The 72,089-nt window shown below is 37.9% G+C and overlaps 1 protein-coding gene and 1 long non-coding RNA gene across 2 annotated transcripts; one reads left to right on the top strand and one right to left on the bottom strand.

The window, feature by feature from the left end:
• The first annotated feature begins 24,514 nt into the window (after positions 1 to 24,514).
• LOC138718576 (UPF0500 protein C1orf216 homolog) lies at positions 24,515 to 26,398 on the top strand. The gene is made up of 2 exons (XM_069853084.1): positions 24,515 to 24,845; positions 25,424 to 26,398. Exon 2 carries the CDS (start codon positions 25,449 to 25,451, stop codon positions 26,250 to 26,252), a length of 804 nt encoding a protein of 267 aa, XP_069709185.1. The 5' UTR covers positions 24,515 to 24,845; positions 25,424 to 25,448; the 3' UTR covers positions 26,253 to 26,398.
• Positions 26,399 to 39,864: 13,466 nt separating this feature from the next.
• On the bottom strand, positions 39,865 to 70,306 carry LOC138718949 (uncharacterized). Its single transcript, XR_011337162.1, has 3 exons — positions 70,200 to 70,306; positions 70,000 to 70,107; positions 39,865 to 40,003 (listed from the first exon to the last, which is right to left on the bottom strand). It is a non-coding gene; the product is annotated as an uncharacterized lncRNA (long non-coding RNA).
• Between the last annotated feature and the right edge of the window lie 1,783 nt (positions 70,307 to 72,089).

Genomic DNA, 72,089 nt, shown 5'->3' with positions numbered 1-72,089 from the left:
CTAGCCTGTCCAACAGATTACTTGTGAAAGCCAAAGTGGTGTGTTGAGAAGTCAATGCTGAAGAATGACTAAGCTCTGAGTGGAAAGAGGTCTCCTGTGGCAGTTTAAAAAAGGTTGAGGAAGAGAAACAGCTGTTTCTGGCTTATCCATTACCTTGGAGCTAAGACAGCATCCTTCCTAGTTCTTTTCTTGCTGTTTGGTGTATCCCAAGCAACAGTCCCATGTGCTGAAGCAAACATCCGTATTCCAGCACAGAGTTCCAGTTCCCCTATCTTTTTACCTTTCACTGATGACTACCCTGCATTAACAGCAAACCTTATTTCAAGGGTGCTTGCAGGAAGTGCTTGCCATTTTAGGGGTTTGGGTTTCAGTTATCAAAGCATTTCATTGTACATTAAGGAATGCAGAGCACAGGCAGCTTGATGGCTTTCACAACCTTGCCTCCATTTCCTGGTGCTCTAAGGCAACACTTAGCTTTTCACTTTCCAGCCCCTTATACACTCTACATCTGCTATTCTAATGCCTGCATTCATCAGTAGACTTGCAATAATAAATTTTCTTCTTTCCTTTCTCTTTTTTTTCTCCAAAGGCTCTCCCATGTGCACACGTTTGTCATTTCTTTGCTATTGACTGCTGACTGGCCAAAACTCCATGAACAATAATTCCATTATAATGTAAGCCAGGGGCATGGTTGGCTTTATGGTTTGATTGGAGGCAGGTGAAAGGGTGGAAAGGAGATTATTTTAAACTCTTAATCATCACTCATCTTTTTTCAATATTCATTGACAAGCTGTAGTGGAAACTATATTTTTTCTTGTGAACCCAGGCACTCTTCCAGACTCCTATTCTTTGGTATTAGCCCAATGCTTTTGTTTTCAGGGTGTTACTGCAGTCTTATGAATACAAATCTTTCTCACAGTGTTAGTGACTATCTCCATACAGTCCTGCAAGGCCTTGCACTCCAACTGGTGGGCTAATGTGTCTTATATCAAAATGTCATTTACATCTCCAAGATCTAAGACTCACGTAGAACAACAGCTGAGGAGCTGAGCCATGAGCCTAGTCCCTGCTCAGTGCAGATAAGTTTTTGCGATGTGGATGGGACATCTAATACTTCATCTATCATTTGAGAAATGCTACTGAGAAATGAGTGATTCTGTTTGATTCAGAAGGTGGATAAGTTAATTAAAAATAGAGATGGTGGTGTAAGGGAACATCTGCCTTTCTCCTTGTTGTAGATATACCTGTAGTGAAGTAGAGGCAGCTCATGGAGCTTTGGAGTCGTAAGGACCAGCTCAAGTCTTAACATTCCCAATGTAGCACTGATGGATATAGTGGAGCTGTAACAGAATGACAGAATAATTTAGCTGCAGGGATGAAGAGTACTTCATGAATGAGCTCAGAGCCAAATTATGCAACTACATACATATACCCATGTTCACTTTAATGGTATGTCCATTTTATGATATATACATGAAACTGCTCATACTGTTCCAGCTTTCCTGGAAATGGGCAGTAGTCAGAACATAGCCCATAGAGGGAATTGCTTTAGTTGCTGTTATCTTTTATACTGCAGGCAGATGACAGGCAGAGAGTTAAACTATCTTTAGAAGACATTCTATTGACATTGACTAATTTATATCACATAAATTAAAAAAGAAGCAATTTGAAATCCTAAATATAATGAAGAGTAAAACTGGGAGAAGAACACAGAACAAATGTTTTGCAGTCACTGAGGACAGATGATAAAATGGCTTCTTGTCCTCTTCAGCTTGCTTTTACTGATCTGAGACATTGTTTGCAAGTATTTTGATCATGGGTTTAGATATTTAGAGTGTTTGGCCTCTGAAATTATCTTCAAAATATCACGTATTTTTCAGAGCAACAGAATGAGTTTCTTGAAGATACAGGTAGAAATGGTGATAATCTAAGATAACAAATACTCAGTTATATAAACATTTTCTGCTAAAGCTTCCTCCTCTTCAGCACATAATCCAGTTCTCATTAATTTCAAAAGCATTTGGATTTCATTTGATCACTAATTATTAAACAGCTTCCAAGGTTATAAAAAAACTTCAAAGGTTTGCTAAAATAATCTTTGTTTCCTTGACAGAATATAAAATTAGTAACAATTATATATAAACATGCATATACACGCATTTCCTTTCCTTTTTTTTTATATCTTCAATCATCTGGAGTTCTTCATACATTTTATACAGGTGAGTAAAATATAATTATCTTTTTTTTGCAGACACAAGGTACAATATGATTAAAGTTGTCAGAAAAAGGAAGAATACTGTGAATTTTTCACTGAGCTTAAAAAAATAAATCACAGTTTTATGGAAACTGCTCTGGGTTTCTTTGACTAAAGCAAGCTGTGTTCAAGATTTTTACCCTTTCCTGTATTTTTCCCAGCATTCCAAGTTTCCTTGAGACAAAGACTGAACTCTTACGGCACTCTGAGCAGTATTCTTGATGTTAAATTGGACAATTGGTAGAGCATATCTACCAAGCATGTATTCTGTCTGTTCAGATAAGACCATTTTTACTTACACCGTTCCTAAGAGTCTGATTTTCATCCCCTTATTCACATCTGGTGCGCTTTTTCATACTGCTCCAGGTGCAGGCTGGCACTGCTAGCAGTGGCCAGTCCTTCACTGTTGGTGACCATGTCTGTGCCCAGGATTGTAGAGAAGCTATGTTCCCATGGAAGGACAGGCAGAAGTGGAGGAATGGGGCATGCCAGACCCAGGGGCAACTCTGCTTGGCTCCAAGCAGTTCCCTGCCATTTGCCTACAGGACACATTTCCTTCTCATCATGCTGCTGGGTAAAGACTGCTCTTCCACAGCAATGTGACTCAGCCCTTCCCCTCCCAAAAGCTATCCTTACTCATGCAGAACTATCTTCAGGGATGACAGTAGATGAGGAAACAGACAAGACTGAAGGCCTTAGGTGGTTTATTAATGTGGCAGGGTGCTGGTCACTGTGCATCAGATAGCACTGGAAACACCTGCTTTTTCAATCAGTAGTAAAGCTTCATCCATGAATGGTACATGAATCTTGATGTGTGCCATGTCCTCCTGAACTGGTTTTAGAACTTGTTCCTTCCCATGCAATGGTTCCCAAATTTGTGGCTGTTTGCACAGCAGGGCGATATGCTCAAAGCTTCTCTGGTCTCCTTTGGACTACATAAAAGCACATGGATGTGATCTTGTGATTAGAAATAAAGTTTCATCTAAACAGGTTCCTGGGGAAGTATTTGGCTGCTCTGCAAAGGGATTACAGCTAATTCTAACTGAGGAACACTTGAAAACTATTAGGAGTCAGTAATTTTAGCAGTTCTATGGTTCTACAGATGATTAAAAAGTCATTTTCTAAAATATTCTCACTGGAGGGATTTTTCCTTTTCTTAAAGAAAACATTTAATTGCTCCAATCAACCATAACTGCTTTCTGTTTATTATGTAATTTGTATACCCTGAGCACAAGGTATTTTTCATATTTGCTTATAAATGTATTCCCCTCAGTTCCTATCAGTCACCTTTAATTGACTGTAACTCACTGCCCGTTAGCAAAGGAAGGACTGAAGTGAGATGAAAAGGGGAGCACTCTGGTTTTGCAGTACTATAACCTAACACACTTTTAATACCACTCTGATAGACACAGATTCTATTCTTTTTCCCCTCATATAACACCAGCAGGTGAAGTCCCACTTCACTGATCAGTGAGGCTGGCTTTGATTTTTAGCTCAAGAATTTGCTCTGGAATCACCTGCCTATGCACTATAAAACCAGTTTCTCTAAGAAGCAGAAGAAAGCCTTGCCAGGAAATGCCACCAACATCTGTCAGCACTTGAAAAGGTAAATAGCTAAAGTGATCAAAGAATGGGACTCCTCTTCCCATCCTGGATGCTAAAGTTAGACAGCTCCTCTACCGTTAAGCAAAGGCTGTTCCCCACACATCACTCCTTGAGGCTGTGGCACAATAAGTAACAACAGTGTTCATGTATTTTAACATGTTGTTAACATCTTGTCCGAGCTCTTAGTTTTTCCTGATAAATTATCTTCAGGTCTTGGATGGATAGTGACAGAGGTATCCAGGCTATATGCAATACATTGGAAGTCTTGGCTGCCTTTAGATCCTTCCTATGTAATAAATACAGAACAATTTATGATTTTTTGAAAGTACAGTGTTGCATATAGTTAAATGCTATTGATATTGCCCTGTGATTTAAGCTGCTATTGCAGTCTTTTTATTTGCAGCACTGAGAAGCAGGCAAATTCAACAATTTCACCTGACAACTCACTTTGGCAAGCATTTTGACCATCATTTGATGAACAGTGTGCATGGGAGGGTAGCTAGGCTGTCTCTTCATTGTAGCTTCCTCTAGGGATAAAGAGCTCCATTTTGTTATGAAAGCAAATCACGGTAAGCAAGTGCCACAGTGTTGAAGTTAATTCAGTACTGAGGGCCTGCATTCTCTCATATCTCATCCATGGGAGCCACCGTTCAGCAATATCTTACCACCTATCACTTTATGTTTGTTTTCTTGTAGATTTGTTTACTTGCTAGAGTAGACTCAGGAAACACCAGGCAAATTTGGAATGATATAGATCTGAATCATCTTCTCTTGTTTTTGAAGGAATTGTTTTGCCGTAAGGACCACTGCCGCAACACTGAGGTTCTGCCTATGGTGGAGCAGCTCTGTAAATGAGCCTTTTCATAGTACCTGGAAGATTTTTTGTTGTGAGAAAATAGTTGGCAGGGATTTAACTTCTAGGACCACACTAAAATACTTGTTTTCAGAGATCCAAAATCTAACTTTCTTTCAGCATTTTTAATTTACAGACACTGTGTGAGAGCCCACTGAAACCTATAACTTCAGTATGTTTTCCCCAAGAGTTCTCACGTATATTTTAAAAGATGAAACATTTCTATTTGCTTTATAAGAGTTCCCATGAGCACCTGCCAAAGACTGGGTACCCCAGTGTCATAAAAACATGAAACAACAGACTTCCTGTAAGTGAAAAGTAACAGTGGTTCAGAGCAGCAGAACACCAGCAGCAACTTGTTGGGCTCTCTCTGCTTATATTCCTGGTGCCCAGAATGACTTGGTTAGCCCTTTGAACTCAAAAAAAAAAAAAAAAAGAGAGATCTGATGCTGCCCAGGCTTTTCCACAACAAGCCTGGCCCTGCCAAGTGCAGTGTATGGCTTTTCCTTCACTTGTAACCTTGGGCTGGAAGGGGTCACGTTAATGCTGACGCCCCAACCTGCATCCACCTTCCCAGATTTCTTGAACTCTTTCCCTACTTGCAGCAACCTGTCTAGTCCTCAAGTGGTTTGCTAAGAGAATCAGTGCCCACACCTGTGTGGCTGTGACCGTAGCTAAGCTTCTGCTGACACAAGTAACTTTGTCCTTTTGAGTCATTGCAAAAAATTGACCCCACCCAGGATGATTTATACCTTTAACAGCAAGAGAATTCATTGCTACTGTGAGATTTGGCCTTCTTTTCGCCTTCTAGCTCAGCATATCACAGTGTGCTGTTCAACAGGAAAGGGGGGATAATTGGAACACCTCATTATGAGTCCTTTGCCCACTCTTTGTCTTTCTACGTTCCAGGGCTGCCCCTTTCCCATGACACAGTATCTTTCAGGATGTTATAGCAGAAAATACTACATCCAAAAAAAAGACCAAGGCTCAGGAAACCATTACATTGATATGTAGTCTTTCCTTGTTGTGCAATAATAAAATCAGATAATTTCTTGTCACAAGTAAATAGTGCATTTCTATGACTATTTAGTATTTTCATTTTTCTCCCCGAAGACCGAACAAGACTATTTCCATGACCGCTTAGTCTCTGCATTTGTCTTGAACTGCTAAATATGCACCAATCACTGAACTTTCATCAAGTTATGCTCCCTTTGCCATAGACCCTTCCACATAGACCCTTAGAGACATTTGCATGTTGGTTAGCTGAGTTTATAAAAGGGTATCATTCTAGAGTGACTTCTGTGTCTGAAATTCCAACTTCATTTAAACAACCACAAGCTTTGTCATTTAATTCAGTGGAGAGAAAATTTCAGTGTACAGGTGTGGAGTCAGACGTGCAGAAATAATTGGTTTCATTATGACCCACAGTTAGAGGTTTGGGACAAATTGCTGTTTAAGTATTGCTTAAAGTCTGTATCAGCCTAGAATCTGGTTCAGCTCATGAAGATTCATACTTCCTGCCTTCTATGAGGTTTCTATGAGAAAGGAATTAGTAAACATCCACATTTAGCTAATCTCTGAACAGTTATAAGGAAAATCATGGCCCCTCATCATCTGTTTTCTTGTGTCAGACCTTTTCAATTTCACCTTTATGAACAAACCTATGTCTAGTTAAACAGCTCACAGATCCAGCTTTCGTAATGAATGATCCACGCAGTTCTAATGATAACCTCAGACACAAATGACAGAAAGTTAAACTTGTCCACTAAAAGTGGCAGATCTTGGATCTATACATTCAGAGGTCTCTACCCATACTTTGTAGCACACAATGTTATTGGCCTTAAGATCAGCATCTAAGATAATAGTAGCATACTTGCAATACTAATAAAATCTACAAGTATCTGTATTTGCTAATAAGACTCACCAAATTCTCTTTTTTCTTTAATCAGACTGTGCACCAGAAAAGTTGTAACTGACTAAACTGTGCTTATCCTTTGCCCATTCATCCCAGCCAGACTGATCAAAAGACAAACAAAGACAGTAAAGAAAGGAAGCCTAAATCCTCAGTCTTTGCATCATCTGTTGGTGACCTAAGCTGAGGGAGAAGGCCTGAGGTAAAAACCTCAGAATGTGTAGCTCTATACCATCCACAACCAAGGCTTGTGAAGTTTTTCTGAGACAGTAACTTTGCTGCCTCTCTTTTCTTGCCTCTGAAACCTCATTTGCAGAGATTCCTTGAGTCTGTTGGCTGAGTAGCCTTTTCTGAAAGCTCAGCAATATAGGAATTAACAGCAGCACCTCTGTATCCTTTCAAGGTATGGAGAACTGCCTAGCCCGCGTGAAGTGTGTCCTGAAGGAGTTTTGTGGAGGAGTGAGGAGAAAGAAGGAACTCCAGGGCTGAGCAGGAGAACGTATGCCCCAGCCCTGAGTGCTGTGCTGAAACCCACCTGGCAGATGGCCTTCAATAGGTACAATGTAATGCCTCTGCTGACAATTATCACCTGCCTTCTAGTTGGCACCATAAATAAACAAGCAAGGACAGATAAATGGATATTGGCACCTGCGGTCTCCCATTTTTGCTCCTGCATGCACATGTATATAGGTGCTCTTGTGATTACTGCTAAAAAGTGTCTTATTAGGACAGTGGGAAAAAACCCTCCAGAATGGAGGTCAGTATATGAGTACAATTCATATAATCATTTACAGACGGAACTCCAAAGACTGTCATATATGTGACAATTACTTTGCTCTGTAGGATTTTACAGTTGCTGAAACACTCAGAGTAACTCTTGCAGGTAGGCCATCCAGATTTTACTTTATAAAGAACATCAAATAAATGTTTCAAGAACATCTACAGTTACCTGTTTTCTACAATGATGAATCTGAACAACACTTAAATTAACCTGGTGAAATCCACCCTGAGGAAATGTGCTAAACCAAGCTTGCATTTAAAAAAAAATCACATTTTGGTCTCAAAATGATACATATTATTAATGTGTATTGACTCATTTCTGTCCCAGAGATGAAGACAAAGGTTTGTTTATTTATCTGAAAATCTAAATTTTGAAGAGCTGTGCCAAGCTATAAACTTCTAAATTCTCACTCAGCACCATGCCCAACAAAAGACTGTACATAGCCAGAGACTGCCCTGACTTCACAGTCGTTGGCTTCAGTTGTTTTTACATTATTTTGTGTAAATGCAGACCTGGGAGCAGTGGCACTGTGTCAGCCATACCCTGTTGTTTTTCCAGAATGGCTGAGTTTTGTAGATCTACTAATGTTAAACTACCTCAAATGGTGCCATCACTGAGAAAACTCAGAAGGTATCTGTGTTCTGGCACTGCCCCACTTGCCATGTCCTAAGACCCTACTGGTATTCTCTCTTGATGGAGAATATGATTTGGAATAGAAAGATTTTGGCCATTTGGGGATGTGTATTTACATTGTCTTCTTGGGAAAAGAAGTCCAATCCTCTGTGATTTTTTGTTATTCTATTGTTACTGTAAACATCAGGTTCAGGTAATAAACTAGTTATAGCAAAATGGAAAAAAAAAAAGTGGGTAATAAAACAGCAATAAAGCTGAAAACAAATTCTGTTTAAAAAGCTTAAATGCTTCCACACATCTCAGTTTTACTGTGGAAGCATAACTAATATTAAACAGTATACCACCGCACTGAATTTTATGTCATTATAGTAAAAAATTATTAAACTTGATATGGTTTTATTTTTAATTTCAATGAAACATATTTCCTGATCTTTTCATAAAAATGACCTTTGGGAACCATAGCAATCTAGAAATTTTTTATTTATCCTACTGCATCAGCTAATACTTCCAACCAAAAGCTATATTGGAAAGTGTATGAAAGCCCTTACAAGGTAATGTTACAAGCTAGATGTTTTATTAGAACATTTTAAATGAACAAGCTGAAAGCTCTCTTTAATGACATTTATGATGGGTTACTGTGAACAAGACAGTGCAGTTGGTCTGCAATCTTCTTTTACAAAGATTTCTCTATACTCTTTTTCTTTTGGGGATTTTGATACTTTTTTCTGTTTTGCAAAATTTCTTTTTATAATACATCCTTTTCACAAAGTAAAAAAAAATAAAGGCTATTATATGTATGTATCATCTAAGCAAGACATTCTTCACCTTAAAAAAACATACAAACTAACAAACATTTTAGATGGTTTTCCACTACCTGGGCAGAAACTTGCTAATGATTGCCACAGCTGGTTGAACCTTATAGATGGCTGTAATTACTGAGAACTGTTTGGACTCGATGATCTGGTGGGTCTCTTGTAACCTGGTGATTCTATGATTCTATGATTCTATGAACTGTCCAACAGACAGGAAGTTGTGAAGCAATCACGAAAGTTTGAAGCCGAGGCTTCCATCTGACTTTCTGCACAGGACTATGGAATTCGTTGAAGGCAATTTTTTTTATAAATAGAGTTTTCCAAAATGCCTCAGTTTCAGGTTAATGAAGAGAATAAGCATAAAGGACCTAAAGAACACTGAATGCCTTGTGTGAATGCTCTGAACATTTGAAAATCAAGCGACTGTCTAAATTGGACCCACAAACTGCCAAGTCTGCAAAGATAATAGGCAACTTATGATAATACAGGACTTTTAAAAGAAGGTCCTTAAATCCTTTTTAAATTACATCTGAAAAGAAACCCACTCCAGTGTTCAGAAAGCTGGGAAAATGGAAATAATCAGAAATAATTTGTCTCATTTTTGAGCATTTGTAAAGTGAGAAGAAAAGCATAAAACAGAAGTGAAATTATCCATTCCATGCAACTTTCACAGCTGATGCAGACCAGGAGTAAAAAGGGGATTGCATTCCACAAGAAACATTGAAGAATAGATTGGAAATAGGAATAAATAAATAATGACATGAATACATAAAAGGGATTTTTTTTTTCAGAAGTGCTTTATAATTTGTAATAAATGTGCACTGGAGAGGTTGCTTTTTAACTTACCAAGCAACAGAACAACTAGGAACAGTACTAACTAAAATTAATGTATGACTACTGTACCTCTTTTTCTACTGCATTTTAGAACTTAGTGGAATCTAGCATCAAGCTAGATATAACTCACATTCCTGATAGGATCAAGAAGATAACTGAATTGTTGCTAGAATTCTTCTCCATAGTTGTCTTGAATTGTGTGGGTGACCACAAATGGAATTTTCTCTATTGGAGTTCTAACCAGAAAATTGAATTTCTTGAAAGAAGACAAAATAGGAAAAAATTTCCTCCCACTTATAACATTTCCTAGAAGCCTGTTTCTGTGCTTACAGTCTTGGTGGTGTCAGTGTAACAAATGGAAGAGTCAGATCTATACTGTTTTCAACGATATATTTTGACACCACTGTATAATTTTTGGACTGGATGTTTATTAGCACAAAAAGCTAATTCATTTCATTCACCACAGCATCATTTTTTGATGCTTGCGTAACACTAAGGTGTTAGCCTATTGCCAACTTAAGATCATTGTGACAGTCAGGTGAAGTGAAGAATTTAGAGATCTGAGGTATATAAGCAGTTGTAAATACTGTTCTGCAGAAATGCACATGGAGATGTAAATTAGTCATAAGCCCAATGCAATTTTCAGATAACACTGTGCACAAATGACTGTATGTCAGATCCATCCAAATGTAAGTCATTGGATAGATGTGCACCTGCTTACCTTTGAACTAAGTTTAGCCCAGGACTTCACTTAGATAGGCAGAGCTGATGTTCAGCTTTGCCAGTGATGACATGAAATGCTGAGAATCAGCCCCGTTTTTGACAGAATGGACCAAATGCTGCCCTCAGTTACATTCCCAGGCCTCAGATAACATAAGTATAATTGAAAGCAGTTTTGGTTCAATATTTCTTGTATTTCAGAAGCTATGGAGCAATCAAGCAACATAACCTTTGGTGGTCCACCTCTGAATCAAGTTCTGCTCTGTATAGGATCCAGACTAATCAATATCCTATTACAATCACAGCCTTTTTTTTTTTATAAATGAGACTTACTGGGAATAGTCTAGACAAAACATTTCACCCTGCAACAGCTGAGACTCAGCAGATTCACAAACTATTAGCTTGTTAAATCTATACTTTTCAATAAATGACATGGAAGTTTAAGCTGTATTGTACAATAAAGTACAAACGTACCCAATCTTAACTCACTTAAGCACTCCTGATCAAGCCAAATCTCCAAATGACATCCACAAAAACTTTCTGAGAGTTTAGAATGTTACATCAGTCCATATAAACAAACGAACAAATAAACAAAAAACCAAATTAAAAATAACAAGCTCAGCTTAACTTCTCAGGTGTGGTAGGGGTATAATAATCAGAAGCATGGGAAAAGTCAATATTGGTACAAGGTCTAATTTTTCTCTTGGATGACAGAAGTCTGAATTCACTGAAGGAAATCTGAACCCAACAGGAAGCCAATGACTTTCCTTGAGACAGGATATCATCCATTGGTTTCGAGCAGCAGGGGTGACTGGTAACATCCTTGACTTGAAGAAATATGTGATGACATCATGCCATTGAAGTCAATGGCATTTCTCCAGCTCACTTCATTGTGGTCAGACTTTCACTTGTGAGATGAGTGCAAAACAAGGACAGCACAAGTGTGCCTGATGTTGACAGGTGTAGGGGGAAAAAACACTGTGCTTTTTCTTATTTTCATGAAGCCATCTCCAAGCAAGCAAAGTCGGCAAGTCTCCACATGTGCACAGCTGCATTTTAATTCAGGAATAAGGAAGAAAGAGCACAAATCCTACTTAGGGTATGTTTTTCCATCAGAATAGTCTTGTTTTCTTAAAACAAAATAGCCAACAGCCTTGTTATTAAAATCAATAATGAACTAAACTCAGGTCATAGCTGTCCTTTGATTTTTAAGACTCCTGTTTTTATGGTAAATGGTGCCTTTAATTAAATCTCTGAAGAACAATTTTAGTGAACTTGTAGATCAGAGTAACAAAACAATTTGACTTGTTTCCACTTGTCTCCCAGTAAGGCTTGCATATATGCATTTTATCATTTAAAAATATTGCACTAGCTATCATGGAGACAATGAGGTGAAGGATAAAAATCTCATACACCTCACATGCATATGTTGTTCTGCAGTAAGCTGAGTCTATGAAATGACACTGGGAGGATGTCTAGGTCGGGATCCGCAGTCATACATTCTGGCTGCAGTGTGATGTTGCAAAGAGGTAAACTTGTTCCCCTGCTGTTGACCCATTACAGGATGCTGAGCTGGGTTTCGAGAGGGAGGCTTGGGGGCAGCTCCAGGATGCAAAGTCTGGAGTTAAGCTACAAAAAAGCCACACCTTTTGTGGGTAAGGGGCTCCTTCCTTTGGCAAGCATGCTTTGTGCTGCCCTTGTTACCTGTGCTTAGGGTGAGGAAAGCAGTGGAAAATTTTGCAGCTCTGTCCATGAGGTTTTCAACTCTTTCCAGAACCCCTATGTCAGGTTTTGGTAAGGGAATTAGAACTAGAATACTTTAGGAGGATACAGGTTTTCAGTGAGCCCAACTCTCATGTACTTGAATTGCTCTGTAGCAGATACAGCAACTCATGAAGAAAAGATAGTAAATATAGAGACTTCTTATTTAAGCTTCGTACTGCTTATATATAATATGCCTTTCCCTGCATACTTGTTTGGATTAGGAGTAGCTACTAGAGCATTGAGAAAGAACCTCTGGAGTCTTTCAAACTCCTATGTGAGTTTGGTAATGTGCAAAAGAGTCTGTATGAAACAATTTTTTCTCCTACCCCAAATTCACCATGAGCAGGCTAGGAAATCTGAAGAATATTAGTCTGTGTTCTGCATCCGTTTGATCAACCTTTGTTATACTAATCAAAACCTAGTGATACTTTCCTGTTTGAGAGAGGCAAGACTACTTTTATAAGAGGGAGTGGAATTTTTGAAGACCTCTTAAGTTCTGTTGGAGTCAAAATCATATGTCCCTAAGGCCATGGCTTGAGACCTTGTAAGCTGAGTGTGAACATTGTATACATCCTCAAAACTGAAATAACAGGAGTTTCATGACTGTTATGGTATAGACGCAATGGCTCTAAGTATCTGAATGAAGCCGACCTTTTACATACTAATGTTCCATGGCTGATAATTAAAAAAAAAAAAAGGCATTTTTTTTAGGGATGGGAGTACAAAGAAATATTACTAATACTTTAGTAAGATCTATGTATTCTAGTTACAATGAAATGAGAAAGGTCAAATTTTCTCTTCCATCTCTTTTTTTTTTTGGTATTCTCTAACTTCTTACCCATCTTTGTTGTACTAATGAAATTAAGATATCCTTCATGATATAACTGTGAGCTAGGGGGATCTAAATTACCTTCATCTGGCATCATTCCAGTATACTATAAATGAGGTAATTGTCCTTGACTATAAAATTTGCATTTTCAAGACTTAATTGCTATCATTACATCTTTTTGTAATTCTATTAATTTAACTGAATGGAGCATTTGGTTTTATGGTAAAAATTTGCATTAAAACATTGTACATCTAAATAGAATTTTAATATTTACGTCAAAAGCTCAATACAGTTGTCCCATAGGACCTAAATAATTTCACAGGAAGAGAATACGAAGCAGTCTCACTTTAGGTCAACAAACAGGTTTTCCTTCAGTGAATATAAATAGAACTTGCTGTAACAGGCATCGTGTACTGAAAATCACTCCAGCCTGAGTTCTGCAAAAGTCTTATTAATCTATGGATTTTGTACCATAATTGCTAAAAGAAAATGTATTAGCCCATATATAGCATAGCGTAGGTAGGATGTATGTTGCACATCAAAGAACCCTGTCTTTCTAAGGAACCATGCCTTCCTCTGTTGATTACTTCTCCCCTTGTTAGGCTATATGCTTTATTACTGCTTGAGAAAGCACTGAATGTTTAAGTCACACTTTCTCTGCATTCTTACGTGTGCACGTACATAGTCATCTAGCCAAGGTTCACTGTGCTATGATATTAACAAATTGGTCAGTATACAAGTATCTGTTGGGAAAGTACTTCTCAGAAGTACAGAAATCTCATTAACTACTCTTAATACATATTGTATTTACTGAACTTCATGATCATCATGTAATTAAGCTTCACAACTGGCTTGTGAAGCAGAAAAGATGAAGGATGTTTCCATTAAAGAGATTTATGGGATGATGAAATAAAGACAGATTTCTGGAAGGGTATAGGTACTATTTCTCATTGGTTTAAGTGCCTGAATATCTCTCAGAGATTGAAGGTCTTGCAAAGCTATGTTGTAGGGCACGGGTGCCATACTAGACCCAAAAATTGGAGCACAAGGTGAAGCCCCTGTAAGAGATTGTGACTTCTGGGCTAGTGCCACAGTCATTTTTCCTTCTGCTGTTGTCTCTTGAATGCCAGTCACACTTCCTCACTTTGGACGTTGTGTGCTGAAAGGAGGTTGTGGAGAGGAGGGAGCTGTCCTCTTTGCCCAAGTGGCAGGGGACAGGACAAGAGGGAATGGCCTCAGGCTCCGCCAGGGGCAGTTCAGGCTGGGCATCAGAAAAAAATATTTCACAGAAAGGGTCACTGGGCACTGGCACAGGCTGCCCAAGTAGGTGGTTGAGTCACCTTCCCTGGAGGTGTTTAAAAGATGGGTGGATGAGGTGCTGAGGGGTATGGTTTAGTGATTGATGGGAATGGTTGGACTTGATGATCCAGTGGGTCCTTTCCAACCTAGTGATTCTGTGATTCTGTGATTCATGGTAGGCTGGAAATGCAATATAAAAGTGATTAATAGAAGAGCAGGTAACTCTCACATTTTTTCTACAGCCATCCACATACACAACATTTCTATAGTGGCCTGGGCCTTTACTGGAAAACCTTCAGTGTCACAGATGGAAGGAAAGGTCTGGTAAGAGCTACAGCTCTGTGCTGAGTCTGCTAGTCCTACAAGCATCAGATCTACTGTCTATTTGAGCCTGTTGTGTTGTTCTAGGCAGGTGTACAGGGTAACAAGGCTCACAGAGTATCTATTCTACACAAAGATTCACTTTTTCCCCTTCAAGGAGAACCCTGTGTGTTGTCTTTCTTAACGGGTGGATTTCATTTGATGTGAAAATTATGCTAAGGTTGAATTTATAGGCAGTTTATGTGGTAGTGCATTAGAAGAAGGAAAAAAATGGCAACAAAATCACCTCAAATCCAAACCAAAATGTGTTTTCTTTTCAAAACTCCAGGTCTAATGGTTTGTGTCAATTATTTCAAACACCTACTGACTTTTCTGGCACATCTATCTCATTGAATCTTGGAAGTGATTTAATGTGCTTTAAGCATTTGATCACATAATCAGCTTCTGCAAAAAAATACAAAGGATCCTGAGCATTGTCCTGGCAGATAGTCATTTCAAACTTGATGCAGAAGCAAACATAAGGGAATAATTGTTGTTGAAACACATTGCATCACTTTGCATGCTAAAGCATTTGCTCTGGTAATCCACCACTCAGATGCCATCTGAGTAGGAACTGCATTCTAAGAGTTGACATTTGCATCACATTGCAGCAGTGATTTTGTTATATATCATTGGCATAATGGATATTCAAAAGAGATTCATAATCTTGAAAGGTGGCTTGAATCCACGGATTTCATCCATGTTCTGGTGACTCAGAGCATTTTGGAAACTCATTTTATAACATCTCATGCTGGCTTGGGCAAAGGCAAGGTAAACAGTTGCCTAGGGCAGCATACTTAGGAGAGAGGCAGCCCAGGTCCCATTTCCTACTTGCTCTCTGCTGATGATGACAGAAATATAATTCTTTAAGCTGCCTCTCCAGTGTCCCTCCCACTCTCCTTTCTCCAGTTTAATTCTTGTGGAAATCTAAATACATCTTTTTGCCTTCTCCCAGTCTTTTTTCCTCATTCACGCTCTCTCTAAAACTCCTGCTGATTTCTCCTAGTTTTTCTCCTCTAGGAAGACTCCACTGCTTCCTATATGGGCTCTTCTAGGAGTGAGATTACCTGTCCCCTTCCAGCCTCGCATCTCTTTCTGCAAATAAGTATTTACTTCTCATTTTTTTCTGCCTTTGCCGAATACTCTCAACTAGCCTTGCATTTGTGCTAGCATGAGGTATATGAGAAATACACATTTTTGTGCGAAAGTATACCAGATTGTTTGCCTGTTGATAGCCATTGCTTAAAAAAACTTTTTCATATTGAGGAAAAAAATCAGACAGATGTAGAAATCTTTGTTGCATTGCTTATGATTCATGAGATGAAATATGACAAAAGTAAGTCAGTGTCGGAATACTACTGAATCACTGGAAAGTTGTAGCTTGCTCTGCTGGTAATGCTATTCCACAACGTAAAATTAGATTGCAGAATTCATTGCCATTGGATGTTACAGAAGCCAAAAGGCATAAGTGGCTTCAAAAGGGAATTAGGCAAACCGTTCCATCAATGACTGTTAAAATGTTAAATGAAGTTATCTAGATGCATTATTAAGCTCAGGAAACACCTATTACAGTGGTTGTTGGAAGATATTTGGCTATACTAGTCAAGGATAACCCTTCCTACTGACCAAGAATTCCTGCTCTGTGTTAAGGCTGAGCTTTCAGTCTCTTTCAGTAGTATGTGCCTAGTGGTTAAGGTGCAGTACTGTAGACTTAGTCATCTGAAACATACGTGATTTGAAAGTGAAGTTAAAGGAAGCCTGTTCTAAGTGGCAGTTTCTCCTGCCTGTGTTTAAAACACTTAATGATGAGATAAATTACCTAGATTACATGCCACATACTTTTCTTGCAACTTTACTTTTGTCCAATGGTGTTGGTGGCTCTGTCTGTAAAAATGAGAGGAGTTCAGCAAGGACTTTTGTTCTGACAAGCAAGAAAGCAAAATCTCAGGCAGTCTGTGTGGGTGTTGTTCATACATGCACTATGTGTTCTTCTGCATGGATTTAATTTTCCCCTGTCTCAAAGATTTGGATTGCCTTACCTTGCTTGGCTTGGGCAATTCAACCTCCCTCTGGCATACATGATCCATACTCATTCCCTTAACCTATACTGAAAGAAGCTGCAGAGGTGTGCCACCCATTTAGAATAACAAAACAGCAACCTTTCCTTGAGAGTAATGCAAATTCCTGAAATCAGTATACTGGCAATTTGGATTATTGTTTACTCAAGCAGTGACAGAAGTCTCTGGAAGGCTTCTTGTACACTAATGTATGTACAACTTCCATATATAAGAGAGCAGCAGATCCTTCACTCATTTGACTCATTATTTTTGCCTGAGGAAGTGGAGTTCACGTATGTAGTTATTTGTTTGTTTGTTGTGTTCACTGTCTCAGAATCCTGCTGGCAATGGTTGTTAGTGAGATAATCTTTTGAAGGGAGGCACAGAACTGTGAGTAATTTGCCAAGTGTGAGGTCAAACACAGTATTTTTGCTTACTGCTTTCAAAATCTTTGTTAGTACAATGCCGTCACTAAGTGTTGGGCTTACTTCAGGATCCAATAACGTCATGCCAGTGGTGTCTTCCAGGGATTTTAGAAAGGATGGGGAGAAAGCTTGCAAGGCGGCAAATGATACATTGATAGCTGGCTATGAACTTGCTCTGTGTTCTTTTAATGATCTTCAGGTAGACCTCAAGGAGGCTCTTTTAAGCATGACAGAAGACAAAATTGTGGCCTGATAGCACTGGAGTAACTGACAGCTTGTTAATGCCTTCTGGATACAAGGAGTAATTGGGACTAAATGTGCCAGTGAAGTTCTAGCGGGACCTTTGTCTGGGGTGCAGGGAGGCTCAGCAGGGGTTCAAGGACGGAGCAGGCAGAGCTGCAGGGAACTTTAGGGGTAGAAGGAAGCATTACCTAATTATGACATCCAGAACCTAACTATGCTTGCTCTTTCTGGGAAGGATGCATTATTTCTCTGTTCAGCCTGAAACTTCAGTGGAATTGGTATCTCAGACACTTCTTTCTTAGCCTGTCCTTTGTTCAATCAAGTGAAAAATGGACTACATAACTATTCTTCCTTTAAGAAATAAATATCTGTAGATACGCATCTCTAAAATAAACCTCCAAACATTTGAAGGCTTATCTTTTAGTAATTGTATATGTATCTTTTTTCTGTTAGTCTCTAATCTCTTAAAAATTTTACTTATGGAAAAGTGATAGGGTTTTAGCTGATAATTCTACAGATAATTAATTGAACTTTGATTGATTCTCAGCAAAGAGTCTCTAGATATAAAAATTAAACTGTTTGTGTGAATTATCTGTACTAACTACTGAAAGTAGGCTACAAAAATCCAGGTTGCTGAGTGATGCCTACATTTCAAAGTAAGAACATGGTCAAGTAGAACAAACCCAGTGGTCTATATGCCTTCTCCCCCAGTGGAGTCTGTTAAATCTGCTGTAGCTGAGATTTACATCAATTACACTAAATACTGTTGAGATCATGTTTTCTGACAATAGGCAGGCTTGTATCCTCCTCGCTTTCATCCATCTCAGCCATTTTAGCAGCTTCAAAGACATTAAAGAGTGAGCAAGCTTGACCTTCTTCTGAGACCCAAGTGAGCCTGGGGAAAGTTTTTTTCACTCTGTGTGTGGACAACACAGACACCAGGTGCCTACGTAGATGTTATGAGTAAAGCTGGATTTGTTTGGGGGCTATGCAAGGGATATGTAGGGAACACCACAATGGGCTGTGCACCAAAGCACACCGAATGAGAAAGCAGAATTTTTGAGAAAATGTTTGTAGGTGCAGTCTTTTCAGTCTTTGATACTCATCTGTAGAGTCATGTTCCTCATGAGTCAATTTAAGATTCATGAAAATGGTTAGGCTCAAACAGCATGAACATGTCCAGCATCTGTTTTTGTTTTTTCTTTCCAGCCACTTGAACTGAAACTGTGTCTCCACAAAAAAAATTATATTAAATGCAATTTTTGTAATCTTCTTGCCTTATACCATTTTGGTTCTGCTAAGGCAGAACATGCACATTCTTTTTAAAGTCTTTAATGTTGTTACTTCTTAAAAGAAAATGCATTTTGCTTCTGTAAAGGTCTCTGTAAGTTCATCTTAGGTTATGGAGAAACACCGAACAGTTACTTGTCTATCCATTTGTGGCTTAGCCCATTTCCTGAAGTTTTCCACACTTAAATACTTTTTAACGCATCTCTCACAGTACTCTGTTTATTTTTCTTACAGCTGAAAATTTTCTTCTTTCTTAGCCAACAGTTTGTCAGTTATGATCAAATGTCAAAATGAAAGCAAACATAAGCATCAATTATCAAAAATTACATAGTCTATTTACATATTCTTTAGCAGGAAGGATTTTTTTCTCAGTGCATGCTGGATGTGAATTGTAACTAGACACACGAGTTGTCTACATACTCATTTTCACATCTGAAATCTAACAGCTAGGTTGGGTAATCCACTATTTATCTGTTAGGCATGAAGTTCTTGAAAATGTGAACAATACTTTTAAATCTTTTAATACTGGAGGTTATTCAAATACATTTAAAGCACAATCCTTTCTGCAGGACGAATTTTTTAGTCTCCTCCATAGGAAGGCTGTAATAACATCACAGGTTGTGTGATCTTCCCACTTCAAATTAATTTCCATTTTTTTTCTCTCACTCCCACACTTTATTTGCTGCTGAACAAATTGATAGGTAAAAATAAGATTACAAAAAGAAATGAGGCAGAAGAATCAGACTCAAGGTTGCTTTAATTTTGCCACAATATAACACAGTCTTTATTATATAGAAAAAAATCAAATCTTTGCTGATATTTTAGAATTTCCTTTACACTTAACATGTAAAGGAAGCTATTGTTTGCAATCCTTCATTTTTTTCAATTTACAATCCAAATTTTCTTTTCAATATAGTTGTAATGAATTATAGACAAGCATATTCTCTCCATTAGAAGAAGAAACAGTAAATGGGGTAAACTGGTAGTTCTCAAGATTCATGGAGGTTTTTTTAAGTCAATATAAAGATTTTCATTCTACCTCCACCAGATTGTAGAGCATATACTGCAGATGCCCATCTTCCTTTATGTGTCCACTGGGAAGCATTATTAACTCACTCTAAAAATGCGAAGAGTTTGCTCTGCATTGAAATGTATCAGCCCATTTGATGCCCATTGGGTCTGCCCAATATAGATCAGTCTGGCCAGATGGAATAAAATCACACTAGCCCAGCTACGTGTGCCCATGGGCTCTCCCTTTCCACTTTGGCCTCTGTGCGAATAGTAACTGTTCATTGTGTGGGCTGAAGTAGATCCCTAAGTTCGTAAGCCTTTAGAAAGTTCTTTGTGGCTGTTTGAGCATAAAAACACAGCTTCGTGGATCGAATGGCAGGAATGTTGACTTAGACTATAAACTGGTTTAGGCAATGAAACAATTATTCTTTAGTCTGTTAATGGTGATTCAAATCATAAGCTAATGCTTTCCACATACATGGTAGGGAGAACAGCTGCTGCCTTGAGAAAAATCAAAACATTCCACTTTAAAAATAACTTTATAAACCCATATAAATATATTTTTCATTTTGTGTTCCTGAGAATATTTAAGCCCAAGCAGGGTTAGAGGTAGAGTTGCTGAAATACTGCAGTGACAGCTGTAATCAAGCCCTTCCTGGTGTTTGGGTCATTTTGGCACCTGCAGTCTTGAGATTCTGAAGCTAACAAATTCAACTCAACTTTAGTCTGAATTCAGCCTGAGATACTCCTTTAGAGATCTGCACCTCTGGCAGGCAGTTCTGTTGAGACTGGAAACAAGGCTGCTAATTTTTGCCAGTCGTGGCAGATTGTTGCAATGTTTTTTATCTTTAATATAAAGGCAGTCTATTGGAATTCCTCTACTGAACCATTGAACCTTTCCCCATTGATAAAATCATGTATCCACTCTACTTTTTCTGAAGATCTTCAAGGTTTTCTGCACATGTGATTGCATTGCAGCTCTGTACAGATACCTAATTTCCTTCTCTCTGAAAGCCACTGAGATCTCCCATTGCACGTTCCCTGCCACTGAAGTGTCTAGAGCACTTCTTGATATCATCAGCGGGCTGCACATGGAGAGGGGCTCCATTTCTTATTTCTCTGCTGGCGTGAAAGAATTGCAGAAATGCCTAGATGTAGACAAGGGTGAGAACAATGGCAATCCCTGGCTGGCCAGCGGCCCCTCAGGGTACTCTTACCGTCCAGTGTAATGCAGAGCAGCCTGTAATAACCCGGGTCTGTTTTGAGTATGGAGGCAGAAGAAAGGGAACATACAACTTTCTTCTGTGACTTACTAGCCTGTAAAAGTATTTTAAAGAATCTTTGAGGAAAAATTCAGGCCTCAGATGCACACATGTGGATCTCATTGATTTCATAGGAGGCTGTGTGAGTGTGTACATTAACAGACAGAATATGGCTTTTGATTTTTAAAAGCAATTAATAAAAAGTATGGAATTACGCTACTGTGTAATAGGATTTTTTTTTATTACTTTATTAAAAGTACTCCCCAAACTCAAATACAAAACAACATAGATTCCTGGGCCATGGTCTTACAACGGCATATCTTTGCAAATGCTGATGTGTTTGTAAATGTATTTGTCTGTTACACTTTGAACTTCAGTAAAACATTTGTACTTAATAAAAAAACCCCCCAAACTAAGCACTTTTCTCTCCTCACATCTGTCCATGCTTGGGAATGATATTATAATTGGCAGAGAAACAAGAAATAACTGTCATAGCTATTTGCAGTGGCTCTTCCTTGACCATTTATTTCCTGCTGCCGCTCAAGACTCAACTGTGATGGCTAAGCCCTTGTTCCATTAGAATGCAAGAACAGAGCATTTCAACATGTGCTTACAGATATGAGCCTGTAGGTTGCCAAGTATCTCTCATAGCTAATACCTGAAAGAGTGCTATGGATTAAAAGCCTCTGCTGGGACAGACTATGCAAGGGCGTGTAAGACTGATAGCTTGAAGATGGCTCCCCAGGGTCTATACCTTGAAACTGCTTGCAGTTGCATCTACCAGTGAGTGGGTGGTAATAAAATGTAATGAGCCTCAGCTGAAGGCGTCTTTGATTTCATTTTACCTACCTGAAAGTCTCAGTGTGTTGGACCGACAGATGTATTCACCATGAAATCCGAAGCAGCTTCTGCCTGGAAAGGTTCCTGTAAATATTGCCTAGGAAAATAAGTCTAGGAGTGAGCAAGATGCATCGAGCTAAGTCCACCTGCAACAGGCTCTCAGTAGGAACAGCAAAATCCTCTCAAAGTGTTTCTTCACCAGTAAAATGGCATAATGTGTTTCTTTCAGAAGAAGATAATGCAAGGTCTTTTCAGTTCTTTATTAAGCCGTTGAATTAAAAATAAAAGGGAGCTAAACTATAGGAGTCACTTTGTCAAGATAATAGTCTTAGGGGAAAAGAAAAATTATTGTATCACCTCAGAACAAGAATTTACATGTTTCAGTTTGAAATGAGCTGTGTTTTCTATCCCTGATCCCCAGTCTGTCAGTTAGACAAGAGGCCTTCCTCCAGAAAGGTTTCTGTAAGCTTCTCCAGCCATAGGGCCGTTTTTCTTCCTGCTTTTGTTCTTGACCATCTCATTTTTTTTTGCTGAATTGTTCAGTATATATTTACCCTCAGGCAGAAACTGAGTCTAGAAAATTTCTATCTGATTCTCTAGGTGAGATTTTAAGAAGCTGTAAACAATGGAAGGCAGGTTAATAACAGAAATAAGTATGCAACCCTAGTCGTAAATGGCACTTGCAATTTAACAACAATGAATATGTATAGGCTCAACTGAGTCTTGAATTTCACAGAGCTTGCTTTCCTTTCTGAAATTCAGACAGAAATGTAATAAACAGAAATACAGCCAAGCAGCATAGACAGAGCTGTTACATGGACTCTGTATTCTGTGATCTGTTCTTTGGGAGAGTGGTGTCTTCCTCCAAGGTTTGAAGCATTGAGCACATCGTCACCATGACATTTTCCTGGGAGCATCAGCTGCCAGCTACAGACCCACAGAGGCAAGACAGCATGAGGATACATGAGGGCATGTGGGCCGGGTAATGACCCACCAGGATGGGAGAAGCCTCGTCTAGCCTGTTCCAGGCCACAAAAGCTGCTCGGAGCATGGGGGAAGGTGACAAATGTCACTCTGGCCCCTTAGCCTTCTTCCCTGTGGTGGCAAAGAGGATGGAACAACTTCCATCCCACACTGCCCCTTGTCTTCCTAACTGCAGTAATGAGGAGGACAGCGCATCCCCCACCCCAGCCCTGCCCTTGTATTTGTGTTGTGTTGAATCTCTAAGTCCAATGGACTAAATATTTTTTTTGCTATTAAGCTCCATAGATTGCTGAAGTCATAATATTCTATGAAAAGTCATCTAGCTCAATGAGTTTTGATAGTTTGTAGTTTTATTGTTTAATTGATTATATCAGATGTTATTTATTCCATCTAAATACATTCCTATAAAATATTTACTATTACTTTTGATTAAACTAAAATGGTGTGCAAAACCATTTTTTTGCTCCCCACTCTGTCCCTTCAAACAACAACACAGCCTATGAAGATTTTGCTGACAAAAGATAAAGCCATAGAGAGCCTTTAAAAAATAAGACGAAAAATAATCCAAAACTCTTGTCTATTAGAAATTAGACTATTAGAAAATAGTTATTTTCAGCAAACTGTTAGAAAGATAAAAGCGAGGAACAGAATATCATCACTGATAGAAAAGTATTGAAATACCTGGAGACACATAGTATGTAATACTCATCTGCTGTCCTTTTTGTAGTGGGAAGTTAGGCCTGTAGTTCTTTAGAGACAAGAGCAGCCAAAACAAAAAGACCATGTACATAATGCTGTGTTATAATGAGCCTTTTTGGTGCATAATACAGAAAAATCCCTGTTATCTCAATTCCATATTCTTCAATTACTGTAATATCACCAAGATATAAACTTGCAGAATTCATTAACTCAGTGGATATTAATCTCTTCTTTGTATTATTTATATAATCTGCAGCATGATCGGGCACATAAACACAGCAGGTTAGTTTATTTTACCCATTCAGTGTAAAATATCTCTTGCACCAGAAAAATGCATTCAAGTTAAACCTCAGGGTATAAATCTGTATATATGTTAACTGGACTTTGTATGTTCAAAGTTAGAGGCATATTAGAAAGAAGGACAGTCAGTACAGATAAAAAAACCCCCTTATTATCTGTATTGCACAATATGTAGAAATAGACATAGGATCTACCTTAATTTTTTCCACCTTCAGGAAGGTTCTAGGTAGTATTTTGGATTTTTTTTTCTTTTATTTATATTAGCTGAATGGAGTAGAGAAAGTCTTGAGGCAACTGTGGTAAATTGACTGAAGTAGATACAGGCAGATGATCGGTGAATTTTGTATTCATTAATTTTGTTCCTGGTATTACAAGTGAGAGAGTATGCTGAAGGAAGCTTTTCTGAATATCAAAGGTGCAGATAAAGTTTATTGTTCTGTGGGATACTTTAGTTGTATGTAGAGCTTCTTTTTAAAGATCAGGCCAGCCTAACTAGATACAGGAGCACATTATACACTTAGATCTATGGTTTCTGCCTGCTTTTATGTATAGCATTCAGTTGATGCTGAATACTTGTTTAATTTTTATTTAGTGTGTTCACACAGCTAAAGTTTATCTAAGCTTGTTTTCTCTGAAAGAAAGCATGTGTATGCTGGGGTCCAGAATGCCTCACCCTCTTTTAGGTGTTGTATTACCTTTTTGCTGACTGGCGGAGGCAGGAAGGATCCTAGATATTGTCCCCCTGTAGAATGAGTGAATCAGGTATGCTCTTTTTTAAAGTGAGAAAAGAAGTGTCATCAAATCCTGATTTTCACCGTGGTGCCCAAAGATGACATAAAATCTGGGTGCCAGGGAGGAATATCCATTGCGGGGGGGAAGAAACCAGCCCTATGCTCTTCTGTGATTGGGGCTGACTGTCTTGTTGCTGGGTGGAACAGTGTAATGCTGTTGCTGCTCTTGCTGCTCCTGCTCTGGCACGATGATGTTTCAGTTCCAGATTGTGCTGACTCACATTCAAGAAAACATGATACACAGACAAAATTCACTGTAACTCTTTTCCTTTCCCCCAGTAACCTCGGTAAGTGTTTGGTTTCTTTTTCCTGTCTATGGCTATCATGGTGCTAATATAGCTTTACTGTTAGAATTAATAGGAGGGGGAAAGGCAATCTTGTAAACAAACTGGTAGCAGACAGATTAATCTTGGAGAGGGCATTTAAATGCAACCTGCTGTTTGTGGTACATTTACCTCCCTTTAAAGCTTATCAATCCTGATAACTTGCCCGTCTCTACAAACTGCACTTAGAGCTGTGTTCTTAAATAGGAGAAGTGCTTACAATGCCCATTTACAACTGTATTCTGTTTAATTAGTCAGCACAGCCAGTGCTGCAGGGATAGATCACTTGCCTTTAAAGATTTGAGAATGTTAATAGTACAGTATATCATTTTAATTATTATTGGATTAATGTTGTGTCTCAAAGAACATCTAATGCAAATCACAAGAAATGGCCTGAAGTGACCCAAGGGTTGTGCTTTATTAGAAAAGTAATAGGTCCATTGCTTAAATATAAAGAGAGGCTCTTTCTTCAAATGTCACTCTGCACTGGGCTTCTGTGTGTATGTGTATGTTGGAATGAAATCCTCTTACTTTGTCCACAGAAACTTTCTGTAGCTCAAGCAATAAATGGCTGAGACAGTAGGCACGGTGTCAAGAAATGAAGAAGAGATCCGAAATAACAGTGATGATGAAGACCTGTTTCTGAATGATGATGCTGTTGCAGCATCCTCTGGTTGCTCTGCCAGCCATTCTCTAGCCAGCCTTAATGAAGACAAGGGAAGCTCAGCAGTACCAGCAAGACTGTCCATTCTCTCCAGTATGGCCATGGCCCAGGCAAAAGCCCTTGCTGGCTCAGAGATGGTTAGTGATGGCCTGGCACAGAAAACAGCCTCTGGATTGGCTAAGCATCATCCAACAGATGCACGTGCATCATTAGGTGGATCTTGGTGCCCCACAGCAGTCGGTAACCTGTATCCTGTAGACACTGCCTCCCCATGCTCTAAAAGCCCCTCTTGCAATGGTGACCTGAGTTTGGAGGTGCCACAGGTCCCAACAGTGTCTGGTGGGGCTGATGAGCCCTCACAGTCTGTCACTGCCCTGCCCAGGACTGACCCCAGGGGCTATCACAAGCAGGAAGGAGGGAGTGGTGCCAAGGATGATATGGCTCCTTGTAGTCTGGGCTGGGTGATTTGGACGAAGACCACAAAAGTAATGGAGAGCTTAGAGAATAAGAAAAAGGAGGAAAAGGAGAAGTACCGGCTCCAGCTAGCTATGCACCGGCGGCTTCTGCTATTGCGCTCAATCAGGAGCTTGCATAAGCAGCTGGAGCAGCAACAGGCCAGATTGCAGGAATGCTACAGCACAGTAATAAATACCAAGAAGGAAGTGTTGAAACACATTCGCTCAATCTCACCCTCACCTTCACTGTAATCATGTTGCTGCATGCAGAAACAAGCTTTGTAATGCCACCGGAGCCTTCAGTAAGCTTGCATGCCATGGGGGTGGTGTCCTCATACCTGAGAGTGTGTGCCCACGTGTGCCGAGAGCAGAGGAAATGGCAGCAGCAGCAGAGCAAGAAGATATAGGAAGGTAAAATGTTGGCCCCTGAATTTATCTTGAGGAAATCGGCGCAAGATTGTACTTATGCAGAAGGCTAAAGACTTGTAATGCACATTCAAAGCCTGAAGCTGAAATAAAATATTTGGCATAAAGTTTTGTAAAATGCGAAAAGAAACCAAAAAAACTGGCAATCTAGTTTGACATGATCTGTCAAGGTGGTCAGATGCAAGAGCTGCTGTCTGCTGAATTGTACTATGGCTCATCTTCCTTCTACTTCCAGCACTAACAAAACTCAAACAGACTTAGGGTTCATTTCTGAATCTAGAAAGCCAGGATATTTGAAACAGTTAAGCTCAGGCTTGATTGTATCTACCTAGCTGCCTGTTTTTCACAAAACTGCAAAGGCCATTATGCGTTTGCAACCTCTACCTGCCTATAAAATTTATTCAGATTGACCAGATATTATTACAGGAAGGTAGGACAGTCTAGACAGTGCAACGGCCTAAGCCTTATTTCCTTAGGAAAGCAAGCTAAACACAAAGGCCTCATAATCTGATGTTTCAGTGGAAACCCAGACTGGCAGTACCAGGGGAATGTTTGAGGTCTGCACAATTATTAATCTGCTGCTAACTCCCAATGGCACTAGTGTCTGCAAAGCAAGCATAATTTGTGCCTTACTGCTGTCATTTAATGGAAGTTGGTGACAATTAGCACTTTTTATCCAGGTGTATTAGGCACTTGGAAAACCCTAGAGCAACTGTTTCTCCAGTTGCAAGGTTAGGATGCCTGCAGGGAATTTGATGTCAGTATGCAACAAACACATAGGGAAAGCGAAAGCAAAAAAATGCAACTTTTTGTGTGCATTTAAAAGGCAATGTGAGTCACTGTTATTAAACAGCACATTGAATGGTTGAAGATACTGTTTAGAATATTAAGCAAAATGTTATTCAAGAAGAAAAGATGCTGAAAAACTTCATTTTCTGGGATTTATGGTGATACAGAAAAATCTAATTTTTGTCAGATATTTAGTTCTGATTGTACTATCTTATATTTTCCCTTGTGGTTTTTTGTTATAAATGTTTAGGTAGATGAACAATCATACAGGCTTTTTGTGTGCTTTTTCTGCACGGAAAGGCGAGCCTTTTATATCTTTCTGAGAATAATGTGCTATGTATAGGAAATTTTTTATCCTTGTTTTTTTTTTTCGTTTGTGCATAGAGACAGAGGAGATGTGTATTTGTATATGCATGCACACATATCCTTGCATAGAGGTGGTCATGAAAAGCTGGTGCTTCTTTTTCAGTACCAGAAGCAGGAACAATATCTCAAAATAATCTCTGATGTCTGCAAGGAGTTTGGTTGATTAGATTCACATGCACACATCTGTGAACAAGGTATTGAAGTAATTCAACAACTGAAGTGCAGCACAACATTGTCATTTTTCTGTCTTTGTAGTTCTGTGCACCCAAAATTATAGAAGTCCCCTGGGTATACACAACCTTAGATAGGTTCATTCATCTCCTTAGGCCCTGGTGTAGCCTCTCATGCAGCACGATTCTGAAACTTTGAATGCAGAATTACCATAGAAACATCCTTGGCATCAAGGAGGTAATTGAAGAAGCATCCTCTACTGCCTCGTTTGGGGAATTTGGGTTGCCAGAGGCCTTCAGTGGGCTGTGGAAGAGAGCTGGGGATTTTATGTGACTGGGAAACATTACTCCTGAGCTCTGGTCCCATCCAGCTCTCTGCTTAGCCTTGGAAAAGCTGTCCTCTGTCAGTAATGCAGGTTTCCCAAAGAACACTTAAATATTAAACTCACCTCTAAGGCAACCTATTCTGTCTTAATATTCCTACCAAGAAGAAATACTGATCACAGCCAATAAGGCAAGAACTTTTTGGTACTTCCTTAGCTAGAAAAGCCTTTTTGTCACTGGGTAAGAGAGTAAGCATTCCGTTAAAACAAACGCAAGCAAATCACTATTGTGTTGTCTCTCTTGGGGAAAGAAATGTTGGAGAATGGGTGTATCACTCAAAAACAATGCTGAGTTTTAAAATCAAACGTCAAATTGTTCCCATGAGGAAAACAGTCTAAATGTGTACTTCTGTTAATTTTGGCCAACTTTTTTTTGTTTGAAAAAGAATCATCTTCTAAATTAGACTGAGCTTGACTAATACGATCATTTTGTTGTAGTTTAACCCCAGCCAGCAACTAAGCACCACACAGCTGGTCACTCAGTCACCCCAGACAGGAAGGGGGAGAGATTCCGAAGACTAAAAGTGAAAAAATGTGTGAGTTGAGATAAAAATAGTCTCATAGGTTAAAAAAAGCCATGCATGCAAGCAAAGCAAAATAAGGAATTCATTCCCTACTTCCAATTGCCAGACAGGTGTTCTGCCATCTCTACGAAGACAGGGCTCCATTGCACTCAACAGTTTCCTGGGAAGATAATTGCCGTAAGTCTAAATGTTCCCCCCTTCCTTCTTTTCTGCCCAGCTTTCATTGATGAACAAGATGTCATCTTGTGTGGAATATCCCTTTGGCCAGTCGAGGTCAGCTGTCCCAGCTTAGTCCCCTCCCAGGATTTTGTGAACCACCAGCCTATTGGCTGGTGGGATGGTGTGATAAGCAGAAAAGGCCTTGACTCTGTGTAAGCACTGCTCAATAATAATGAAAACTTCCTTGTGGTATTAATGCTGTTTCCAGCACAAATCCAAGACATAGGCCCATACTACCTACTATGAAGAAAATTACCTGTATTCTAGCCAAAACCAGCACATCACTGAATTTTCCAGTGAAATAAAATATTTGCACAAAAATATTTAAAAAAAAAACCACTAAGAGAAAGTAGCTATTTTGCCTCAGTAGCTGCTGAAGTAGAGTGTTGACCTGCATTTGTTAGAAGAAATTTAATGCCCCCTGTTACCATATAGATCTACCTATAGTGTCAAAAATGCATTTAAATGTGACTAGAATAACATTAAAAAATACTTCTCACATAATACACAGTGCAACAATATGAGTTGTCAACCTGTTCAACTATAAGTGCTTTGTGACAGAACTGTGACAATCTTTGTTTTGTACAACACCTTGGATAAAATTTCTTGATCCTAATTAGGATCACTAGATGCTTCTGCACTATGAGTATTAAATACCAAAAGATTTGTGCATGAGCAATTCTGATAGCTGGCAAGAAAATGAAGCCAAGGCTTGTTTTGTGTGCACGCACTCTTTCCTTTTAGCACGGATACATGCAAAATAAATGGTAACTGAAGAAATAACATTGGCCTTTGCAATTATTTCCTGTTTAGCTGGTAGTTCTACCGTGGCTACTAATAACTGGAGTTGGGCAAAAATAATTAAATGTTATATTAGTTTATTTGAAAAATGTATCTTAACAGCAATGTTTTTTCCCTTGCATGTTTTAACAGTTGAAGGTCAGTGGGAAAGTGTCACAATAGTATGGGTAACCCATGGGGGTGTTTTTAGGCATACCAGACAGAGCAACAATCTCAGGCTTATAAAAAAGTATTGTCTCAATTTTTTTGATCTCCTTGCATCATTAAGAGATTTGGTACTTTGGACGAGGTTCAACTAAATTTCTTTAACTCTATTTTTATCTGAACCCAAACCATGTAGATTTAGTGCTAATGAGAGGTACAAGCATGAACTACTGAAATTTCATATATGTACCTAAGGATTCACAGGCCTTGGGTAATGATGACAAAATAAGTAGTTTTGGTAGGACCTTTCTCCCTGTTAACTCACTGTCTGACAGTGTGTCAAGCTAATGATCTCCATGAGAAACCTTCTCTTCGACCTGACAGCTTATGTTACCTACTTTTACTGCAAAGATTGAAGTTAAAAGATGCTGCTGGGGCCTTAAGGTCCTGCTGCTCACCTAATTGCCTAGCCAGCCTTAAATGGCAGAAAGCAATCATGCATTTACTGTGGAAGAGTAGGATGTTCAAAAGATGCCAGCTCCCTTGAAGTCATTGCTGTTACTAAAAAGGTGATATCTTGTGCCTACCCAAAATGAGAAATTTTTGAGAACAGAATGAAGTTATAAACAACTAAGTGACAAAATGCATTACTGAGATATTCTTTAACACAAGAGCTTTTCTTCTGTACTTCCAGCATCTCAGTTAGACAAACTGCTGCCTTGGAGACTATTCAGAGCTGGTTTTTTATTATTTCTGTTATTAATGGCTATGAGTCAGCCAAGATAAACAGCCCATCTTAGCATGTTCACCTGTTACCTCTTGTGATGGAGCCATATGTCGTGTGAGTGATTCATTCACTTCTTCCTTCCTGAGATCTTTTTGTGTGTCTATGACACTCCTTAATTAGGATGGTTTCACCAATTTATAGTAAATTTATGATATTGTTACAAACTTGATAGCCATGTACTACTAAATGCAGATCATTCATTGTTCTAATAAAATTAGGTGCTCTGGGCATGGCATAAACATACAAAAGATAGTTTTTAAAATGAGGTTGTTTAGATCTCTGGCTTATGAGATCTCTGGCTTAAAGAAATCCTTTAAGATCTGTGTTACAATTTATTCCTATAAATGTTATGAATCTACAATATGGAAACATTGGGATGCACTTTTTGCTCATGACTGTTGAAAGCAGTGCAGTAATGCAAGACCGGGTTTGGAATAGTCTTAAATGAGATCCTACTCCGATTGTATAGGATGGGAAGTAAACATTTCTCAGTCTTAAAGCTCAGAGTCATATGGGTGTGATAGCCAGAAGACTGGATGGTGGATGGAGAGTGGGAGTGAATGGAACTAAAAGGAAAGATGTTTTATGGTTTGATTTTTAATATAGTGGGGACGATGTCACACTGGACTTTTTTTTTTTTTCTCAGTTAAAGATGACCTTTTTCTTTTTCTCATTCCTGAAACAACACTTTTGGATCCTTACACTAGATGCATGGTGAGGGGTGTTAGCGTAACTGCGGTACACGGGAGTAAATACCCATCTCTAAAGCTGAGTGAAACTAGTTGTTGCTATGAAAATTTGCACATAGCTCCCTTAGATTTGGCTTTTAACTAAACTAAAACATGTTGAAGCCTAGTGTCCTGCTGATTTTCAATGACACTTGAATCCAGACCAGAACTTTGAGGTGATGCACCTTGTTCAAGTCCCTTCTCAAGTTTAGTGCATTTCTATATCCCTGTATGTTCAAACATTTACAAATATCTCGGATGGTTCTAATCTTTGTCTTTCTGTCTAAAGATTTGAAAGATTTGGGAGAAGAGGAAAGGGGCCTTCTTATCAGTCTCTTGTGCTATTGAAGAAAGGGGAAGGTAGAAGTTTGTTTTAGTGAAAACTTGTACTAGGGAAGACGGTCCTGTGAAGACACTTCTGGAGTGTTTACTTAAACATCTTTTAAGTAACAGCAATTCCTACAGGAATAAAACTGCATATGAAAATGAATTTCTCAAATTATTTTATCATCTTCTCGCACAATGTTATCCAAGTCTTCAAAACAAACAAAAAAGCATCCTCCATCTCTGACAAATCAAATTTTTAAGTCCACAGCCCTAAGTGACTTCTGTGTGCATGACAGGCAAGGAATTCTTGAGAATCTCAATAAAAGTTACATTTTCCCTTTGATGAGTGGGGGTTGGAGAGGAAAGGGAATGTGTGACCATTCATCACAGCTCCAGGCTCATTAGTACCCAGGAACTTTCTACTCTAAATGACAAAGAGTTTCACTGTCGCCAAAGAGAAATTGCTGCTGACCTTAGACCTCTTTTTGGGAAGTAAAATAATGGAGCACAGGAGCAGAGTTTGATATTTGACCGAATTCTACACAATTATCATGCATGTGTATATAATAAAATTAATTCTGTGTCTCTGCATTGTAGCCCCCGGCAAGCCGCGTACAATCAGTTTTGTATGTATAATAGATCACAGAGTTGTTCATGAATAATACAAATGCATTGAGCAGATACTAGTGAGTGAGGATGTTTGTCTTTGCATGGAATCGAAGTGAACATGTAATATTGTGATAATATATATTTGATGAATTCAGGTCTGACTTGCCTTTGCCACAGCCTGCTAATTCCCCGACAAGGGTTGCCACAATAATTGAGTTTCCAATAACATTATGATTATTTCCACATGATAATTTAATTGTAGGTATTTTTTAATATTGTAATAATGTAGATTTGTGACTATTATGCATTTGCATGCAGATATTCATGGTTACTCAGAGCACATCTGTACATTTATAACTTAATTTCCTATATTATTGCATAGTTTGGGTGGACTCACTAATGCAAACTAAAAAAAAAATAGGTCTCTTTAGTCATTTTTGCTTTTATTATAAATGGCTGAAAGCTTTGCTTATTTTTTTCAGACCAGTCTAAACAAGTAAATAAACAAAACACAACTGTAATTCATGGATGGATTAATTTAAAATAATAATTACAAATCATGGCAGATTTGTCTGAGGCAATTGGGATAGAGGCTGGTACAAATTTTGCTTTACTGAAACACAGCCTGTTTAGATGAATGACCAAGTTTAGCAAGGGGTGTTTTCCATTCTTCCAATTCCCCTATATAATATGTTAGCAAAGTAACATTGCCTCAAAATTAATGGGTGCCTGTACAAATAGGTATAACAACAGGGATGCTGAGTGACTTGACCTATCTAGATATTAATCTGGCAGGTAGTATTCCTCGTAAGAATAGGATGGGATGTAGAGTCATAACACTACTAAGGCTTTTAATCAGTTAATTTGCCCACTTTGGAAAGAGGCTGGTTTCTTGCCTGATAACAACCTTCAAACTGCATTAGAAAACCTCGCCTGAAACTCACTGGAGCAAAGGAAGGTAGGCCTTTCTCCAGAATTGTCTGTTCCCATTAATTGGAGCAGACATTCATACAATCATGTGAGCATCCTTCTTCAAATCAGAAAGCTCTCTTTGAGGCGTATCTGAAATTTGAAGAGGAGGAAATGTTTTTAGCTAACTATTTCTGTTTTGAAAATAAACTTCCCAGAGAAAGTAACAGAGGATTTGTATGTTTTTCATTTCTCTGGTTTGTTTCAAGTACATGCAGTTGAAGGAATGTCTCCTCCTTTTTACATCTGTAAGGTCTCATCTCATCAAATCAAACTAGAGTCACAACAGAAGCAGACTTCTTGCTCTTCTCCAGGTTATCCCTAGATGGCAGTTACATTTCCATTGCCTGCATGGCAGACTTGTGCCATAAGAGCTAGGACAACAGGCCTAGTCCAAACCTTCAGATGTGGAAGACTAAAGCTAGAGGCTGAAGTATATAATTTATTGCTACCCTTTCACATCATTCTTCAGTGCATGTGGATTCTATTGCTTCCGGTGTATTCAGGTGCCTGTTGATACTTTCAAATGTATTCCTCTAAACTAACAGCATACAGACATAGAGAGATTCAGTGGCTTTTCTTTCATCTTTCCTCACTCTGTGGAGCTAAGTGTTGAACAGAAAACTGAAAGCTTGTTTTAGACAGTAAAGAAAGTAACTGGGTTCTGCTGTGTAAGACGATCTCCTTGACTACTTGCATAGATGAATCAGATTCTGTTTTGAAACCCATTGAAATCATTGTGACCCAAGTCTTTTGTAAACCCAATCTCCAGCTAAGGAGCACTTTGGCAACTGAGTCCACTAGAAGCAGTAAAAGTGTCAAAACTCAAAGGTAGTTCCACTTGCCGAAATTCACAAATCTGTACCTGTGCCTTGCTGAGAGCAAGTGATAACTCAGTACAGGGGGCCTGGAAAATCAGTCTAGCTGTTATTTTGTTTTATAATGGGCCACCAGAATAAAATTAAGGATATCTTTTACACTGTGGCCTTAGGTCTTAAACGACTTCAAATGTTTTGTGCACAGCAAGCACTGCAGAATATAAAAGTATCATTATCGCAGCAAGTCCTGGATGCAATACATAATTCCTGCTTGTTGTGAAGATACTCAAGGTTGTTTCAGATACCATATGATTTATAATCATATGATTGTTTTCACTACAATATGTTCCTGATTTTACTTACATAGATATGATAGATTGTTGCATATAAAATTATAAGCAAACCTGCTAAAAAACTCTGATTAGAGTTACATTCATGAGTAAAACGTGTTCATGAGTAAATTTCTCCAATGAAAGAAATTGAGACTAAACTTTTGAAATGCATGGGGTGAAGCTGCCCTGGCCTCTCAGCTTTTCTAATGTCATAGAGGTTACCTTTACCTGGCGGATTTTGAACTTAAGTCACCTATTTGCCCAGAGGATGCCAGGATTGCTGTATTTTAAATTGTGAAGAATGATGTGGAGTCCCATAGTATCCCTATACCCTATTAGTGGTGCTTCTCATTCTGTTAAAAAAAGAATTATTTGGCACAGTGGGAAGGCAAGACCCCAACTGGGTGGCTACTATGCTTTACTTGGAAATACATGGTAGTGCTTCCACAGGAGAAAAAAAGAAGAATGCTCTCCTTTCCCCTGACCTCATACTCAGAGATAGAAATAAATGATGGCCTTGTGTCCAGAATCCTTTTCTGAGGAAGGCAGGGGGTATTTGGTTCAACCTCACTCTGGAAGAAGATGGATTTACATCCAGGTGCCGGTCAGAAAAAGTGAGGCATAACATTGCTTCTCCAAGCTCCTGCGTTGCAACTTCAATGCATTGTGTCCTTTGCTTTGCTCACAGCACACAAGAATGAAGTGTTTAATTTCAAGTCACTTGAAAGGCCCCTTTTGGTACAAAATCATTTGCTGTTGCTGCTTTGTTCCTTCAGCTGAAGGAAAAATATCACCTTGGTTTTCTTGCAATTGTTTTTTCCATTTGTAGTTGTTTGTGAAGCAGTGAATTCATGTCATTTCTGCACGAGGCACAAGTATGCTCTCTAGTGCACAGACTAACTTTTCCCAGACTAGTCTTAGGAAGAGTATTCCTAAAAATCATTGAAGTAAGGAGGTATTTATGTATTGCCTATCTTCTCTAGTGCTTAAAATTGCGTGATTCATGGCTGCTAGTTTTTCTTCTTATAGGAGGAAGGTTTATTTGCTATAATCCTGGAAGTTGCCCATGTGTCAAATGATCACTGATTGTATTAGAAAAAGATGCTTCAGTGACAGCAGGCAGCCCCTGGGTGGAAAGAGGTGTCCCTTATCCCTGAGCAATAACCTGTATGGATGATTGAGACTTGTTGATAGACCTCCATGGAAGTCTTACCTAGTAGTCAGGGCTTAGCAATGTCTGAATTGGTGAAGGATCCTTCAGTACAGTATACTTGAACTAGATTTGTTGCTCTCATCAAGGAAGATATAAAGGTAGGCAAAAACTGAACATGCCTTGAGGGCCAGGCAGATACAGGTTTACCACAATCTCTATCTTATAGAGGGAAATTAAAAAAAGGCCGCTAGAATTTACAAAATATAATTATTGACTCATTTCTTCATCAGCAATTCCTAAGAAATCAGTGATGTGTATCCTGAGAGATCAGTGGTGCCACCTCACATGTCTTCAGGGTGCCAGGTGGTATAGAACATACACTTCGGAAGTACTTCATTGTCATAAGCTTCAACTCCCAACAGATGCATGGTGTGTACATTTTGTTATATGTAATGACACACTGAAAGGGCAAGGAAGCTCTAAAGGGAACACTGTGTGTTTAAATTAACTTATTTTTCTTTTAGCAAATAAAAGAAAGACTCTTTCAGAAAAGTGGTTAAAATAATATCATTTAAATGTAACAAGTGATAAAATACTGGAGATAATTCACCTGTCAGATGAAGAAATGTAAAACGTGAGGTCTTCTGTGTAACACAGGTATTTCAAATTGGACCATTTTCCTGGTAACGCAAAAGATCACTTCAAAAAGCTTTTAAAATACTTGACACATATAAAAAAATGTTAAGAATGACACAACCAGCATAATGGAAACGATTATTTAAAACAGTGGATTTGAAGAATAAAGCATAAGATGTAGTAATTTCATGTATTCTAGTCATTCTAAGACAATGTATATGGTGGTGTGAGATTTAACAAGACCAAAGTTGGATGTGAGACTGGGAGTTTTTCAGCAAAGGGGGTTTTGTAATAAAACATTTCACTGTGTATAAAAAATACCACTAGAGATATCTACAATGCTAACAATGATATTTTGAAATTAAGTTAAAAAAGATTCACACTCCCTTCAGCAAAATTCCACAAGGACGTATTAAAAAAATCTGTATGGCCTCATTGGACTAGGGCCTATTTCCCAATAGAAATACTTTTACTTACCAAACTTAGGGAAATGTATGTGAGTGTTTTCTTGTATTTCTAATGCAAAAGTATTTGCCTTCCCTGAACTTGACACAGAATGAATTTTGAGGATATGAAATCCTAGTCAGGAAGATGACACAACAATTAGGCAAATGTGTTTCAGATGAACTTTGAAGGCAAAATTCAAATTGGACAGATAATTAATTTGATACTATTCAGAAATAAACAAGGACTTTTTAAAAAAATAGAAAAGTCAATTGAATAGAATGGTGCAGTTGTATCTTCTCTTGCTTCAGTCCTGGCCATCAATCACTGTCAGTTAATTATCAGTAAGATTGCATAAAAAAGGCCCCTGTGGGAGCTGGGTAGCCTGTGAGCTCTGTTCTTTCATTAACAAGATAAACAATATAAGCCTTTTTGGGTCTTATTTTTTCCATTTGGCTTTTTTTGTGTACAACAAAATTATGTTGGAAGGTAAATCTTGAAATGAATAACTGTGCTAGTAGTCACTACATGGACTGCAGAGAGAGTCAATAGAACAAGGAATTAAAAAATAAACTTGTTATTTGTCAGGAAGAGTTTAAAGATTTTTCAGTTCTTTTTGTTCCTTCCCTCCACACACCCTCCCCCCTCCCCCCCCCCCCCCAAAAAAAAGGCAGATTGCCTTTTCTGAATTGCAAAAACTTGTGGGATTTTTAAAAGAAATTCTCACTTCTTAATTAACTGTGCTTTTTCTAAGACTCTAGGGTTTATACATTTCTGTGCAACATCTGGTTTAGAAAATTTCTTGTCAAAAAAAGGGATAAAAGCTAAAGTCACATGACTCCAAAAGGTGCTTCTCTAAGAGAACATGAGCCAGCATGACATTCAGTATGAGGTGTGAATACAAAAACTTTCAGAGCTTATGAGCTGATTCGAGGGGCCCATAAGCGCATAGCTAAGGGGAACAGGAATGCAGTAGCAGACAGGAGAAGTTATTGTTATTTTCAAGATTCTTCCTGCACTGCTGAGTAGCAGTTCACACTCTAAAAAGTTTATTTATGAGGATTATTGATAGCGTCCATCAGCATCACAGAGGCTGGTACCGGAAGATCACAAGGCTCTCTTGGCCAAGATCATAGAATCATAGAATCATTAGGTTGGAAAAGACCCACAGGATCATCAAGTCCAACCCTTCCTATCAAATACTAAACCATGCCCCTCAAGATCTGTCTCTGCAGAAGGCAACTACAGAGATTAAAGCCTTATGAATTTTTCACATCTATAGTTATTTATCATGGAAAGATGTGTCATAGGCAGAATTTTTTTGTTTGTTTGTTGGGTCTTGGGTATGTTTTTCAAAGCGAGATTTCTTTGTTAACTTTTATCTCCACAATGACAGAAGTGGTGCTTTAAGAACAAGAATAATTTAAAGGCTGAAGCCTTCAGGGCCAAAGGCCTCTCTGTTCAACAAAATAATAATTTAAACCCAAAACTTGCATTTTGAATTAACCACATCTTGGCCAATTGCCTAAATAAACCTCAAAGCTGAAGTCACATAAATGCAAGTATTCCCACCTAGATGTCACACAAGCTAATGGCCTGTAAATGACACAACTTCAAACCAAAATTAAGTTTTCAGCATTGATGAGCAATGGTTTCTAAGGAGGAGTGAATGACTAAAAGTAGAGCAGAGGTTCCCCATTTAGGGCTCTTCGGGCTTAATACAGCCCATCAGGACAATTTATCTGCTTCATGTCAACCTCTTTCTCCTGGGAAAACCTCTTTGCCTTCACATATCCAGACTGCAGGCAGCACTTAGAGTGTGATGGGCAGCCAGGTGGTCATAAGATAGAGACCTGTGTTCAGATCCAGTCAAGTAACTCACAATGTCCCTGCTCCTGTTTTTCTTTATTGGGTATTTTCTGATGTTTCAGGGAAAGATTTTACTTTGGATAAAATCTCATCAAGTAAGCTAATTTCTACTCTTCTTTCTTTGTTCTCTCTGCCATATGTTTATTTTCTTCATTTCTGTTTGGCTCTTTCAGAAGGAATATCCTCCAGTGCCAACTTTATTTTGCAAATGTAGGGTCAGTATTACCAACTCAGTAAACTTGTAGAAAGGAAAATTAGTCCAGAGCAGAAAGGGACAGTGCATAATGAAAGAAAACTAACACGGAAACCCTAACCTCTTCTAATTTACATATGGTGACATTTTGCAGAAATATTGTAACATTAGCAGTGGCATAATGAAATCCTGCCTATCAACCGTGGAAGGAATAATGTTACTGTAAAGGTAACCTGTCCACAGTTTGTTATCAAGAAAATATTCATGGCAAGAAACATACATTTACCATTGAGTGTTAAGAACAGTATTTTTTTCCTTATATTTTTTTTTCCTCACGGGCTATCCATCTTCCTCTCCAGATTTACTGCATGATCACTCCCTTTACATGCTAATTATGTGCGGCTCTGGTGAATTTGTTAGTAGTGACACTTTGGGCACCCAGTGGGACTGCAACTCATTATGTGGCAATGTCCAGATATATCAGATATTATTAGCTGTCATTAATCTGCTGTGGAAACATTGAGTGCACAGCTAGGAGAGAGACCAGGAAATAGAGTAAAAATGAAGTCTGCAGCCACCCTGGCCTCCAAAAGGTCAGAGGGCAAGTCAGCAGGGGAGAAGAATACACCTTAAAATGGCTAGTGTTTAGCAGCAGACTTTTAACCCATTATAAACCAACATTTCCCAGAACAGGAAGGACAAAAAGAAATTATACTGTTTTACTGTATATATAATTACACTTCACTGGAGGAAATGAGGTTACAGTCTCTCTAACTACTGCTTTCTTATGCAATTTTGTAGACTTGCATCTCAGTGATTAAAGTGTGTGAAAAGGAGGAAGAGTGATCAACATGCAGTATTTTGTCTCAACATAGGTAATGCCAAAGCATAAAGCTTTGAAATTAGGCACACACAACTCAGAATAGGATTAAGATCCCTCTCCATTTGAAGGTCATATTTTATAGAACTGGGTCTGGCAGTAGAGAAAATCCTGCAGGAATGAAATGCTTGCTCTCACTGTTTATTCAGGCCTGTAATTCACCTATATAAGCAGAGAAGTTTGTCTCTAGACTGTGGCAACAGTATTGATCAGTCTCTCCTATGTAGTTTAAACCCACAAATCACAATAGATTGCATTTTTGGCAAAAACACACAGTCACTTCTAAGACCTTTTTTCCCAGAAAGCTACACAGACTTTCCGGACTCCAAGATGATTTGCATAGCACTGCCCAGGACTGTAGGAAGCCCTATCCTCTTCCTTTACATCAGTTAATAAGGCTGGAAGAAACCAGGCATGCTGTGAGGTCTTCTCTGGTCTGAAATAGAAATAGAAAATACCCAACGAGAGACTAGGACTGCCTGAGTTTAGTGGTGATGTATTAACTAGACAATTTTCAAAGCAGATAATAAGTTGGTTAGTCCACAAGTGCTGGTAACTTACAGCTGATTTTCTACTGTCAAGGAGGCACCTGAAAATTCAGTGGCCTTAAACCAAAAGTAAATAATGAGATAGAGGGGTAGGAAAGACTACATTTTATCAAAGAAAATAAAAGTAATCTTTTGTTTCCAATGCTACCTTCGGAGTCCTATGCTCCTTTATCTAGAAGTTGCAGTGCTTTAGTTATGAGGTTTATACAGAAACTAAAAGAAAGAAGTCACTCTAAAATGCTTAACATATGACAGCTTGCACTTGTACGGGGAAGCTGAAGTGAGGTTCTTCATCCAGTTGCTTATAGATTTCCAAGTGAGCCACCCATTTGAATTTCCTGAAGGAATTTGGGAAGTACTAGTTTTATTCCCAGCAAAGGGGTCTAATCTAATGCTTCACATTTTTTCACATACCTTGACCTTTGTGTAATCTGATTTTATCCTAATGAGGATAATAACAGGAAAAAATATGGCTTGATGTTTTATTTATGGACCTATCTTCAATTAGACAGACTGTTAAACCCATGTAAAAACAAACACAATGGGCTGAGTTTTAGGTTGTTTTAAATTCTGCATAATCCCACAAAAGAGAAAACAATGTTAGTATTTAGTCAAATGGCTCCCATTAATGCTTCCTAAACTAACAGCCATTCATGAACTCAGGTTATAGGAAGAGACTTAGAAGTTATTTTGGTGGCATTGTAGGTTTTGCAGAAATACCTGGAAACATTATGGAGTACAATGTTAGCCATGGGGCAGGTAGCAAGTACGCAGGCAAATAAAAAAGCAGTTTTATCATTGGTGTTGGACTTTTGCAGTTCTGATGTTACAGGAGGTTTTGTTTATTTTTACATGAGAGCAATGCAATATCAAAGAAGAGTTACAGTAAAATGGCAATAATGTGGACAGAAATATCAGGAAAACCATTCTGAGCGCTGTATGAATACATTCACTAGGTCCGTCACAGATTTTTTTTATAGTCTTTCTCTAGTTTTTATGAAATTTTAGAAATGTGGCATGTCTCACCCTCTTTCCAGGGGAGGGGAATAAAAATTCATTTCAGTTACTTTTTCCTTCAAGTGCTTCGAAGGACTGAACATGGGGTGAATACTTATTTAATGGTAGGTTAATGAATTACAGGCCAGGCTTATAGTGGAAAAATTGCAGTCAGCCTCCATGGTACTGTTTGCGAAATTTGCATTCATGAAGATATTAAGGTAGGCTCCGTTTGTTTTTTGTGGGTTTTTTGGTTTGTTTTTTTTTCATGGAGGAACGTGTTTGTTATTTGCCCATCAAGATTATGCTGTTTTTTCGGTGCTTGTGTTGCTCCTTATGATCCCGCAGGCATGTATTTTCACATTTAACACGATACACATGAGTAACCCTCTCTCAACCGGTGGAACTAGTCAGGTGTAAAACTCAGATATATGAACTCTCAAGGGCTGGGGCCCAAGCAAATTCCACAGAACACAGAAGTGTGTTACGTTTTACAGAAGTCTATATCATTTCTAATTCCAGTGTTCATATAAAGTTGAATAGTTAGGTCTTATCCAGATAAACCTGTATCTGCAATGCTACCAAGGATATCTGCACAGCTGCCTGTGATCTTTATCTTACTAAACCCAGTGTGCTAAATATTGTCAAGTTCAGTCTTTTAAAAGATGATTCTTTAAAATGTTTACTTAGAATTGTTTTTAAAGTAGACTCCTACGGGTAGGTTTAAAATGATTTTAAGTTGTAACATAATGGCAGGAGAAAGCCATCACCTTGAATATGGAGCATGGAGAGAACAAATAAAGAGAAAGGGCTGGACTGTTCCTTTTCCTCGTGATTCAGAAAATATAAGAAGGGTAGTGTAAAAGCCCTAACAGTCATTTCACCTTCCTGGACGAGCATGAATACCTTTATGAATATTCTAATACATTTGGGGTTTTTTCATGATCTGCTTTGTTCAAGCTAATAATAGTTATAGATTTATAGTGTAGATAGTGTGTGAAGTTAGTTGCAGTTAAGATTATATTCAGCTTTCTTTATTCAGAAAGTTGAGAGGCAATGTCAGCTCTGAACTGATATATTTGCTCAGGAATTGCTTTGGTGTGTGAGCTATTAGGTCAGTTGCAATATTCCTGAAGGCTGTGGGAGGGTCTTGTCTCACAGATTTTAGGGTCATGACTGATTCTGCAGTTCCTCTACAAATAACTGCAAGTGACAAGGCTGTATCACAACTCTGCTCTCCTTACCTCACCCAGCACTTCATAGCATGCAGCGTTGCCAGTGCAGTAAGTGGTAAGTGCCATGAATTACCCTACCTGAATCACCAATATTTAGGGTGATTCACTGTTTTTGTGATGTTCACTGGGAAAAAAAATGGAGGGATAGATGAGTCAGGTTTAGATTCATTGCAGCTTTCCTGATGTTTCTGGTCATTTATTCATTATCATCATCACTCATTTAGGTGACTCAGGATCCTGCAGAATGAGGTACTAGTTAGCATGAGTGAAAATGGAAGAATCCAATCTGAGATTACTAAGCTGTGAGTTGTCATGAAGTTTTTATTTAAAAGGATTCTGGTGCAGCTGAGACAGGAACAAGAAAATGCAACCAGAACAATAACAGCATCAAAACTCAGGGCAACATTTCAAGACAATTTCTTGAAAGATCTAAAGATTTTTACTTTATGTTCCAGAGTTGCAGATTTTGATATTACTGGAATTTTTATTTCATTAGCACTAGGAGAATAGAAATCAGAAACCTTTTGCTGTTGTTCTTCTAGATAAATGTTTATTTCACTTTCTTCTCTGAACACCAGAAGAATACAATTTAAATGGTTAAACAGATTAAAGGGACAAAGTTTAAAGTGAGTGGAATGATGAACATTTGAGAATTCATGTTTCAGCTGCCACAAACAGTTGCAGAAATTGGGTTGCACATGTCTATCCCAATGTCTACGTGCTTATATGCATTGAAAGTGCATATTGTTGGATCAAGGGTGAGTAACAATCCCACAAGTCTCCACCAGACAGGTGCGTTAATTTCAGTTGCCAACAAATTATTTCACAACAAAATACGGATAAACAAACCTTAAGTTCCCTTTAATTTCTTTTAATAAGGAGTTACACTATGTAGTACCAAAACACAATAATACATTTGTTGTAATCTGCTTCTAAATACGTCAGGTGTTAACTGAGGTTTCATTTCCTTAAAAGCATTATGGCTATGCATTCAACTTTTCAGCTTCATCCTGCAGTGTTCTTGAATCAACTGCCTGTGGAAATAAAAACCACTAAAACCCAAAAGCTGACAACAACCAACCAACCGAAAAAAAAAACCCGCAACACTGCTAGAGTGTTTTTAGAGGAATAAAAATTAAAGGTTCACAGGAAATTTTGCTATTACACTTTACAAAGCCACGGTTCTGCCCTAGTGGCCCTGACCTGGATCTAGCATAACACTACATCAGGTGAATGCCTCTTCTGGACGTGTGATTACTAATACTAGTGATCTTTCTAATTTTATTCCTTCTCTGTGCACCTGAATCTACCCTTGACAGAGAATTTTGAAGGTATCTTTTTTGAACAGCTTTATATGATTGCTTCCATCCACTGGTGACTTTGTTCAAGTGGATTTACCATAGGGCACTTGCCCATTAGCAATCTATTCTGCAGTCTGCTTTAAAATCTGCTTATGGTTATGGCCAGATAAAAGCATGTGAGGTCACTTTGGCAGAGCAGAGACAAATACTTTAACATACGGTTTTCTATTCTGTGAAAGCAGCTAATAAAAGTGCCCGCAGGTGTTGAGAATTATCCTTCTCTTGGAGATTTCTTTACAATCTGAACCTAATCTTGGCAAAAGCTTTGGCAAGGATATCTGGCACATTAATTAAATGGCTTTTCCCCCTCCACAGGTCTTATGCTGTAACTTTGATTAACCACTTCTGTGCCCAGGAAACGAACTGCTGGATAGGCATTATCAGTTTTGCAGGTGTATGGATGTTAGAGATAACATGGGATTCCTCCTTTATCTGGATGAATGCTCCCTACGGTTTCAACACCGCACAGCTTTTCCCCTAGCTACAGCTACAGGGATCCTGCAAGCATGTTATAAGATTTTAGTATGAGGACTATTTTATTCAATATATATCTTTGGATGGCCTCTGCTGAGAAGTTTCAGATCCTTCAGGGGAAATGCCTGACTCCTCCAGAGCTCCTGCTCTATAAATGGATTTTCCTTGCTGCAGTATCACAGCTGTGACACATCAAAGCCAGTAGCTGGTGTGGCAGGATATGCATTCCCAAATCAGCCTCAGTGACGAAAGGCACAAACACAGGTGATTTGCAGTGACAGGTTTCATATCTCATGGTGTCATTTTCATGAATGACTTGGCTAATTAAATTTAATGTAGAACAAGAGCTTGCTTACATTCTGCCAGGCTTAAGATGTTCTTACTCACACCTTACTTAAGGAACAATTCCTACTGTTGAATAAGGGCTCCAGGATTTAGCCTTCCTTTGGTAGTCTTCCATAAGCCCTTTGTTTCCCTAACATGTTAAAAAACAAGGCTTAATGGGTTCATGATGACATCAGTTATCAAGATTTGTGTGGTGTTGGCAGATGTTGAATTTTCAGTGGAAAACCATTAAATGGATTTGAGTCAAGGCAAGTTTCACAACCTTCACATATTATACCAGTGGTTATATGTGTTGACTTCAGCTTTATTTATTGCAAAGGAAAACAGGCCTGTACTTATACAACAGCAGCAATGAGAAATTAATCTTCCCAATAGGAAAATCAGTCTTGTCTTGTTAAAGGTACTCAAAGATACATATTCAGCATGCTGAGCTTGCAGAAACGATGTCTGCAACTTTCAGGTTTAATAAATCTAAAATTAAATAACTTTTCTTAAAATAGATATATAAATTGGGGTACCTTTATTTTTAGACATCCAATATAAATAAGGCAAAATTTTAGAAATTGTTGAATGTCCATTCTTTGACCCCTTTTCTTTCCAAAATGTCTCAAGTAGAGTACATGTTTATTTTCATGCTTGGTTAGATTTCTCAGTTTTGAATGCTGTTAAATAAATTCTGTATTATTTCTAATACTCTAAACATTAAAAACTTTCTATTTGTCATTTGACTGCAAAGTTTGCCCAGTGGTATTGTCAAGAACAGTGATAGTGTCCAGGTCTACACGTTATGTGATATGTGCATAAGAAAGATATGCCTAGTGCTGAGACAAATTGCATAACAAAATCTAATAATCTAATCTTGGCCCTTCTTGTTAGAAGCTACTAGTAAAATTGTTCTTATAATGTACTTTTTCCTCCCCTGAAGTTTGTTCTGAATGTTTGATAGCGCTGGTGTCAAGACATGAAGATTTTTGAATGACAAAATTCTTTTTAGTAATGGTGCACTACATACAGAATCATTACAAGTGGGAATATTGCTTTTCTATGTTTAAAAGTAAATAATTAGAAAAGAAAGAAAAAACCTAACGTTCTAACTTTCTTATGAAGAAGCACTTTATTTTATGTTGATTTTTAAGTGCATTTAAGACACTTTGAGGAAACTTTTGTTTTGAAATATGCAGATTTTTAAAATTTAAATACTTCATCATATTGTTCTTATTCAGAAAAATCTTAAAAAATATTTTAACATTGAAATATTGCTTTGACTTTTTGAGATTCAAACAGATTTTCAATTTTCAGCAGCCTTTCACATTATTTTCTTCCCATTTGTCTTATTTAACATTATAGCTGCACAAAATAGGACCAACATGCTTTGAATAAGTAATAGAATTTTCCTTCAGAAGCATCTCCATTGTTGAGGGTTTTGCTCCAGTTTGGAGCAGGGCCAAATTTTTCTGTCTGCCAATCCTATGTAAAACAAAATTTTGACTTTAGTGGAGCTGTATTTTTCATCAGGCAAAGAAACAAAGAAAAATCCTATATGGGGTGCATGAAAATCTATTGTTTCTTCATCAACATCAAACACTTTACCTTTGGAACTCCTCTATAATATTTAAGGACCCTAGTCCACAAAACATGTACGTTTACCTTTATTCACACAATTCCAATGGGACAACTCATATGTTTAAAGGTAAGACTTTTCTTAAGGGTTTTCTTGTACCCTTTCCCATCTGCCCCTCACTTCCCAATGTGCAGGTGCATGGGGCACAGTAAATAAGTCTAAGCAGATTTTTGAATAAGCTGAACTCTCTTGTCATTATCCAGAGCACGTCATTTTAATGATATAACTATATAGAGTTTTGTGTACGGATGAATATACAGATGTTTGCACAAGTATTAACTAATTTATTCTGTGGGCACCAAGTAATTATCTATTTTGCTGGAAGGGCAATTTGCTGCCATAGTAAGCATAAGGCATTCTCTTACCAAAAAACCAAGCATAGAAGCATTTTCAGCAATGTGTTGAAATGTGTGATCAATATTAAAGTGCGTTAAGCATGCCATCATTATTCTAAAACCACAGAGATATAAAATGCACTGTGATATTGCAAACCGAGCACTGTTTGATTGCAGGACACCTGGGTAGAGGATTTTTGTATTAGAATATACATCACATCTATAATGTCTTCTTCTCTTCTTCTTCTCTAAAATGTAATTAGGTTTTTTTTTATGAACTGGTAAAATATAGTACATAAAGGACTCAGGGGATTTCCATATAGCCACATTTATTCCTACACGTCTTTCCACATCATAAATGGTTGTCTTCCTTAGAAATGGATTAGGACAAATTGCATTAGGACACGATTGTGAATCTGATTAAGGTGGAACCATGATCAGGTTTTTTCTTTTGGGCAACCATGTTTTCTTATAACAACCAGAAGACAAAAAAGCCCTTGGCAAGATGTTTCAAAGGCCTTTCTCATATGCACATAAAAGCAGTTTTCATGCTAATTCAAAAATTGGTCCACACCTATAATTTCTTTATATAGACAAGACAAAGCTTTGGGCAAAATTTTGCAGTAGTATATATTTCAGATACAGACTTGTGGTTTCAGTAAAAGCTCATAAAAAGGAATTTCCATGCATAATTTCCTGAAGGAGAAGACTCTGAAGGCAAGCTGCAGAGAGACACAAGATCAGGCATTGATTCCAAATCAGTTCAGTGAGAGGAACACTGAGAACAAAACCATCCCCAGTGGAAAACCAATTTAATATACTGAATAAGTACCTTTTCAAATGAACACACTCTTAGAGGGACTACAACTCCTCCTCTTTCTCTGTTAGCATCTGACCCAAACCAAGCACATTGCATAACATAATTTGACACAGAAGAAAGCCAGCACAGTTATATCTGTCAATGAGTGGAACTTCAAATGTTCAGTTAAAAAAAACCTTGGCAAATTGGCTGTTATTTTCTTCCCATTTTCTCCCCAACTTTTATTTTATAAACAGTATTCTCAACCCTAAGCTGAAGGGAACCTAATTGCAGCATTTTTTAGTCTGTGTATTGTAGATAATTCTGTTGGTGCTCTGTTGCTACTTAACAAAAAACCAGACTGGAAGAGGCTGGGAAACCCATCTTCATTTGCCTCCTTACAGCTCTGTTGCATGAGTGTTTTGATCTCTTGAACTAACACATATGATTCAGCTGAGAAGGACTCCACTGTGTTAGCAACTGAAAGTCTCTATAAGGAAAGAAGGTCCCTGTCTCCAAGGGCTAGCATTTGGCATATTAAAACAAAGAGAACAGGTGGCTCTAATGAATAAATTCTGGAAGCCAGAGGAGCTCCATAACCTTTGTGCTTAGTATACTAAGTATTAGTGATATTATACTGCCTGAGTAACTGCAGCCATCTGCTTTATTGCTAGCCTTGCTGGTTTTTACAATTTTTTTTTCTAGTTTAGACCAAGATTCAGTGATGTTTAATTTTAATTGTGTTGGACCTGATATTAACATTGTTTTGGCAAACATAAGGAAGAATCTGTATTCTTTGTGTGTGTGATGGAGTCAGAGATTGGACAAAATAAGAACAGCTCTGAACTGTAGTCCAAATTTCAGGGTGTACCCATCTGACCTAGATTTTTCTTGAGGCCAGAAAACATCTAGTTGTCTTTGTCTGTTGTTGCTGGCAACTCACTCTGCTTTCACCTAGAAGCTGGGGGCCTGTCATGAATGCGATTGGAAGTTTGAGCTGGTGAACCAACAATTGAATCCTTATCATTTTTCCAGGATGACAATCCTTGAACAAACCTCCAGACTTTACAAGTTTATATAAACTGAGTGTCTAAAAGATTTATGAATCAACGACATTAGTTTATAGCCCAATTTCCATAAGTAATAATGACCAAAGAAATACAAACCCATTTTTTAATTTTTTTTCTTCCCCTGGCATTTCCAAATGGCTTTGCTCATGCCTGGGGCTGTTAGCACCTGTACAGGAAGATCCCATGCAGAAGGACTGAAAACCAGCAATGATGGGGCACATTTCTGGATTTCTTAGCCAAATTGGGACTTAGTTCTGAAATATAAGTATATATGTTCTCCCTTGGGCACTTCAAAGTAGAGATTCAGCTACATTTCACAATAGCAATTTTCAGCTGAAACAGGGAAGGTGTAAGAAAAATACAGTCGTGTTATTCAGACCTTCTCTTTTATCATAGAATCATAGAATCATAGAATAACCAGGTTGGAAGAGACGCACCGGATCATCGAGTCCAAACATTCCTATCAAAATCTTTACAATTTACAATATCTTTTACAGAAGAACATCTTGGCCCATACCAATGCAGTCATGGCTTGTGGTAGAATTCAGGTCTTACTGAAATTTTTAATAAACATGAAGTCAAAAAATAATTATAGTGAATTGGGAAATAATTGTGTTAATCACAAATAAAACAAGCTAAAAGGAGAGAAAGCCAAAACTGTCACATAAAGTTTTCTTAGCTATTGGAGCTTATCTCATGTTGGTTTATCCAGTTTATATATATAGAGAGAGAGAGACTGCGCAAGTGAGAGATGTACAAATGTACATATATGTATATAAAGAAGAAAATGTTAAGATCAGAAATCCCAAATCCAAAACTAAATTATTACAGGATGAAAGAGACAGAATCGCTATATTAAATTCATAAGCTGGATACTTTATCTGTAGCAACTTACTATTTTTTGAAAAATTCCCCCTCTTTTTCTCAGTAATATTTAGCCTTTTCAGTATCAATTTTATTAATTTAAGACATAAAATTTTCTGTGACATTCAGAACTGGCTGAGAAGTCAAATGTTGAAAAAATTCTTTGAAAAGAACTTATTTAGATGTATTAAAAAGTAGATCCAGAGGTTTGCAGAATCTTCCCAACTCAAGCACTAGCTTGAGCTAGTACTAAAACAGGGGAAAATTTTACTTTGTTTTTGTTCTGTTTATTTATCATAACCATTTTAGCTTTTACTCTAAATTGACAATGAAACATTGGGCACTTTTCTTTCTAAAAAATGCAATTTTTATCTAAAATGTCAGATAAAAAATGTCATTTTTGTGTCATATAAATAGTTTTCAATGTTTAGTTTCCTACAAATCATGCATTTTTCTTATTTTCTCTGATTGGGTAAGGTTTTATAAGCTGCTTTCACTTCTGCCTGAAGTAAGGCTTATTTGTTTTACAAAATTATTTTCATTTCATGAATGAATTAGTCTCCACTCCAGACATAAAAATTTACTCTCTTGACACTGTGCTGGCATTAATATTTGTGACAAGTAACAAAGATGAAGCAAAATTTAGTGTTTCTTAGAAGTGTCATGAATGAGTATTTTCACTGTTCATTCACTGGTACCTTGCAGTTTAGCCATCATTGCAAATCTGTTGTTTAATTTCTCTATAAAAAGTGGCAAATTAGTCACCAGAAAGCTCTGCAACTGAAAGTATATACGAAGAGTGATTGGAAAAATTGACTCCTGGTTGTAATTATTCATATGATTTACCTGCAGTTATGTCACTTTTATGGGTCCTAAAGACATGTTTTGTCTATTTATTCAGCTAATTGTCCCAATCAATTTCCGTGACAAAATGTACTTAAATCCAATAGGGTTGGGTGCTAGATTCTTAACTAGCATCAAGTTTCATGGAGTTATGTCAAATAGAAAATCTGGCCAAGGAGGGGATAGAGATGGAACAGACCAAGATGATCCTTGAGACCTTTTTTCACTTTATATTTTTCTGGTTGTATTACAAATAATTTCTAGTGAAGAGAAGAACCAGAAAGACTAACAGAGTCATAGAATAATCAGATTGGAAAGGACTTGAGGAGGTTGTCCAGTCCAGCTCCCACATATAGCTCCAGTCCTAGACCCATCTAAATGGCCTTCAGCTGGACTCTCTCCAGTTTGTCTCTGTCTTTCTTGTACTGAAGGACCAAAAAGTAAATGTAATGAGAGACCTGCTTTTTCAAGATTGCTGGTCACCATCACTGTCAACTGCAGTAACATACAGACTTTGGTTACGTCTGTTTCATAACACTGACTTCTGACCATCTGATTTTTTTGCCATTAAAAAAATTTCCAAAGTTTTCTCCGATTTCTAGCAAAACATCAGTAATTCATAACATTGAAGAACTCTCTCTCTGTAGATAATTATTTGTACAAACATATACAGTTGCCATATTCCCCCTCGATACTCCATACTTGCACAATGCCAATGAGTCAAAGAGATCACAGCTGCCACTGAGGAAGACGTAAGTCTATTACACAAGAGGGGGCTGTGAAGAATGTCTTGGAACAAGGTAATTAGAGTAGCAGTTTCTCTCCTGCTCCAAACAAGTGATGCCTATGGCCTGTCTGACCAGGTATAGAAGCCAATGCTTTTATATCATGAATGGCCACCCACCATTCCCTTTTGCTATCAGGTGAGACTCACCACTAGGGAATTCTTACACTCTCCTCTCAGCATCTTAGGCTTTAAATTAATTCTGTGACAATGTCTAATCTGCACAATGGTGGATCTAGTACATCCATTGAAATTGGGAATAGACCAAAAGAAAACATCTTGGAAGGAAAAGTGAGCTTCTGAAAGAATACTCTCAGATAGTTGGTGTATAAACTTTGAAAGCCACTGGAAAGAAACCACTCTGCTAAATGATTGAGTGAAGGCAAATCACAAATATGTTTTTAATGTAAATGTGCATGCATATGTGTATATGCATATATATGCATAAAACTTGAAGTTTTTTCTTCAGTATTCCAGCAGTTAGTTTCAAACAATGCAGAAATTTTGATTATCAAATACACTTTATTTAATCATCTTGCAATTAAGAAGTTATGTGTATAAAAACTTAAAAGATAAGTCTCTTATGTGGGCCAAGCTGATAATATGATTAAGTACCAAATTTTAACTGAAGTGGCTCATATAAATTGTTAGAAGCAGTGGGGTTTTCTGGCAATACTGTTGTGGAATAATTATAGAATGAAAATACTGGAATAAGGTTATTTCAAACGTGGTGCAAGGTAATGTAAGCCAGAACTCTCAAAGTCCGTTAATAAGTGTCCTTAACTCAGTGTTAATACCTTATTTAAGATAATATGTTGTGCACTCTTTAAATTGTTAGCTTGGAACAGATGATTTATGTTTCTCTTGCATATAAACAAGAATTGATGCCCTTATCCTATTTGACTGGAATTGTTAAGCACTTTATTCTTAGTCTTGTACCAGAATGATACCTAAAACATAAAACAAGCAAGATTTTTAATAAACATGGGGTTAATTTGAAGTGCCTTGATTTACAAGTATTAGAGTAATGCTCTCTTTCAAGTATTTACTGAGGTGTTAGAAAATTTGTGTTCCCATTCATCTCAAAGAGTTAGCGTACTGCAGTCTCTTTGTTTCAAAAACATTAAAAAGTGGCAGTTGAGAAAGTTATTGGAGCCAAGTCCCCATCACCCCCCCTTTCTTAAAAAAATCCAAGCAATTATCATTCATTATTTTTTGGGAGAATCTGGAGCAAATGCCACTGTTAATTAATCTGATCCTGTTCAGATCTTGGTTTTGCAGATTTCTGGTTTTTTTTTTTTCCCAGGTGTTGCCTTTTCTTTTTTGACCTGATAGTTCAGCTTACTTTTATGTATTTCATATCTGCATCATGGTTTACTCATCTACTTCTATTACTTTTATTGGTAACAACTGGACTTTGCCAGTATAAAAGGCAGTCAGTGCATGCACAGTGACTGACACAATCAGTATTTCACTGACAGATATACAATATTATGTTAACCTATACAGAAGCCTTTCCCTCCACCTCATTTCAGTTTAACTACTGGTGCAAGTGGATGCATTTTCTTTTCTATTTGTTGGTTATTGGCCCTGTGTAGGTTTTGCTGGTAAGAGCAGCAGACACCATTGTCCGCTGTCCTGCTGCTGGTGGTTCAAAAGAAATAAAAAATAAGTTCATAAGAAATCTGTCACGTTCAATTTTTATGCGCAAACCTTATTTCCAGGATTTTAAGGAAAGCTAAGCTGTTTTTATGATCTGGCATGTAAAGCAAGGGATATTTTCACTTTGGCATAGTTTTGACTTAATCTGTTAGGAGCTATGCAGAGTGATGACATGCTTACGTATATTCTTAAAAAAGAAGGAAGAGGAGAAGAAGTGTTAGCCAGTGAAAATTTCACACAGACATGACTGAAAGAAGGAAAATTGAAGTGAAAGTTCAAACCATGGCAATGGGAAATTATATTCCTCTGAGCAGAGTAAAATGAGAGTGCATACACAGAAAAAGAATCAGTGAAAACCATAAGATGACATCTCTGAGGTTGTCTTAAGATAAAAATTAAAGAATATCTAGAGCTGGTGGGGTGAACACCAATAGAGAGTCTGATGTTATTCCATTCCCAATTAGAGAACTTCAGCTTCCGTGCATCATTTCATGTGCATAGGAAGAAAATAATTTGGAATAAGATCTGATATTTCAGAACAATTTTATCTCCCACTGACATCATCTAGGGTGACTTTGATGTCCCAAACTAGGCTTGCAAAACTGTGGCAGTCCATAAAGACTCTATAAAAGGGAAGTCCTAACAAATCGTGTCATATATATGTTATGTCACACTGAACCCCTGAAATGATAAAGATCCAGAGATTCCACAAGGTCCCTTGAGACATTTACTTTTGCTGTTGACTGTACATGCAAACCAGTCAGATACCTGGGAGATGAGAAGTAGAATGAAAGCCTAAGGAAAGAGCAACCATTCCTGAAAATGTTACAGCAAATGACTTTGCCAAGGTTGCTCAGGAAATAGGAGTCAGGCGGTATAAATCCAAAGTTTTTAGTCCTGATAGCTCTCTGAAAGCAGCTCTTTCATTTCTTTCATCTGGAGCTGCCACAAACCCCATTTATATTTCAGCCATTGTCCAAATGAAAGGAGAAATGAATTTTCAAGTTCTCTTTCTGTTGCATCGTCTGTTTATCACGCACAGTGTTGTTGCACATAACACCAGGATGTAAGATGATTCAGGGACTAATGTCTTCAGTCATAATGTGGGAAAACAGTGAAGCAGTTGGAGAGTAATTTCTCACACCATTCTGCCATGGCAGTTCTTTCTACTATGATTTAAGAAACTACAGGCAGTGGAAAAGGTTCCCTTTGAAAGTGTTTTAAATGTCAAATATAAGATTCATTTCTATACTGCTTTAATCCAAATGCCAGAGTTCTGAGCTGTGCTATCAATCTGACCAGGACTTCATGAGCTTTGCCTATCCAAACAGCTGTCTCTGGACTGAAGTCCTCCTAACACTGATGTATAATATCATCATATTTGTTAGGAAGACATGACAGTTCCTTTGTAATCACGTGCTGTAGCATGCTTAGGCTCTTTTACTAGGGCTCTTTGTGAGACGCTGCCTAGGAGCTGCATTGTGCCTGGGTGTCATACACTGAAGCAATAGACTGGGAAGCCAAGGCTATAGGAGGGAAGAAACCCTAGAATTATCAGGCAGTGGGAGAAAATCAGTAGGGTCAGGGATGCTTCCCACAGAGATGCTAAATCTAGACCTGATCACTGTTGTCTACAGACATAGCCTCTGCCACAGGGACTCTGGAACTGACTCTGATGCCTTATCTGCTGATGCTCTGCTTGAAAAGGGCACGCCTGAGAAAACGTTCAGCTCCACTTGGGAGGATGGATCTGTTACTGAACAGTTTCTGTTCAGTCATTACAAAGGAATATATAACCTCCCTGTGCTGGAAAAGATATATCCTCCTTCAGCTCTAAGTATGACTATTCTCAGCTTTTAGCCAGGAGGTCCTAGTTTGCCTTTTGATATTAAATCTTTTTCTCCAGGGAAATTTACAGGCTTCTCCTATTTTCATCATATTTTTTAGTCCATTAATTTTGTGATTCTTCTTTTCAAATTTGCAAATAATCTGCCCTATCCTTAAAGTATGGTCATCAAAATATATTTCAGTAGTAGTTTTCTCATTACCAGATGTAGAGGTAATGCTTTTCCAGGATATTTCCCTCTCTGCCATCACGTTAGCGAAGTTAGCTACTACAGTACACTAAGCTGTGATCCCCCTTCGCAATGTGTGCAGCATCTTTTTTCTGAGCTACTGTTTTCTTTCTCATACAAGGGCTACCTTCCTTCATAGGAATTTCCTAAAAGATGTTCCTGTGAATCTTTTGACCTACTCAGAATTATTTCTTTTTTGCAAGATAAATGATCTTGTACCTGTTAGATTTCAATGGAGTAGAAACTTCCACAAGAGGACAACACCTTTCTGCTATGTAAGTAGTCCTGAAGCAAACAGCTCAATAGCGTGACAGAAATTGCTGTCTGACTCTTACTTCTACTAAAACTTAAAGGCTAGCCAACAAAAGTCCATGTTTTCTAATGTAAAATAGAAAGAACTTAAATCATTGGGAAGGCTGTTCAGACAAGCAGGGATCATTTACCTACTATTTTTTTTTCCTTTAAACAAAAAAAAACTTTACATAAATAATTTTTAATAGATTACAGTTAGTCAGCCAGTCTCCTTCCAGAAAGGGCTGCTTACTAGTTACCTGTTGCAGAAAGGCAATTATATTATATAGGAAACAAATTTTGAATCATCAAAGTAGCAATGGTGAGGAAACGTCTTCAACTACAACTTATTGCACAAGTTTGTTTCAATGCCTTGACAGTGCTTTCTGTTTCTTGGTACCCATCTTCTAACATGAATGTCTAGCTATGATTATTTCCAGAAATTCTGCCAGATAACAGTTATTTCCTAAGGCTACATTTGTTAGAGCAGAGCGTGTAAAGCAAGCATAGACTTTTGCTTCAGAAGTGACCTCTGCAACACTTACTTGCTCCCATTTACTTCTCAGACATGTTCTGTCTCCCAGTTGTTATGACACTGCTTGGTCTGGGCCCACAAATATATTGCAGTCATCTCCCCACCTTCTGCTACAACTGCAGGTGGCAATGAGTGCTTGGCATACCAGCTGTAATTATCTTGCCCATCAACCCAATACATCTTTTATTGTTGGTATAGGTATTATTGCCACACAGGCCAATTTGTTCCAGGTAAGCCAAGCTGTTTGGGTACTGATTAATTAAAAAAACTGAGTGAATCACTCAGACTGAAATGATATTGAGCATTTGTATGCCTTGCCTTACTTAAACTAAAATATTTTCAAATCCAAGCTACTGACCTTAAAGTAGCTACAATTTAAAATAGCATCTACAAAGACTTACATCCAAATACCAAGCAGGATCTCTTTTTGCAGAAGACAGTGGGACCAGAAGACTAAACAACACCAGGCAGGAGCAGATATGTTTTAAAGTGAAAGAACCATTGGTTTTCGTCAACAGAACAATGTACATACAATGATCTATAAAAAGCAGTCATACTCTTAGACAACTAATACCATAGGTACTAGCTATTTTTCTCTAGTGAAATCACATAAAGATAATTACAGGTTCCAATAATCTACAAGATTTTTTAAATAAGCAAACAAAATGTCTGTACAAAATTCTATGTAGGCATGGTTAAAGACAAAGGGAGGGATCAAATTATTGTACAAACTGTTTGAAGTTTTCTTTTGACCACAGTTAAATTTAAAGAGCCAATTTTATGCAGCAGCTTTTCTGCATGGGAAATGAAAGGATGAAAATTAGGATGTGAAATAGTGACCCTGCAAAATAACCCTGAAGACTCTAGATGACACTATGAAGATCAAGTATACATCCTGAACAGCTAGATTCGTATTATAAAGTTTCCCATGCACAATTCAAGATTAAGCATTTGTTAGAGTTCTTAATTTTGGATGATTTAGGTTTAGCACTTGCTTTTGGAGGAGAGTTTAATTCAAAGACTGATTTTTACGGGGGTTTTGAAATAGGCAGGGGAAATTAGGAATTGTTTTCCTTTTGTCATCCCTTTTTTTCTTTGAATCAATGCTGATAAAAATGAACAGACAGCTTACAGAGATTTGCATTCATACTACCTTGCTGCCAAGCATGATCCTTTATAGATACGTTTAACCCGGTGTAAAACAAAAACACCAGCAATGTAAAGATTGTTGAGCAGTATGATAATACATTTATGCTGTGCTAATGTTTTTCTATTATAGTAGTATCTAGTTTGAATTATTTTCTTCACTCACCCCCCTCACGCACACACTTTATCAGGAAGTTTAAGTAAAAGAAAATACTAGATGTACTTCTTTGCTGCCAGCAGATGTGCCCTGTATGAGTCAATGTTCAGTTTGTAATAGTCAACAGTAACCAAGGCTTGAAGTATATGAACTCTAGCATGACACACAAGTTGTTTTTATTTTGGTTTGGTTTTTTTTTTTTTTTTTGTTATTTTGTCTGAATATCTAGTTTAAATGCAATGTGATATTTGGAGATCCAGCACATACTCTGGGAAATCCATTCAAATAGTAAATGTAACCGTGTCTGACATAGGATTTCTGGGAGAAAAAAAAAAAAAAGATCACCCTATTCTTGCTTTTGGGAAGAAAAAGGAAGAGAAATATTTAAATTTTTAATTCTATCAATCAAAAACTACCCGAAATATAATGGGAGGGTTAAAGGGCTCCACCTCGTTTATTTTACTCACAGAAATGATTCCACTGAATTGGGTGAACATAGTATGTGTAAATGGGCTCAGTGCATGGGAGGAGGGTGGGGCGGGGAAGTTGTTAGATGTTCCTATTAGAAAGCACTGTAATCTTTGGCAGTGGCAGACGGAGTCCAAATTTCCTTTCTAACAGACAGGCTAATCAGTAGCAATTAAGAGGCAAAGTAGCAGACTAATAAAGTACACTTGTCACCAGTTGTCATCTTAGCAATCAATTCACACCTCCACAAGGAAAGCATCGAACCTTCAAGTGCTCTACTGACCCTGGATCCCTGAAGTGACAGGAGGATTAGGGCAAAGATAATGTGCTGGGAAGTTGATAATGAAGTGGTGGGATTACAAAATGAGCTTCATCCTTGATAGACAGTAAAAGGGAGTGTTCAGTCCCTCTCCAGCAATGAGGTTCATGTGGATAGTCTCATTGACTTCCACATCCATTCAGGATCAGGACCTTAATTTAATTAATTAGATCTTTTCTTTTCTTAGTTAAGTCCAAAGCATGCAACTGTGGCAACTTTGCCACAGAAATTATCAGATATTTCTTAGGTAATTAAATTTACTTTCCTATGTTGCTTTTTTATCTTCCTTCTATGAGTTGTATTTTGCGGACAATGATTATTTGCATCATTTTTACAATATGTCATTATTTTTAGAGAGATATAATTTTTTAAAATAGAATCTACATAAATGCTTTCCCATGCACTGGTTGTTTTAAGAAAAGACAAACTATGTATTGTAAGTAGAATACAATGTCATACATTCAGTAACAAAATGGTGTCATCTTCTTGCTCAGCATTACAAATATGTATGTGTATATATATATTTAAAGATAGGTACTGTATGATAGTAGCATTTTGAGATGTGAATACAGAAATAGAGTTCTTGTAGATGTTGTTGAATATCCTTACTTAAAGCTGTCCAATGTATTTACCACCTAAAAACCCCACTTCTTTCCATTAAGTCCCTTCTTATCTCTTGTTAAATTTTATTTGAACTATATCTGTAACACATTTCAAAAGAATATGTTGATAATAAAGAGGGAGGGGAAAGGGTACAAAAGACCACTTCTGGTATTTTAAGCCGTGGTCTTCATTAGATGTTACTCTGCTGCTTCATTGTAGCTAATTAACTTGTATATTGAAAACCCTTTAGAATGATTTGATACAGGGAGATATGGGAATACATTGTGCTGGGATTAGCACATTTATATTGCTGTAGCTTTGTCCCTGATGTTTGGGTTCTCGGGGAGGTAACCATTTACAATTTTAGCTCTTTTAGGATCATTTGTAAAGCAGTATGAATTCTACAGATAAGAATTTCCTCAATATCTGCATTACTTCAGTTGGAGACCTACAGATAGATAATTTGCTCCTATATGCAAGAGTGCTAGAGTGTGCCCTGTAAGATCAGCTTTGAGAAGCTTTATTTGTTCTTCTTGTTCTGTAGTTTTGAGAAGTAATAGAAGAAAAAAGTAGGGTCTTCAAAGTACTAACATAAAAAATGGATTTTGAAACAAGATATTTTATGTTCTTTGATCATCAAAATGAAATTTTAAATGCATCTGTGTTGTGCCCTCTGTTTTTAAGATTTTGAATCTCCTGGATTCTAGTATTACAGTTAAGCACTCAAATAGCTAGGTGAGCATGCTGTACACATTTTTCCTTTTGCCTACTTTATACAATACAGTACTATTAATAAGTCTGTGAAATATTGCATGTGTTGTAATTAATTAACACTTCATAGAACACAGCTTTCTGTGGAAAATTGGCTCTTAAGACTGAGGCTCAAAACTTTTTTTCCCCAATTCTAGGGGTAAAAATGAAAATTGCTTGTAATACATAGCACAGGTGTGAAATTCCAAATGCTGAATTCAAGCCAAAGAACATGGCTCAAGCATTTCTAAGACAAAAGTCACAAGTAATTTGTTTCAGCACCAGTAATATGTCTGTGGAGTAGCATGAACTTAAATCAGGAACGAATGATATTTTCTAACTTGTCATTAAACAGCTATTTTAATTACTTCTTTAACATTATAATACATTTACATTCTTAAAAACAAAAAAGGCATTTCTGTTCGAGACCTTAACCTTGGCTCATATTATTACTTTTGAAGGAGTTGCTGTGATATGTCATTTCTTTACAACTTGGGAGAAAAACAGAGCTGAAAGGCCTGTTTTGCACAAGCTAAGAAAGAGGTTTTGGAGAGAATTTACTTCTAGTCATTAACTTCCTGGGTTGGAAGAGAGCTGATGGCCTAGAATAGCAGATGAAGGCAATAACGCTGTGCTGATTCTGATCCACAGATCAACACAGCCTGTGAGCGGTAAATACTGAACTGCAGCTGTTTACTGTACACTTATTGCCTGTGATTTATACAAAGATGAGGTCAGATCCTGTCACTTCTATAAGGCTGGTTAGTTGCGTATGTCCTGAATATGAGAGGGGCAGCAAGTAAAGATGAATATGCAATAGCAATCTCTATTGCAGGAATGTTGTCTGAATTTAATACTCAGTATCCATACCTGTGAACCCTTTAATTTTCTGTTACAGAACAGGTTTTGATCTTTCTTTATGGTTGCAACACATAGGCGTGGGGGCACTTTAATTTCACTTTGATATGACATGGCGAGCCATTTTTGAAACAATATGTGCAGTCAGTCTTTTATTTATTATTTCCTTTTGTGCTCAACAGATTGCCCATTCAAAATGGAAGAGCACAAACACTGTTGCCTCCTTGGTCACCTTGCTGTAAAGTCGTAGTGTAGCAAATATCTAATATATGCATACATGTGGGGACTGTTTAAACCCACATTTCACACTGCCATAATTGATTCATTGGTTTTGAAGAACAAAACAAAAACAAGAGTCCTTGTCCAGCTGCAGCAAGCAAGAGCTAGGACATATGCCAGTGTGAAAGAGAGGGTAAGGCAGGAGACCCCTGCCCAAAACATCAGAACAAAGGGAGAGCAATTGCCGTGGCAAGGCATGGGATAAATTAAATACCCTATTGTATGAAATATGAATGGATTGGGATTGTGAGTTGTGGTGTGGGGGGCTCCTCTCTGTTGTGAATTAGCCACATGATTACCCAGATTACACGGGAAAATGGCTAAGGTAAATAAGGCCAGCCTTCTGCCACCTCCTCCCCGGGGCTAGAAGTGGACTGCCACAACCTCTTCCCCACTGCCAGGAGCTGAAAGGGAAGGGATGGAGAGGAAGGAGAGTGAAGGCATAAACCATGTGTTTAACAAAAATAAGGATTTCAGAGGCAAAAGCATGAAAACATCTTTCTGATCAAGCGATGTGTGAGTATCGTTCCCTGTGGAAGTAAATTGCTTGGAAAAAAAAAAAAGGTCTCTTATTGTCTCCTTTTTCTTTCTGCCATCCCAGGCTAAGGGGGACCCATCTAGTGATGATCACAAAGAGTGTGGAAGGCACAGGCTGTGTCCTGCAGTCTTCTCTCCCTTCCATAATCTTGCACACAGATTAGTTCTACCTTCTGTTCCCATCATGCAGCTCTTAAGGTCGTGGGCTAGCACTGTGAAAACTGTGTTTATCCAGCCTAGGGCAGCTCAACAGAGGAAGGAGAGATTATTTCCCTGTGTTGGCATCTTAAGGCACATATAATGAGCTATGATACAAAACAAATGCATGTCTATGTTACAGAAGGTCAGGCTGAGAGATCGCACTGCTAGCTTCTTCCGAGTTTTCAGTCTTAAAAATACCTGTTTGCTGTGCCTAGAAAATCAGGAATAAACTGATAAACAGTGCTGACTGCCAAACTCTCAGCTTCTGCGGGATGGTTTCAAAAGAAGCGATAACAGAAATCATCAGCAACTCCTGTACGCCTATTCACAGTATGAAATGTATAATACGAAATGTCTATGCATATGTTATATACATATGTTATACATATAGTCTTAAGCCGTCTCAGAGAAGCTGTATTTTATTTTAGTTTCTCAGCTGAAAAGGCTTCTAATGTTCATATGTCTTGTAGCATCTTTTACAACCCTGATCTCTGTCTCTTTTATCCTGCAGAGAGTTAAATTGGAGGTACTGCGTGATGTCCCACCTTATTGCAATGGTACTGCCAATACCTAAACTGGGATGCAGCATCCTTGCAGGGAGAAGCATTTACAGAAGGAACTCTGTGACAAAAGTGAAGTGTCCAGCAAGGCACTCAAAGACAGCTGGGCTCCCAAAGGAAACTACAAACAGCTGGGTATTTTTAGGAAGATTTTGGTGCTAAAGTTGCAATTGCTCAGAAAGTATTTAAGTGGGTTAAATAAAGACCTGGTGCTCCCTAAAACAGAAAAGAATCAGTTTGAGAAAATACCAGAAAAAAACAAAGTTTTGAAATGAGGGGAAAGGGGTGGTCTAACTTCTGTGATTTTCTTTTTTCTTATTTTCAGATGACCTACTAAAAAATTTCAGGACAAGCTTATGAATAGTTTGTCTTAGCTCAAATTTGCACTCTTCTCTATATAAAATATTCAGCTGAAACTTTTTGCCCAAGACTAACTTGGACTACTACGTTAAGATGATCCACTAATGGAAAAACAAATTAAGAAACACACTGGCAAATGAGAACAGTAAACTCATTAGCATTCCACTGATTATTATTTATAAATATTCAAACATTGCCCTATTTATGAAAATATTCACAAATCATAAAAAAAAAATAGAAAAATGTTTTAAAAGAATTAAGTGAAGACCTGTTGCTTTCTGTATTTCATCTTTCAAGTCTTTACCAAAGGGTGGATAAAACCACAGAAATATAATTTTACAGAGTTTATTGCCTAATCACCAGATGGAGTGTTTATTGTAGTTTGCTTAAAGTTTATGGTAGAAGTCAGCTCCTTGCCTTTTTTTTTTTTTATTTTGCGTAGTTCTTTTATACAGTATGAGCTTCTCAGATTTTTCACTTCTTGTCCTAATCTTCTGAGCATTGCCACTTTGTCTAGTTATGTAGTAACTGTATTTCAGACAGGGTTAGTTGCCTGCCAGTTCTGAAGGAGTCTATGGGTTTGTATCTGTGTATGTGTTTAGCAGAGAAGGTGTCACTTCTTTACTAAGCTTGTGCTTTCTTTTAACAGCATATTTCATTACATTTCTTTATTTGCAAAGGCATCTTGAATGTGCTGAACTTTATTGATGGTTTCTAAGTGAAGTTAAATGAAAAAGCCCAGGTTTGCAGTCACTTTTTATTTGAATTCCATTTTTTTTTCTTTCTGCATAGCTGTCTCCATTTACAATCTAAGGATATCTAAAGCTTTGTGGATAGCACTTGTTATTTTTACCAAACTAAATCAGAATAGTTCAGTGAAACACAATGTTTTGTGCAATCTGTATATTGTTTAAAAATGGTGCAGTCCATCATTGTATCCATAGTTCTCTGTTTGTTTTTAGATAGTGAAATTTCCATGCGCTTTCAGTTTAACATCTAATTCTACTGCTTATACAAACAGTTGCAGTGTTACTGGAAATAAAAGCTCAGTTCAGATCTTCCTTTAGTCTTAAAATCTGTTTCTCTACAGTATTATTTTGAGTGGCTTTCATGATTGTGTGCTCTGGAAGTGCCCAGTAAGCCACCCATATATGCATAGTACCCCAAATAAAAAGAGAGAATCTTCCTAGGCAGATTTCTTTCTACTGACCTGCTTCTTGTTAAACAGATGTAGAGGAGGAGTTTATCGATTGAGCAGCGAGGAAGAAGGATAAATTGATCTGATACTGAAGTGACACATTTTTTGCTGAGAAGGGGACTTTTCTGATGGGGAAGGAACAAATTGATTTATTAGTTAATTGAAGGAAAGAATTCACTGGGAGAGACAGTAAGAATGTGATGAATGTTATCTTCAGGAAAGAAGGGGTTTGCAAATATATGCACAAATATTTATCTCTTTTCTCATTTATCTGCCTTTTAATTAATGTGTAATTGAGATGAGTAGCTTCACCTTGACTTTTTATTTGCCACACTGCTCATTCATTGGACTTCTGCAAGATGAGTAGATCTAGTTTTGTGTGAAAGTGTTTCTTTTTAAATATGACTGAAAAAGATCCCACCTTAATGTCTGCAAATGTTTGTCACTGATGCTTTTTTAAGAATGATGTGGCTCATGCTTCATTTTACTGAGTCTGCCAGTAAATGTTCTTTTACACTAGCTGCAATTGCTTAATCCAGACCTGGATTTCAATGCATGTTAGGCATCAAACTCCCACTGAAATCAATACGAATTTAATTTTTCAGATTCCACGAGGCAGCTCTTCCTATTAGTAGGACCTAAACTGTGTCTATAAGTGTAGTCATTGCTCCTTAACCCTTTGGAGAAGACACCTTGATTGTTTGGCTTGTGCAGCAGTGCTCTCATCTGTGACAGGGCTTCCAATTGCTACAGTGATAAAAAACCCAATTAGAATAGTAAAAGTAACACCAACAAAAGTAATACTAGTAGTAAGAAATACACACTGGTGCCATATAAATCTTAATTACTCCAATGTCTAATTTCTAATTAATTTAGAATTAATTTCCTAATTTCTGTCTGGATGAGGTTGTCATAAACTTTATGTGGCACCTTTAGGAGACCAGAGATGTTTTCAATACCATTTTACAGAAATGGCTCAAAATACTGTATTCTGAGGGTTCTAGTTCTTAGAATGACCTCAAGGAAGTTTCTGTCCTCTCCTTGGGAAAACTGTGTTTTTAATGGGGTTGGGGAAGGAGCCTATTCAGGGAATTGTCCATGCTGTGAGATGGCAAATGGCAAAGTCCCCAGGGGTCAGTGTGGTCATTGAAGCTCAGTGTTGTAATGTTACAATAATTTCCCTCTTGCAATGACGTTACCCTGGGGACTGTGGGGAAACTGAATGTTACAGACTGCTTTGACTTGAGAAGCGGTGTCTGTTCCTTCTTCTCCTTACGCCCTTCCAATCTGCTCAGGCATGCCATGGCCTTATTGTTGTCACTATTAGATATGATTCAGCTGCATTTACAGCAGAGATATTGTAGGAGTGAGCTCTGCAAAGAGTAATAGTAGAATTTTTAAACTCCCGGGGGGAGGAGGAAGGACTTCAATTAGCAAATAATAAGCTTAGCCCATAAACTGCCCATTAAAAAAAAAAAAGCATTGAGAAGGAAATGGATAAAGAAAAAGTTTTCAAATAATTTACATATAAGAAAGAATTCCTGAGTGTGGAAGAGGGATTGTGTTTTTTCGAAATACATTTCTTATTTTAAAAATATAGGAACAGCTTTGCTTAAAGTCACTTGTCCCAGGCAACCACACTTACACCTCTCTGTTGTTGTAGGAACGCCAGAGGGAGGTGAGTGAGGGAAAGGTATTTAGGAAAGTTTGTGCAGCTGGCAAAGATCTTTAAATTTGAATTCTTAATGGGAAACTTATGAACACACCAGAACTGAACAAATATTTCTGTTTGAATAATTTGTATGACAATGCTACTACTAACATACAGCTAGCACAGTTTGGCTGACAGAGGAGGAGAGGTGTCACTGTCATATGATATCCCTTGTTCTGTCTTGCATTGCCTGGGATTTCACCTTGGACTGAGTCAATCCATCATCCTGCTAAAGAGGAAAAAAATCAGCTGTGTTTCTCCATAGAACAAAGGAATGGGATTGAAGGATGTTTTGCTCCATTTTCCTTCATAATAATTTACAAGTTTTCCCTTGCAGAAAGTGGAACCTTAGAAAGTTCTTTCCCAAATAAAAAACTTGCTCACAGAGTGACTGTTAAATGTGCACTGTGCATTTGTCAGGGATGTTCTAAGTGATACTGAAGCTGACAGAATACAAGCAGGAGCTGACAGCTTCACTCCAGTTACAGCTTATTAAAGGCTGCAGGGGCCTGGGGGCTCCATCTTGAAAAAAAGACCACTGCAAATTCACCAGAGCACTTCGTGTTTTACATCAACTGGCACCGAGTATTCTAGGTATCACACTCAGTAATCAACCTCTGTCTCCAATGTTGGAGTATTTGATAACAGACACAGTAAGAATTACCTTACATTATGTACATACATTATATTATGTATGATGAACAGCAGTGTAAAATGTCATCATTGCATATGTCAACCCAAAAGTGTGAGTCAAAGCTTGAGGATGGGTCCTCTCCCAGCCTTCCTCGTATTTCCATATTGAGCACACAGACTGAGCCCTTGTAGGCTGAGCATGCTGGCAGTTTGTGAGCTTTTCCCCGGGTGCTCTAGCCATGGTCAAGGCTTCAACTGCAGCTAGGGGTCTAGCATGACCTAACCAGAAACTTAAAAAAAATCTCAGTATCCAAGAGTGCTAGTCACTGTCCGAAATCAGACAAACATGGATAATAAAATTTCACTTTTTATTTTCCCTGAGTTTTAGTAAAATCATTAGAGAATTTTCCTTGCATTATTTCTACCAGGAGATTTTCATTAAGCAAAACAACAACATTTCTCCTTTCTGCCCTAAATTTCAGTCTTGCTTGATTAGCACCAGAGGCCAGATTCCCAAAACTGCTGATTAAAAAAATCCATGTAATCTTTATAACACTTTGGCAAGGTACTTTTTAAAAACATTTGAAAATAAATCACAGCTTTTGGCTTCATAATCAGAACTGCAGGCACAAAAAATAGTAAGTCAAGTCATAGAGATTTGTTAGCAATTTTTTTTTACATTAATCCATTAATATATTTTTAGAATTGCTAAATATTTCAAGCTCCAGACTGAGAGCTATTCTTAGGGTGATTTCTTCACTTAAGTTGAGCTCAGGTATTGCTTTTGATGTCCATTTTCATTCACCATCTGGAAATTAGTTTTTCAAAAGTGAGTATTTATTGAGAAGAATACTCAGAAGATGTGCCTCCAAAGAAATGGTATTTAAAATAATATATCTATCCTGATCTGTTAATAATCGGCAAGTTGGTTTTTATTACTTTTGAGAAACTGTTCAACAGTGTACCAGTATATCAACAGAACCTTTTCATAGTCTGAGTCCTCTTGGATTGACTTTTAAAAGGCAGCCACTAGGACCTGGGGGCTTTAAAACTGCAGAACTCGGGGATTTGCTGATTTCCTCCTACTGAGTAACAAGAACCCTATATAGGCATATTCCAGTATGTATGTGTGTGTCTGCATTAATTTTTTTTATATATTTACACTTGTTTAAGATTATATATATACATGTTTACACAAAATATATACCATAAATACAAAAATTCATACAGATATACACACTCCTCTTGCTTCGTTTTCTCCCAGCCTTCTTTGAGTCTTTATTTGTTTTAAATCACTTTTTTGCTCAATTAAAGCTCTGTTGGACCCATTAAATTCTGCCTCTGGTGTTTCAGACTTATTTTTTATATTATCTTTAATTTAAAACAGTAATAACAGGAGAATATAATTTCCATTACTAGAATAGTTTATATTTAAAAAAAAACAAACACAAAATAAGAGATATAAATTAGAATCTATACATTAAAAATGTGCCCACTCTATAAGGGACACGTGATATTTTGTCTGGGATAAGAGAGTATTAAGTGAGTGCATGTGGGAGAGACTGGAAAAGAGAGAGCTTAGGAAAACAAATGTCCTCTGCTGAAGTAGTTCAGTTTGCATAATTTATTTTATAATATGGATCCTTTCTGGTGTGTGAGTGCTCCTTCCCTCTCTCCTCCCTCCTGCCTTTCTTTTAAAAATAGGAATTTCTGTGCTGCTTGCATTCCAATATTTCAGTTCAAACAGGGTGCCTGGCAGTAGATCAGCACCTTTGTACTTGACTGCTCACTGCTGATGATCCTTGTTTGCTGGTAATCTAGATTTATGGTAAATCTACCCTTTCCCTTCATCTACAAGGTCCAGGGACATTCGGGTAGCCAATCTGCCCTTAAATATGTCTCTGAGGAAATGGTGCTAATTAGTATTGGAATTTACAGCCTTCCATTTTATTGACTTGTCCTACTTTCTTCGATAATTAACTAATGAGTAAAGTAATGAGCTATGTTAGTCAGTCTTGATGTTCAATTAAACAGCAAATCAATTATTGAAAATAGTTTCGGACAGCTCTTGTGTCATCATAAGGAGTGCGTGTATGTATATGCATGTTTCAATCATGTACCCTAGATGTGGCAGCGTCCCTCACTGGAGGGTATGTGGCTGCAGGGGGGATGTGTGATCACAGCCAAACCCTACCAGCAATCCCACTTGCCCACGTTTTCCGTTCTCTGCTTAGTTCCACTAAGTAGCGCCCTTACGCTGTGCCTCCCCCAGGTTAGCTTTGCAGAAGGCCCCAAAGGGTCCTTCCAAACACTGGATTGTGGTAAAACAGAGAGAACTTTTGGGGGATGGGGAGTTTGGCAGAGGGATGAAGGGAAGCAGGTGTGCCTGTTCACAGCTGTGAATTTGCCTCTTTGATTGGCACATGCAACCTTTCCCACTGATGAATGGAGTAACCTGCTCGGTATTACCGCAGCAGAGGTCAATACGAAAATATTAGTTCTCAAAGCCCTGTGTCTCTTCTGGTCACAGCAATACTGAGGGGCAACAATGAGGATGACAAGGAGTACAGACTTTTCCTCTGAGGGCTTTTCATACCAGCCTGAGCAGCAATTGCCCGTGGGAAGAGGCTTCCAGGACCATTGTGTCATGCGTCCCCTACACCATGCCCATATGGTGGGGTGGCACCAAACCTGGGAAAGTGCTGAACCTCACATATGTTCCTACCTGGCCACTGGCAGGTCAGGTCACTGTTTGCCTGGGTAAAGTACTGACTCTGTCCTTACAGCACAGGTGGCTTCATTTAGCAAGGGCTGAGCACCCTGTTTTGTCAAGGTGAAAAAATATAGACATTTATTCTCTACCTAATGCTGTGAGTTCAATTTTGCCTAGGAAATGTGAAGCACAGAAAACTATAGGTGACACTTTCAGTAACTTGCTGGCTGTTAAGGTTTAATTATTCTTTCATTTGAACTTTTTACCCTTTCTTTTTCCTTCAGGTCTTTCACTTCATCCTGTCTGATGCACTAGCTGATAGCACCTACGTGCCTGCTACAAATAATTCTGCGTGATTTTAAGTTCGCCCTCCTAATGACACCCAGCTTGTTGTGTTTACTGTTACTCTTAGTTCTGCTTTTCGTGTTAGAATGTGCCACAACATTATTACCAGGTACAGAAAGCAAACCTATCCTGAAAATTCAGCAGTCCAGGAACAACTTTTACTTATACAAATAAGTTTTGACTTGCTTTGTCAAAAGACCACCTTTCTATGGGCAGCGGCAGCTTTTAGAGGTGATGCTAATATTGCATTAAGCAGTTTGATGGCTTTAAAATGCAATAAAAATGTAAAGGTTATTAGATGGGCAATTTGGGTTAGGCTTAAAATTTTAATCTAATGTTATCAGATACACTGAACCAGAAATAACACTCCTAAGGCCTTCTTGTACTCTCTCGCAGTTCTGTTTGAGTAGCAAAGTGGCACAAATAGTACCATGCTGTGCCTTCAGGTTTTATAGTCATACAAATGTGTCCTTCAATTATTTGTTATTCGTAATAGTTGCCATATTACGATTTGTTTCAAAGACAGTGAGCTCCCCCCACCTTCAAAATTCAGAAACAAAAGCAGGCCAGCGAGTAAGATGCCTGGCTATGAAGTAAGGAGACTGAATATCTTTGCCTTAGACATCCAATTGAATCACGATTCACTAGAGAAACAACAAGCCAAAACAAATCAAAGACAGTTCAAAAAAAGGCAACATAAAGTTTTCATTTCCAAACGGTTTTAATTCGCTGTTTCATTTCCAAACAGTTTTAATTCACTGTTTCATTTCCAAACAGTTTTAATTCGCTGTTTGTGCTCTTTACTGAGAATATGCAAGGAACACAAACATTCCCATATGAATAAAATTACAATTTACATATGAATTACATTAGAAATATGAGCTACACTAAAGAGATAATTAGTGCTGTCCTGGGTTATGTGAGCGCAAACAAAATTAAATAAGAACAATTTCAAAGCCAAGTTTTGCTTTGCCTTTTTAACTAAGCTGGTTTAATCAGTGATAATGACTGAAATAAATCCATTACATATAAAACAATGCACAACATATCATACTGTGTGAAATGCCATTACTAAGTCCCGTGCCTTGGTAAATCATGCAGTCAAACAGGAGTACAATGTCACTGATATGATGTTACAGAGGATTTGCCACTCCTGGGGGCTCAGTGCTGAAGGTGGTGATTCCAGAGGTTTGCAAGAGAGCTGGATCCACCACAGGCCAGTGTCTCTGTGCTGCTCCAGAGAGAGTAGCAGGGAGGGGACATAGAAGGATGTATGGAAGGGATTTTTTAAACCTTACATATGAATGAAAAAGTGGTGCCGCCAAAAAAAAAAAAAAAAAAAAAAAAAGCCAGTGCTAGTAGAGAGCAGTAAGAGGGAGGGGGGCTGGAGAAGTGGGGGTGGGGGAAAGGAGAAGTGAGAAAGATAAAAATACCACCTAGAAGCAGACTACCTGTGCATCCGTGCCTCAGCCCCTAAATAGAGCTGTGGTTTATGACTACCTTGCCTAATGAGCTAAACTCTGGTGACCATAAAACTGAAATATAATTATGACATTAAAGATGCCTATATTTGAACTTAATTATTAATTAATTTAATGAGAGAATAGGAGGTTGTAAAATTGCTAATTAAACGGCTCTGTAAAACTGCAGACGGCAGAGGATTTACCAAATGATGAATCCCACAACAGTATTTGGGCTATATCAATATTCTATTAATATACAGTATGCCAGAGGTACTGGCTAGTACACTACTCACAGTTAAGCCGATGTGACAGGCATACAGAGTGAAAGAAAATGAAGGACATAAAATTCCAGATGACAGCAACCTTGAAGACGATCTCTGCCCCCACCTCTGTGGCAGTTTCTGAAATCAGTTAAATAAACTCAGAAATGCAGTATAAAAATCAATCTTACCATTGCAAATGTGAATAAATTGGCTTGAAGCAAATGACCTACCTATGGTCTTAGGCACCGTGGTGTTGTCGCTCTCTGCTTGCGTGTGGGAATGGTCAGAGCTAATCTGGACTTAAGTGCAACAGAATGGGAGGGATGCAGCACGTGTGTGTGGTGTGTGTGCTCATATGTGAAAGAGACGCTGAGTGAGAGGTAAAAATAACTGTCCCTGTGTGAATAGTGAATTTCAACTCAAGTGAACCTTCAGGGGCTGAAATCAAACCTGCGGGGGAAAATTTTAGGGATTCCCACACTGTACTATTAGCAGGTGATGAATTTCACTGTAATGATTAAATGGTAGTGCCATTTGGATTGCATTATTTAAAAATATAGATTGAAAGTGTGGAAAATATTTTCTTTTAGCATTGAGCCATATTCAAGGAATATCAAAAGAAAATGCAGGGTGTTTCATTCTGCATGTATCTAGAATGTCAATCATGACTAATTACTGGCATAAAAACAAAGGGGAAAAGTTAAGTATATCTTTGCAGTTTTGTAGGAAAATATGAAATATCACTGGGCAGCATAACAGAAAATCACCAGCAAACCCAGGTTAAATGTAGGAGGTAAGCTATGTTTTAATATTTGCACAAATCATTAGATTTATTGCTTTTTATACCTGTCATGTGGCATATCTTTTCCTTTATGCCTTTTTGGTTTTTACTGTTGTATTGACAGCAACAAGAAGTGATTTGACAGGAAAGACTAAAAATACAAGATCAAGAAAATACGGTGGGAGGAAACTCATCTGGTACTCTAAGAAAAACAATGCAGTCACTACAACAACATCTCCTATTCCTGGAAAATGGATGGAGGATCTTGAGACTAAAGAGACGAGTTGTATTCCCAAGTAGTTTGAGTTCTGGAGAAATTACATAAACTTTCTGTCCCTGAGTCTCTGCTTTCTAAACCAGGAATAACAGCAGTTTCTTGCCACTTATCATTCATGTTTCAGAACACTAAATTGAGGTTTGCAAGTAATTTCCGAGAAAATGATCTCTAGAAGTCAATTTTATTGACTGGCTTGAAACAAGACTTTAGAAAGTATCACTTCTTGCTTTGGTTTTTTTGATGTCTATCTTGGGACATTGGAACAATGTTTTAAGGATTCGTGCACTACGCACAATGGTCTTGTTTACTTTGCATCAAATACTAGTACAGTTCCCAGCCTTTCAATAATCAGAAACCTCAGTGGTGGTTTTTGTATGAGAATCTTCAGCTAAAATAGCTGCTGCTTAAGAAAAAATAATCTTGATCCCAATTTAGAAGACTGCTCTGGCTGATTTCTATCTTGTAATATGTGTAATTAATAAATATGAAAGCTTCTATGCATTTATTATCATTGTATCATGCCCTCCAGTTTTATAGATCCAGTTTCTCAAAAAGTTCTCTTACCAGAAATAAAACCAGAGAGATTTCTTCTATTGTGTGACCAGCTATCAAGCCTGCCCTTTATCTGGAGGCTTTTTTTGGGGGTCTGAACTGTATTTCACTTGCTCAGGTTTCAATCCCAGCAAGACAAGAGAATCAAAAGTCAGAACTGGTGTGTTTCTAGTAAAAAGGAAATGCCAAATGTCTCATCACCACCATGTTGCAGGTTACACGTGTTGCAGCATCAAAGAAATTGCCTCTGTCTACCAGAGTTACCACATGGTGAACTTTTACTGGTAGTTCCTCTCCTTGATAGAGAAATTCAATCCGCAGCACAGTGGCCAGCTTGAAATAGAAGATAAACAGGGTGACGAAATTTAGGGATCTTCTTGTCTTCAAGCTTACCTTGATGCAAGCATTGCAAACAGCTCCCTGTGAGAAATAAGTATTTGAGAAACAGTAAATATTGGTGAGAGTTATTGTCAAACCAAAAGCCTACTGGGCAGGGACGGGCAGCGATCT

This window comes from Phaenicophaeus curvirostris, chromosome 3 (genome assembly GCF_032191515.1).
Source record: "Phaenicophaeus curvirostris isolate KB17595 chromosome 3, BPBGC_Pcur_1.0, whole genome shotgun sequence".
Lineage (NCBI taxonomy): Eukaryota > Metazoa > Chordata > Aves > Cuculiformes > Cuculidae > Phaenicophaeus > Phaenicophaeus curvirostris.
The sequence above is the reverse complement of the archived record's forward strand: the minus strand, read 5'-3'. Positions and strand labels throughout refer to the sequence as shown.

What these genes read in the sequence shown, in the direction of transcription:
- LOC138718576 (XM_069853084.1), top strand. Translation starts at nt 25,449, where the DNA reads ATGGCTGAGACAGTAGGCACGGTGTCAAGAAATGAAGAAGAGATCCGA.